Below are 72,089 nucleotides of genomic sequence, written 5' to 3'. Positions count from 1 at the left end.
TGTCCCGTTACTGATTCACCAGATTTATTACATAAACGGTTAAAACATCCCAATTTGTCAAAATTTCAGAAAATGGTACCTGACTTATCTCACTTGTTCACTCTAGAGTGTGAGTCATGTCAGCTCGGTAAGCATACCCGCTCCCATTTCCTGCGGCGTCTTGATAATCGAGCAGAGTCACATTTTTACTTTACTCCATTCAGATGTTTGGGGTCCTAGTTGGTCAGTTCTACCTTGGGATTCTGCTACTTTGTCAGTTTTATTGATGATTATTCCAGGTGCACTTGAATATTTTTGATGAAAAATCGATCTGAATTGTTTTCTATTTTCCAGACCTTCCACACTGCAATTCAAAATAAATTTGGGGTTTTTATCAGCACATTTCGTAGTGATAATGCCCTAGAGTATTTGTCTTCCCCATTTCAGCAGTTTATAAACTCCCATGGGATTATTCATCAAACATCTTGTCCGTACACATTCCAACAAAATGGGGTAGCTGAAAGAAAGAATAGACATCTTATTGAAACTGCTCGTACCCTACTCATACAATCTCATGTTCCATTGCATTTTTTTTTGGGGGGGGGGGATGCATATTGTTATCTTATTAATCATATGCCATCTTCAACTATCTAAAATCAAGTTCCATTCTCTGTCCTGTTTCCCCACTTACCTTTGTTCTCTCTTCCACCCCGTGTCTTTGGGAGTACGTGCTTTGTTTATGACCTTTCTCCGGGAAAAGATAAGTTAGTTCCTCGTGCTCTTAAGTGCATATTTCTGGGTTACTCAAGAACACAAAAGGGATATCGATGTTATTCTCCTGACCTTCAGCGATTTCTTATGTCTGCTGATGTTACCTTCTTTGAAACCCAATCATATTTCACAGGTCCAGTTAATCACTTAGATATTTCTGAGGTGCTACCAGTTCCTTCTTTTGGAGATTCAGTCCCTATCTCCCATTCATCTTCCTCCATAGCTCCACCACCTACAGTTCCAGTTGCAACTCCACCACCTATAGCTCCAGTGCAACCACCGAGTCTAGTGCCACCACCTATTCCAATTCCACCAACTACAGCTCTAGTGCCACCACCTAGTCCAGTTCAACCTTCTACAGCTCCACCACTCCTGACTTTTCATTGTTGTCTGCGCCTAGCATCAGGCTTAGCTGATTCACGTCCTACACCTAGCCTTGCTAATATTGCGGCCTTGTCTCCTCTTAATCAACTGATTGTACTACGAAAAGGTATACAGTCCACACTTAATCCTAATCCTCATTATGTCGGTTTAAGTTACCATTGCCTGTCATCATCCCATTGTGCATTTGTATCATCTTTGTCCTCTGTTTCCATCTCTAAGTCTACAGGTGAAGTACTGTCTTATCCCAGATGGAGACAGGCTATGATTGACGAGATGTCTGCTTTACATACGAGTGGTACTTGGGAGCTTGTTCCTCTTCCTTCGGGTAAATCGACTGTTGGTTGTCGTTGGGTGTATGTAGTCAAAGGTAGTCCAGATGGCTAGGTTGATCGACCTAAGGCTCGTCTTGTTGCCAAAGGGTATACTTAGATACTTGGACTCGATTACAGTGATACTTTCTCTCCCGTGGCTAAAATTGCATCAGTCCACCTTTTTCTATCCATAGCTGTTGTTCGCCATTGGCCTCTCTATCAGTTGGACATTAAGAATGCTTTTCTTCATAGTGACCTTGAGGATGAGGTTTATATGGAGCAACCACCTAAATTTGTTGCTCAGGGGGAGTCTCGTGGTCTTATATGTCAGTTGCGCCAGTCCTTCTATGGTCTAAAGCAGTCTCCTCGAGCCTGGTTTGGTAAGTTCAGCATAGTTATTCAGGAGTTTGGCATGACTCATAGTGAAGTTAATCACTCTGTATTTTATCGACATTCTGCTTCAAATCTCTGTATTTATCTGGTCGTTTATGTTGACGATATTGTTATTACTGGAAATTCATGATGGTATTAGTAAGTTGAAGCAACATCTCTTTCAACACTTTCAGACTAATGATCTGGGTAGATTAAAGAATTTTCTAGGAATTGAGGTCGCTCAGTCTAGCTCGGGTATTGTGATCTCACAACGGAATTATGCCGTAGATATTCTTGAGAAGACAAGAATGACAGGTTGTAGACCTATTGACACTCCGATGGATCCGAATTCTAAACTTCTACCAGGGCAGGGGGAGCCTCTTAGCGATCCTGCAAGATATAGGTGGTTGGTTGGTAAATTAAAATACCTCGCAGTGACTAGACCTGACATTTCCTTTCCTATGAGTGTTGTGAGTCAGTTTATGAATTCTCCCTGTGATTGTTATTGGGATGCAGTTGTCTGCATTCTTTGGTATATAAAATTAGCTCCAGGCAAAGGCTTATTGTTTGAGGATCGAGGCCATGAGCAAATCGTTGGATACTCAGATGCTGATTGGGAAGGATCACCTTCTGATAGATGTTCTACGTCTGGATATTGTGTCTTAGTAGGAGGAAATTTAGTGTCTTGGAAGAGCAAGAAACAGAATGTGGTTGTTCGGTCTAGTGCAGAAGCAGAATATCGAGCAATGGCTATGGCCACATGTGAGCTAATTTGGATCAAACAGTTGCTCAAGGAGTTAAAATTTGGTGAGATTAGTCAGATGGGACTTGTGTGTCATAATCAAGTTGCTCTTCATATTGCGTCAAATCCAGTGTTCCATGAGAGAACTAAACACATCGAGATTGACTGTCACTTTGTTAGAGAAAAGATACTCCTGGGAGATATTGCTATAAAATTTGTGAAGTCGAATGGTCAGCTTGCTGATATTTTCACCAAGTCTCTCACTGATCCTCGTATTAGTTATATATGTAACAATCTCGATACATATGATTTATATGCACCAACTTGAGGGGGAGTGTTAGTTTGATAGTTAAATTGTAGTAAATAACCCTAATCCCATATGTATTAAGAGTAGGACATGTATTATATATATAGGGATCATTGTATCATTGTTAATATTAATCAATAATATTTTCTCCCGTGCATTCTCACACCCTTGACCAAATTGACTCAAAAGGATGCTTTATTCAGGTGGTCAGATAAGTGTGAGGCGAGCTTTCAGAAGCTCAAGACTGCCTTGACCACAACTCCAGTGTTAGTTTTGCCATCAGCTTCAGGTTCATATACAGTGTATTGTGATGCTTTGAGAGTTGGTATTGGGCGTGTGTTGATGTAGGAGGGTAGAGTTATTGTTTATGCTTCTCGTCAGTTGAAGCCCCATGAGAAGAACTACCCTATTCATGATCTAGAGTTGGCTGCCATTGTTCATGCGTTGAAGATTTTGAGACATTATTTGTATGGTGTGTCTTGTGAGGTGTTTACTGATCATTATAGCCTCCAGCACTTGTTTAAGCAGAAGGATCTCAATTTGAGGCAGCGGAGATGGTTGGAGCTGCTGAAGGATTATGATATGACTATCTTGTACCATTCAGGGAAGGCCAATGTAGTGGTCGATGCTTTGAGTAGGAAGGCGGTGGGTATGGGGAGTTTGGCGTATATTCATGTTGGGGAGAGACCTCTTGCAGTTGATGTTCCTTGGCCATTCAGTTCGTGAGGTTGGATATTTTGAAGCCTAGTCGGGTATTGGCTTGTGTGATTTTTCGGTCTTCTTTATTTGATCACATCAGAGAGCACCAGTATGATGATCCTCATTTGCTTGTCCTTAAGTACAGAGTTCAGCACGACGATGCCAGAGATGTGACTATAGGTGATGATGGGGTATTGAGGATGCAAGGTCGGATATGTGCACCCAATGTAGATGGGCTTCGGGAGTTGATCTTAGAGGAGGCCTATAGCCCGCGGTATTCCATCCATCCGGGTGTCGCAAAGATGTATCAGGATTTGAGACAACATTATTGGTGGAGAAGAATGAAGAAGGATATTGTGGGATCTATAGCTCGGTATCTCAATTGTCAGCAGGTGAAATATGAGCATCAGAAACCGGGTAGCTTGCTTCAGCAGATGGATATTCCAGAGTGGGAGTGGGAGCTGATCACCATGGACTTTGTAGTTGGGCTTCCACGGACTTTGAAGAGGTTTGATGTTATTTGGGTGATTGTGGATCGGCTGACCAAGTCCGCGCACTTCATTCCTGTGTGTACTACCTATTACTTAGAGCGGTTAGCAGAGATTTATATCCGAGAGGTTGTTCGCCTGCATGGGGTTCCAGTTTCCATCATTTTAGATAGAGGTACTCAGTTTACTTCACAGTTTTGGAGGGCCGTGCAGCGAGAGTTGGGTGCTCAGGTTGAGTTGAGCACAACTTTTCACCCTCAGACGGACGGGTAGTCCGAAGGCACTATTCAGATATTGGAGGACATGTTGCACGCGTGTGTCATTGATTTTGGAGGGTCATGGGATCAGTTCATACCGCTTGCAGAGTTTGCATATAATAACAATTATCAGTCGAGTATTCAAATGGCTCCATATGAGGCTTTATATGGGAGGCGGTGTAGATCTCTAGTTGGTTGCTTTGAGCTGGGCGAGGCTAGGCTTTTGGGTACAGACTTGTTGCAGGATGCTTTAGACATGGTGAAGGTGATTTAGGAGCGGCTTCGTACAGCGCAGTCGAGACAAAAGAATTGTGCTGACAGGAAGGTCTCTGATGTATCTTACATGGTTGGGGAGATGGTTCTACTGAAGGTTTCACCCATGAAGGGTGTTATGAGATTTGGGAAGAAGGGTAAATTGATTCCTCGGTTCATTGGGCCTTTTGAGGTACTTCTGAGGATTGGGGAGGTGGCTTATGAGCTTGCTTTGCCACCCAACTTGTCGAGTGTGCATCCGATGTTTAATGTTTCTATGCTTCGAAAGTATGTTGGCGATCCATTGCATGTTTTGGATTTCGGCACAGTTCAGTTAGAGGGATATTTGACTTATGATGTGGAGGAGCCAGCGGCTATTTTGGAGCATCAGGTTCAAAAGTTGAGATCAAAGGATATAGCTTCAGTGAAAGTGCAATAGAGAGGTTGGCCCGTGGAGAAGGATACCTGGGAGATCGAGCGAGAGATGCGGAGCAGATATCCTCACCTATTTGAGGCTTCAGGTATGTTTTTTGACTCGTTCGAGGACGAACGTTTGCTTAAGAGGGGAGGATGTAACGACCCGACCGGTCATTTCATGAGTTACCGCTCTGTTTCCCCTATTTATGTTTCTTTATGTCTTGTTCAGCTGTATTATATGGTATCGGGTTAGTTGGTTCGGGTTCAGAGGGGTTTTATAAAGGAATGAGACACTTAGTCTCTTAAGTTGGCCATTTAGTTGGAAAAGTCAACCGAAAATTGACTTGTGAGTAAACGATCTCGGAATCGGGTTTTTATAATTTGGATAGCTTTGTAAGGTGATTTGGGACTTAGGAGCGTGATCGGAATATATTTTGCAGGTTCGTGGTAGATTTAGGCTTGAATTGAAAAAATTGGAATTTTGGCATTTTTCGGTTGGTAGTGGAAATTTTGATATCAGGGTCGGAATGGGATTCCAGAAGTTGTAGTAGGTCCGTTGTCTCATTTGTGACATGTGTGAAAAATTTCAGGTCATTCGGACGAGGTTTGATAGACTTTTTGATCGAAAGCGGAATTCGGAAGTTTTAGAAACATTAGGCTTGAATCCGAGGGTGTTTTGATGATTCGATGTTGTTTTAAGTGTTTCGAAGATTGGTATAAGTTTGAATAGTGGTATATGAATTGTTCGTATCATTGGTTGAGGTCCCGGGGGCCTAGGGATGAATTCGGAATATTTTTGAAAAATTTTGGAATTGGAAGTGAGCAGCTGCAGCTGCTGCCCCTGTCATAACCACACATGCGGATTGGGGATCGCAGGTGCGAGATCGCAGAAGCGGAAGAGCAGCCACGGATACGGCTAGGAGCTGGAAGACCAGAAGACGCAGAGGCGGAAGGTTTAACGCACCTGCGAGACCGCAGGTGCGGAAGGTAAGGCGCAGGTGCAGTTCCAGGAACTTAAGTGAAAACCGCAGAAGCGAAAAAGGACCGCAGGCGCAAAATCCCTGCGTTAGAAAGTATATAAGGTTTCCTTCGCATATTTTTGCTAAGTTCTCCATTTTTGAAGACGGGAAGTGAGCTAGGGCAGTGGTCCTTCAAGGGAAATCGAAGGTTATCAGTTGGGTAAGCCACTTAAGCTTCATTACTTGTGTTTATGACCATTTTTCCATTATTTAATCATGGTGTTAGTGGAAATTAAGGAAGAAAATTGGGGGATTAGGGCTTGAAATTGGAGACCTTGATTTAGGAATTTGAGGGGTTGTTTGTGGTCGGATTTTGATATTCTTGGTATGTATGGACTCGTGGGAGGATAAGGATTCTATTGATGTGACTTTTATCGAATTTCTAGACGTGGGCCCGGGGGTTGGATGGACCAATTTCGGGATTTTTGATATAATTTGATTATTTTTGCATGGGCTTCGTTCCCTTAGCATATTTTGACGTTATGATTTTGATTTTGGATAGATTCGATGTGAGTTGAGGCCGATTCGAGAGGAAAGGGCATCGCGGAGTAGTATTTCATCCGGTTTGAGGTAAGTAACCATTGTAAATCTAGACCTGAGGGCATGAAACCACGATATTTCGTATTGTTTTGATAAATGAGGTGACGCACATGCTAGGTGACGAGCGTGTGGGCGTGCACCTCTAGGGATTGTGACTTGGTCCATCCCGTAGCGACTATTAAGTCACGTATTTGATTTGAAATCATATGATATCCCGTATTTCATCGATTGATACTATATTTTGGGTTGTACGCCATGTTTGGGGCCTTGTGCCGACCTGTTTAGACCCTTAGGGGTATTTTTACTACTTTCCTCACTCTATTTGATTTGAAAGCATATCTTTAGTCATATTTTACCTGTTTATTGTTTAAATTCGGTTTCATTACCCTACTTCTTAATATATGAAAACTGTTTGGACTAAGTTTTTCTGATTTTCACTAATATGCCCGAGTGGCCGTGATGTTATTGACTGAGAGAGGTTGAGGACCTAATGGTGAGGATATTATATATATATATATATATATATGTGTGTGTGTGTGTGTGTGTGTGTATGTGTGTGTGTATGTGTGTGTGTGTGTATGTGTGTGTGTGTGTTATGGGTCGGGTTGCACATCGCAGCGATATTATGTATATATTATGGATAGGGATGCACACCGCAGCGATATATATTAGGTTGGGCTGCATGCCGCAATAATATGATGCTTGGGCTGTAGGAGCCCCTGCGGAGTCTGCAAACCCTTTGTGAGCATAGTCGACCATAAACTATGGTTCGGGCTGCGTGCCGCAACGGTTATTATTATTATTATTATTATTAGATATCTATTGAGCCGGAGTGCTAAGTGTGAGTACTGATTGGCGAGAGCTGAGTCCCGAGTGACTGAGAGGCTTGCCCGAGAGGCTATACTTATGAGTGATACCTTGCCCGAGAGGCTTGTCTGGGACATTTTGATGCTTTTACTCGCCATTTATACTGAGCCTCTGTTGAAAAATGCTGAATAAATGTATTGTTTTTCAAAGGTTTTGAATTGAAACTAGAGTTTTATGAGATAACTGGCTATTGACTGATGATTTGACTTGATATTTTTGTTGAAATTCTTATATGATTTTAAATGCTCGTCACTACACTCAAACTTTATTTACATTAGTTACTTACTGAGTTGGCGTACTCACGTTACTCCCTGCACCTTGTGTGCAGATCTAGGTGCCCAAGCATCAGAGTGAGAGATTCCAGCACTCTCAGAGTCGTATCCGGAGATTGCAAGATAGCTGCACGACATTCGCAGCCCTGCCTTCCTATCTTAGTATTTTGTACTTCAGGCTCATATTGTATTATTTAGACAGTGGTTGATTGTATTTAGAGGCTCATGACTAGTGACACCAGATTCGGGCTGTGTTAGTATATTTTGTACTGGTTTTCGCACATTTCTGTTGATTTATATATTACATATGAAGAGTTTGAGACTTAATCAGTTTTAGAAAATGATTTTTATAAAAAAGAATTCGATGTAGTAAATGTTGGTTTGGCTTGCCTAGTACTATGATAGGCGTCATCACGATCGGGGTATTTGGGGTCGTGACACATTGCAGAATAAGTATGATACCGAGGAGTCTGGTGGGAAAATTTATGTTGCTAGCAGATTTTTTCGTTTTCAAATGGTGGACAACAAATCTGCAGTAGACCAAGCTCAAGACTTTATAATGAACATTGGAGAGCTCAAGTCCGAGGATATTAAAAATGGAGACAATCTTATTGTTTGTGGCATAATAGATAAATTTCTACCTTCATGGAAGGAATTTCAAAAAAATATGTGTCACAAACAAAAGGAAACTTCACTTGAGACGTTAATAATGCGGATTCACATGGAAGAAGAGGTAAGAGGCCAAGACGCACTTATACAATCAGAAGAGAGCACTCTACAACCCGTCACTACAAAGATAAATTTAATTACTTCAAATAATATTACTCCTGAAACTCACAAAAATACTTCTTTGAAGCCGAAGAAGAAGACTTTAAGAAAAATTATGGTAGACCTCCCAAGAATAATAATGGTGCAAATAACCAAGCACAGAATCAACAAGTTCAAATTGCGAAATTCATGCTTTATCTATGGTAAGAGTGGGAATATTGCTCAATTTTGCAAATTTCGAAAATGTGGTCCTACACCACAGGCAAACGTTATCGAAGAGGCACTTGTGACGGTAATAACATACATTAACATGATAGAAAATATTGATGGATAGTGGGCTGATTCTGGAGCAAACTGTCACGTTTGTTATGATAGAGATTGGTTTAAAGTGTATACTCCATTTGAGGAGTCCAAAACCATCATGTTTGGTAATTCTCACACAACCCAGGTACTTGGAAAGGGAGAGGTCGAGTTGAAGTTTACATCAGGAAGAGTATTAACGTTGAAAGACGTACTTTATACTCCTTCAATGAGAAAAAATTTGATGTCTAGTTTTCTTCTTAATAAGGCAGACTTCAAACAAATTATTGAGAGTGATCAAATGTAATAGTGAAAAGGGTATTTTGTGGGTAAGGGGTATGCATGTGATGAGATGTTCAAGCTGAATGTTGAGATGAATAAAACTTCTTCTAGTTCTATTTATATGCTTTCTTCTGCTACTTTTTAGCATGCTTATTTGTGCCATATTAATAATCGTTATGTGGGAATCATGAATATTTTAGGATTAATCCCAATAATTAAAAAAAAAATTTAAAAAATATGAGGCTTGTAGTAAAACTAAAATAACTAAAAGGTCTCATTTCCAAGTTGAAAGAAAATAGAACTTTGGTAGAGTTAACTAATGTCATGCTTATTGAGTCAAATGTACCTTTAAATTTATGGGGTGAAGCTATTTTGACTGCATGTTATGTGTTGATAGGGTATCTGATAAGAAAACAAAATTGACACCATTTGAGTTGTGGAAAAATCACAAGCCAAATTTGGGTTATCTGAGAATTTGGGGTTGTTTAGCTATGTTAGGCTAACGGATCCTAAAATTACAAAATTGGATAAAAAAGTTGTCACTTGTGCTTTTATTGGTTATGCTTCTAATAGTACAACCTATAGATTTTTAAATCTTGAAAAGAATATAATTATAAAATCAGGTAATGCTATTTTTCATGAAAATAAATTTCCATTTGAGTCTAAAAATAATGGGGGTCAAAGAGATAAAGATAATTTTTTCTCTATGCCTAGTTCTTCTACTTCTATTTTGCAAAATGAAGAAAATGATACTTTTGAATTAAGAAGAAGTAAAAGAGCTAGAATAGAAAAAGATTTTGGTCCTGAATTTTATATTTTTAATATTGAAAATGATCTTCTTACTTTACAAGAAGCTTTATTATCACTATTTTTTGGAAAGAGGTTGTAAATGATGAAATAGAGTCATTGATTTCTAATAAAACTTGGAAGTTGGTTGATTTACCACCAGGTTGTAAAACAACTAGGTGCAAATGGGTCCTAAGAAAAAAGTTAAAAGCGGATGGATCCGTTGATAAGTATAAGGCTAGGTTAGTTGCTAAAGGTTTTAAGCAACTTGAAGGCCTAGAATTTTTTGATACTTTTACTAGAATTACATCCATTAGACTTTTAATTGTTGTTGCTGCAATTTTTGATTTGTATACTCATCAAATGGATGTAAAAACTACTTTTTTAAATGGGGACCTAAATGAAGAAATTTATATGGATCAACCTGAGAGTTATATAGAAGCAAGCCAAAAAAGTAAAGTGTGTAAACTTACAAAATCCCTATATAGCTTGAAACATGCACCTAATCAATGACATGAAAAGTTTGATTCCTACATGATTGAAAATGGTTTTAAATCAAATGCGTGTGATAAGTGCATCTATCATAAGTCTTGGAATAATTCACATGTAATTGTTTGCCTCTATGTTGATAATTTGTTAATATTTGGCTCTAACATGAATGTTATTGAAGAAACTAAAAGCGTGCTTAGTAGCCATTTTTGACATGAAAGATTTGGGTGAGGCAAATTCATTCTTGGAATGAAAATTACTAGAACATGTGATGGAATTTTCCTTGACCAGTCACATTATGTTGAGAAAATTATTTTGAAAAATTATAATTTTATTGATTGCAAGCATGTTGTAACCCCTTTTGATTCAAGTGTTCACTTTTTTCCTATACAAAGTGATAATGATGTGATAAATCAAAAGGAAAATGCTAGATTAATTGGAAGCTTGAGACATCCGACTGATTGTACTCGGCCTGATATCACATATGCAGTAGGAGTACTTAGCAGGTTTATAAGTAAGCCAGGTAGTGAAAATTGGCATGCCATAAAAAGAGTTATGAGGTATTTACTTGGCATAAAAACCTATGGCTTATTTTATAAAAAATATTATGTTGTACTCGAAGGCTTTTCTGATGCAGATTGGAACACTTTATCTGGTGATTCCTGTTCTACTACAGGCTATATTTTTACTTTGGAAGGTGGTGCTATTTATTGGAAATCGAAAAAGCAAACATAATTGTTAACTCTACCATGGAGGCTGAGTTAATTGCTTTAGCTTCAGCTAGTGAGGAAGAGAATTGGTTGAGAGATTTATTATTTCAAATTCCTTATTTTGAAAAATTAATTCCTCCTATTTTAATTCACTATGATAGCACTGCTACTATTGTAGAGTACAAAATTGTTATTACAACGGTAAATCTAGACCTATAAGGAGAAAACGTAGTACTTTGAGATCATATTTGACAAGCGGTACCATTAATGTTGATTATGTTAAATCTTGTGATAATCTTGCAGATCCACTGACTAAGGCCTTAGCAAGAGAAAGGTCTGGAGCACATCGGGGGGGGGGGGGTTGAAGCCCACAAGCTCATAAGTCATATATGAGGAAACCCAACCTGGGGACTAGAGATCTTATAACCAGTTCAATGGGAAGAATGAATCATATGATGGCTTGGTTTGAAATGCACTATTTTTATTATTGTTTCATCTCTATGGTGTGAGTGCATTTATCCTGTAATGATTTGCGAGGTTGAGTTTTATTAACTCTTAATAAAAATTTGTAGCTCGTATGAGTGGGGTGTTAGAGTTACAGGAGCACCCTTGACAGATTTCACCTATGTAAGCGTGGAAGTAGACCGCTTCTTATGAGAATTGCTTGTTCTCAAAAACACTCACGACAACCGGGATAGCACAAGGCCGTAATGTGCTGGCTAATAAACTCATGTCAACACCTTGATTATTATGTGTAAGCAGTGATAATTTATTTCCCTAAAGCAGTCATAGTTCAAGTCTGATACCACTACTGACTCTGGAGTAACGATCGTTGTTTTGCTAAGTGGAGGTTCAATGTAGAGCATACCTTCGTTATGTATAATAGTCTCCCTTCAATTCAACTGATAAACTCTCTTATATATTTTAATATTAAAATGAGTGGGGAAATGTTAGTATTTTAGCATTTTAATATTAAAATAAAATATGTCATAACTTTCACTACTCCATAATGTTGAAAATGACCATAACTCCCATAACTGTCACTATTCCATGATGTAGAAAATGGCTATAACTCTTTTGTAACTCTTCTCTCATGTTCTACCATTAATTACATAGTAATTATTCCATATTTTCCATGATTTCATAACTTATTACCCCACTTTCTTCTAATTTAATTCAAGGAAGAATTCCCACACCTATAAATATGAGTCTTTCTTCCATAATGTGGTGTGAAAAATAATTGAGAGTGTTTCAATGAAGTGAGGTTAAAGTTAGAAGAGAGTTTTTACTTTTGTTGAAGGAAGGTGTTCATCTTGGTGGAGCTTTGGATTCAACAATTTGTCCAGAGTTTGTTCGAGTCATACGACGTGATGAGGCAGTATCCTGGGGAAGACAAGTCAAGAGGATTACTGCTGGACCAGTGAAGACTTTGCTGCAGTGGGCTTGAATCTCCTTAAAAGAGCGAGATATCCGCGCCTCAGCCTGAAGATATTTTTTTTTTTCCAGCTTCTGGACTCTTGATTTAATTTTGGTTTATCTGACTTTTCTGCAAATGCTTTGCTGATGTAGATGACCGAGGCGGGATTATCATTCAATTATCTCTTTGTTCTTCCAAATACTTAGGTTGATTCGTTTTCTTTTTACTCTCATTTCATTTGAGGATGGGGGACGGATTTAATGTAGTTCTGGGATTATGAATTTCTGTTTAAAGATGTTTCTTTTATTCAAACAAATCCAAGATATTTATTCAAATTAATAATGATTAGCCTGAGAAAGTCCCATATGTGGTTGCAGCTAATAAATGGTTATCAGGTAGCTTACATGTCTCTGATTTTCCTTTTTCAGTCATTTGCTTCTTAAAGAAAGAAGCAACACATACTTATATGATGCCGATCCTAATTCACAGGTTCAACGGTATTATTGTCCCTCCTAATTAATAGCTCATATGGCCAGGCTGCAAAAATCAGCTTATTTTGAGAAGTGTTTTTATCAAAAGTACTTTTGGTGAGAAGCAGTTTGTGTTTGGCTAATTAATTTGAAAATCACTTCTGAGCATCAATTAGTGTTTGACCAAGCTTTAAAAAACTAATTCTAAGTGTATTTTTCTCAAAAGTGCTTCTCAAAAAAGTGCTTTTGGAGAGAAACTACTTTTTTCTGCTTCTCCAAAACTGCTTCTACTTCTCCTCAAAAACACTTTTTTTCTTTCCAAAAACTTGGCCAAACACCTCAATTTTTGGTCAAACACGCTATAAGTCTAGAAAAGGAGTTTGATTGGCTAGATTTCTCTAAGTGTGTTATAGAAGTTGTGTCACAAGTTTAATGGCATTCTTTTGAAAAAGATTGGCAAGCTTTTTAGAAAGCAATATCATTTTAGCTTTTCAACTAATGATGTGGAATTAAATTCCTATTTAAGTGACTTTCTATTCAAATAAAAGGTCATGAAAAGATAAAACAACATAGTTGTACGTAGTGAGTGGCTGGGTGAGTTACGTTATGTTTCTAGAGATGCAAAACTATTGACGCTAATATGAGAGGCACTCAATAGTAGATTTCTTACTTTTCCACCTTATACATTAATCATCTAAACTCTTATAAGCATTTATATCGTTTCATCGGTCTTAAGAAGGTGGATCTGAAGTTGTGAGATTCTTCTCCTCTCCTTTTTTTTCTCGTGTGAGTAATTTATGTTGAAATAAAGATCGTCTCGTCCATCTTTTTGGGTCTTTTTTTACGAGTTCTTGCTGGCTCTTTCACAAGGTAAACTCTATTAACCAAGGTAAGCTAGAAAATTGTATCAATATCAATTGCTTTCGTCATTGTTCTATATTTCTTTACGCTTCCCTTTATTCTCATATTGCTTTTCTTTTTCTTTCTTTCATCAGTTTTATTCCCTTCTAGCTTGATCGTTTTTCTGTTCATCAGTCTTCTCCTTTGCGTTTGTGATGATCCAACAAGTATCTCATTTCGTTTGTCGTGTTTAATAAATTAATCCTCTGGGTTTTTATATAGGAAATGGTCTCTTGGGAGAACTAGACAAGAGGGGTTGCTCTGATGGTAAGCAACCTCCACTTCCAACTAAGAGGTTGTGAGTTCGCGCTCCTCAAGAGCAAGGTGGGAAGTTCTTGGAGGGAAGGATGCCGGGGGTCTATTTGGAAACAGCCTCTCTACCTCAGGGTAGGGGTAAGGTCTGCGTACACACTACCCTCCCCAGACCCGACTAAGTGGGATTATACTGGGTTGTTGTTGTTGTTGTGGTCTCTTGGGAGAACTGATACCAATGCTTTTGTCGGCAAAGTTCCCTTGCCACACCAACAAGCTTGTTGCACTTGCCTACTTGGAAATAGTAACAAGGTATATGAAAATTTTCAGGAGAATACACAATGCATTCCCTTGGTTTTGAGCAACTTTCTTGATGAAAGAGGTATACATCACTGGAATAGCAATGTGAGTCGAAGGGCAAGTTATCTTTTCATTGGGGTTGTGAAACTGCTCAAAGTTCTGTCCTCCATGCTTACTCCTCTTTGTCAGCAGGTAAATTGAATATTCTTTTGATGTTCTGATTAGCTGGATGTATATGCACTCAAATGGAGCCTATGGTGTTCATATTGTATGGTTGCATGTAATGCAAGTATTTCTGGACACATACTTTATATTAATTAAATTAACTAACTGTAGATACTTTTAGCAGATTGAGGCTCTTATATGCCAAAGCTCAGAATTTTCAGAACCTAACTCACTTCTTCCACGTATAGGTCTATTACAGTATTGCTACTGTTTATCTATTGTGTTAAAAGTGAAAATTAGATATAACTCACAATTATCGAGATATATTCTACTACTAAATTGTAAATACTACTCTAATAAAGTTATCAGTATTTGGAAAAGAATGTCTGCAACAAAGATACTACAGATTTTAGTATATCGACTTCGACAGACTACCCTGGTTTGCGTACACACTACCCTCCCCAGACCCCACTAAGTAGGATTATACTAGGTTGTTGTTGTTGTTGGTGTTTAACTTGGCTTTGAAGGTACTTTAAAACACCTTCCAGTGGTGTCATTTTTGGAATAGTTGAGGTTGGCTACCAAGTTGGAGGCTATAGCTCCAACTCAGGTACAACAACAACAACGACCCAGTATAATCTCACAAGTGGGGTCTGGGGAGAGTAATATGTACGCAGACCTTACCTCTACCCTGAAGGGTAGAGAGGATGTTTCCAGGAGACCCTCGGCTCAAAAAAAAGCAACGGGAGCCGATATATTAGTACCATAAAAAATGCATAATAGAAAAAGTGTTCGAAGATACAAACATTTTATTTACTTCTGAAAAGGATTCTACTAGACAATGTATTTACACATTGTAGAAAAAGTATCCTATTAAGGACAATGATGTACATAGATGTTTTTTTCTTATGGTGTATTTCTTCACATGTAAAAAAAATCATTTTTTTGGTAACTTCCATTACATAAGTGTGAAGGTTGTTAGGTGCTAGATGAGTTCTCGCATGAATCGTTGGGAGTACCAAGTTTTATTTGCAGAGTGGCATCTGCTGTCCAAAGTTTTTTGTTTCAAGCATTTTGATATGAACTCAATTTGATGTCACTGATGTACAGCGGTAGTGTAATAGCCAACTAAAAATTTAATCATCGTAATGTTGGGCCCGTGCTAGTTCATTTTTTTTTTCCTACAGCGCACTAGAGTGAGACTAGCCAGATAGGAATTAGTCTTAGGGTGCTATTGATCAGCTACTGATGATGGGCTTTATCTGCTGTTTATTAATATATCTTACATCTTTCTCGTATTTCCTATATCTCTTATATTGCTGTTATTTTGTTATTTTATGGTATTTATGTTATGTTATGGATTTTATGATATTTTATGTTATTTTATTATGAGTCTATTGATAGTACTAATATAGTGTCTCTTGTTGCCTTCTTGAGCCGAGAGTCTCCTGGAAACAGCCTCTCTACCCCTCGGGGTAGAGGTAAGATCTGCGTACATATTACCCTCCCCAGACCCCACTTGTGGGATTACACTGGGTTGTTGTTGTTGTTGTTGAACAAAAGTACTTGCACATATTGAATCATTAGGACCAAAACTTCAACGAAATTCAGTTACTTCTGTTTGAATCCCAGGCAAAAACAGCAAGAGGACAACTTTTCTCTTATGATTTTGATCCATATAATATAAACTTCAGTTGCAAAGTCTGCTGTGCCCCGTCGCCTTCTTTAGCCAAACTTGCTTTGCACCCAAAATGCTCCAAATTATGGGATGCGTTAGCGCGGTCGGCGGGTCATGTCACCATCAATGGTGATAACACACACACACACAAAACAGAATAAACAGTGCAATAACATATTTCCCGTGTTCTTGAGATCCTGAAGCTACTTACTTCAGAGCTGAGCTCTCAATAAATAATCCAAATTACAGAATGAATGTCAATTAAAAGACTAAAGATTGTTTTATGCACAAGACTTTGAGAATACTTTTAAACACAGTGCGTATGATGCACCAACACTCAAGACTATCTACACACCCAAACATGCTGGGGAGTTTTGACTATGAAAGAATCATATGTTGATTCTGATGTGAATTTTTACAGTGTTTATTTATTGCTACAGGGAGGGAGCCAGAAACCTATTCCAGCATCCCTCAAATGCATGACGTCGAATGACTCTCTGCCAGTTATCCCAACACCGGCAGAATGCAAGTACAATAAGATGATGATGTTGAAGGAAGTGCAATCCGCAACTTCCATGTTTCCTCACTCAATCATCAGGAGCGACTCAGACATTGAGCTCTCATGGTGAGTATTGACTTTGACTTTTTTATAACCTGCATCAAGGCAAATAGCATTAAGACTAAAGACAGTTGAGTTGAACAAGCAAACAGTTTTGGACATGAGTTACCTAGGAGAAACATAAACTTACTGCAGATCAAACAACTTCCAGTATTTACATACACAGCTTTCTTTTATTTTCTTTTTCTTTTGGCTGCATATAGAATTAGTAGATTAATTTTCAGAGTTTGTTAGTTTCCCTCAGCAGTTTCAATTCATACTGATAGCATGCAAATGGCACTGAAACATGACTGCCTGCCAAAGAACGGACCTATAAACATAACCAAATATTTGATGCAAATTTAAACTGCACCAAACGAAGAAAAAAAAAAAGAAGTATATTGAACTATCATGATAGACTTTACATCTTCAAACGTAACAAAGAGAGTTAAAAGCAATGACATTTTTCCTACTATCAACCACTTCAAGAACACAATATAATACGCGTAGCAAGAGGAGGAAGACAACGATGAAAATGAGGTAATAAAAATATGTCAGCTCCAACTGATGTGTAATTATACCTGCCAGGCAGAGGAGGTTGCAAATAATTTTTGGAAAAACATCATCATCAAGCATTTACTGAAAATTGAAAACCAACATCCTTGGGAGTTCTTGTACACACAATAGGTACATTTCAGCCCAAATCTAGTATTTTTTTTAATACGACAGAAGTTTCCCCAAAAAAGAAAGAAGCCCTATAATATGCTATCTTTCTTTTTTAGGGATAGGTGAAACCATATAATGATTTTAATATACGGTCTCTTGCATAGAGGAGAAACCCCAAGCCCGAACTACTTCAAGCTGTGGGAAACACACTACCTCCTCTGTGTCATTCTAATTGGCCTGCTTTCTGTTTTGATCCTCATCGTTTCCTCATAAATGCAACTGACCTCACCCCACCCCCACCCCCAAACACCAAAAAACAAACCCATAATAGATGACAAAGAGGGAGAGGCAGCTCTCTCTCTCTCTCTCTCTCTGTGTGTGTGTGTGTGTGTGAGAGAGAGAGAGAGAGAGAGAGAATTTAAAGGAAACAACAAAGTTAAGCCAAAAGCAAAATCCAGTACCTCTAGAATGCAAAGTGAACAATTTGCAAGGTTAGATTGAAAGCCCGCCTCTCAAGTAGCAGTACTGCTTCTTTTAGTCCTGCTGCAATCTAGGATTACCTAAAGGTCAAAAGTAGAACACAAACATCAGCAGGAAAATTTTGGTTGCAACTTGCAAGAAGCAAATACATACAGTGTGTGAAAATATAAAAAGACTTCTCATTAATTTGATTAACATTGTACAAGAGGTGCTCCTTACAGGAATCTTAAGCTATGCATAATATGGTAGATAATCAATCCCTATACTAATAAGGTAACTAAATATATTAACACTCTGTTGGGTCTGAATCACCTTTTACCTTGATAAAATATCACCCTGCATTTTGGTCAGAACCGCTACCTTGCATAAATTGAGGAGAATGAGTAGGTAGTATAAACTGTGGCTGTGGAGTAACAGGCGCTCCGACACCTAAAAACAAAAAATGGTTGCTTTATGATACTGCCAACTTTAGGTCAAGCTACAGAAATAGATGAGGTTAAAGCATGTTTCCTAGATGTTGATACATCTGGAATACAGATTAACGTCAAAGATATGCAAGGCTACAATGCATGCATATATATAAGATACAAACAAAAGAGATGTGCCTGTTGGGTATGGTGCTTGAATAGTTGGAATGGATGAAGCTGTCATTGCATTGACACTGGGCCCACCAAACTGAAGAATCTGATGACCTGGCACTGCATAACCCTGCAATGTTGTATAACTGTGACTTCCAGGAACAGCCTGACTTAGCTGGCCGTAAGGATACATTGTTGTGTTAACACTTCCAGGTACACCATATATAGGAAGGTACTGTTGACCTCCATAAGGATTGTAAACACCCTATCGGATAAAATTACAGTACGCATCAAAATTGAGTCTCACACTGTCAAGACAAAATTGCACTTGAACCTTTTTACTGCAGAAGAAAGAAAGGGATAAACTGTAATGTCTCCATTTATGCAGTGCTACTAACCTGAGGGTAAACATAATCCGCACCATATGTTGCATACCTGCATTAATAAATAATATAGAGCTAACTATGCTTTCTAAGAGCTGCGATTTTAAATGTAATTCACAAATATAAATGAGTCCAAACTCCATGTGATGAAATGTACTAACAAATGACTAATCAAGATAAAGGTCTAAGGTCCATCAAGTGAATGAACTAATTTTTAATTATGAATAAGTAAGAGGTTCTTTCTAAGAAAAAAAGGTGAAATCTAGTGCTCTTTCTCAGTAAAACGAGTGAAACCATTTGTTCTGCATGCGCGTAAGAAACTCGTGAAATTCAAAAAAGAACGCAATCTCTCTTTGTGCTAATGATTTATGATATTGTTGCCTTACACAAAAACAGTATGCACATAAGTTAATTTACTGAATTTCTTTTCTCCTACAGCCAATTATCTTGATGTTTTCCCCCCTATGATTCTACTATAAAATGGGATAATTCAGGCATCCTAGCTAATACATTTCCATAAGTTTACTTCCAAATGGTAATAATTCTTTTGGGTAACTTAAAATAAAATAAAAATAACATGTCAATACTGAAACATTTATAAATATAATAGGCTCCTAATTTTTGTGCAATTGGAGGCCCAGAAATATGCGATCATTTAACAGCAAAAGCAGTCACATTTGAACACAATTTTTAATGGCCACGGGCAGGCTAATGTGCATCTGAAAACATGCAATATGAAGGTAAACGATGCACTAGCTTGTAGTTTACAAGCAAGAATAACGAGCTAATATAATTTAAGATTCTATACTCCAAAATATTTATATGTAATAATTTAATTAATAACTATCTTATTATTCTCAGGCACACTAATTATTATATATCACACAGTTCACCAGATTAAGATTTGAGAAAATTGTCACAAGTTGGCTGCAGCCAAAATTCTGACTAACTTATGAATCATAGCCATGACCATTAGAATGGAATCTGTAATCCGACTACAGCATGAAAGAAATTATGTGATTATGACATTTAAAATTCAAATGATTCAGGAAAGGTCTACATTCCAGTAGAAGGGTATAGTGCAAATGAATCTTGCATAGTCTAATTAGTCATTTTCTTCCAAATTTATATGTGAATTGTGGAGACCTGTAGGCATGCCTTCGACACACAGCTTACCCATAGGGAGAATACATCAAGCCTTGCTGGTAGCCATAAGAAACCGGTTGCTGGTAGCCAAAGCTTCCAACATAAGCACCCCGAGCAGCTGGTAAACCTGATGGAAATGGAGTTGATGACCTCGGACGTCCTGTACCCAATAATGTGGAAATAAGCTAATGCACTTGAAAGAATGAGCGTTTTTTTCTTTTTGGTTTCTTCCCTTTTTCAGGGTCGGATGTGACATAAAAGATAATAATGGTTATCTATCATTTATTTGAAGCTGATCAGGTTGTGGTATTAGATCTCTGTCAAACACATAACCTGCCATGAAAATCACCTTTCACAGGATCCTTTTAAAAGAGATGATCCTTATTGATGTTTTTGTAAAAAGTTTCAGGCAGCTTCACAATTACTCATATAAAAAGCCATTGAGGGAACTTTGCAGCTCCCCTAATTTCGAAGATTATCAATGTGTTAGAGAGAAGCCAAGGAAACAGCTGTCCACGTCGATTATGCAAAAGGCCAGATAAGTAATTGACTAAGCTTGCTAGTGGTGTATCTTTTTTATCAATCAATTTTGGAGGATTCGAAGAGCAAATCTCGTCATCACCGAGGAGGTAGATAGGTATAGGGAATTTGCAAAGAATTAAAGAATTTTTCTAAACGTATTGCACCTGTTATGTTACAAAAAGCAGGCATTTCATTTCAGCAAACAAGGGAGTTGTTCAATGGGCCTAAGTTCATTGCATCGCTTTGTCATAAGGGATAATTTCTTGTTAGTACAGGAGAAAAGACTAAAGAGTGTTCTGAAGCACGGTTACTAATCACATGCACTTCATCATGCTCAATCGTCTAGTCAACCCGATCATTTCAGTTCAATGAAAAGATTATCAAAATACAAAACTTCATCTCCATTTTCCAGTACTAGCTTCTTATCACTCCTCCTACTATCTTTATTACACCACTGAGTATCAATCCTAAGGCTTATCTTTCTCAAATTCTTTTTACTTGTGTGACAATTTATCCCTCAATTTTCCATTTCTTCATCTCAAACAATATCTCCACCATATGATAGCTTAAGATGGATCATACATTTTCTTATATAAGCTGGGAGTGCATGCAATTTTAACAAGAAGAAATATAAACAAATAGAAAAACAATCCACAAGCTAAATACAATTGAAAGCGATGGAAGAACAAGTCATCCAGCAACACTTGACATTATTAGTGAGGTCATCAGAGTGCCTAGATGTGCAAAAGAAACTCGATGGAACAACTATGATATTATAGAATAGAGCAGAGCATTCAACCAAAATAAGCTACAATACCAAATGGCACAGTAGGCCGAGGTCGCCCTAACGAAGCCAAATTACAATTTGCTCGCCTCCCATCGATAATTGGAGCAGGATCAGCACACGCTCTCCTCGCGGACTCTGGGTCCCGGAAAGTCACCTAAACCCTCCATAGAAATACCATTGCAGAAACTATGTCATTCAGTTATAGCAGGCAATTAAAATGATTTAGCAAAATGGACCATTTTTTTATCCGTAAAAAGAAAGAGAAAGCAAAAGATAGTAAAAAAAATTGTAATCTTTTTCAAATTCAGTAAACAAATATAAAACATTAAAGGAGAAAAGTAAAGCAAACAAAAGGAGACTGACAAAGCCATAGCCTTTGGATCGGGCAGTATTTTTATCAGTGATGACAACAGCCTCAAGGATATCACCAAACTGCTCAAAGTATCGCCTGAGGGTTTCACTCTGAGTTTCCCAAGCAAGGCCTCCAACAAAGACCTTAGTAAAAGTGGTGTCCCCAAATGGAGAATTATAAAATGGAGCCGAACCTGAACCCCCAACTGCTCCCTGCTGTTGTTGATAAGCCATAAACCCAAATTTTATTGGAAAAACGAAGAAAGAAGAACTAAGGAAATATTACTTTTAGACCAGAAACAAGAAGCTATTCACGTTATACAAAAATTGATCAAGTAAAAACCCCACCTCATTATAAACAGAAAATAACCCCCTAAAAATTGGCAGAAAAGATAGTGAAAATCTACAGGAATATACAAAAACAAGACAAGGGTGGTTTGAAGCGAGAGCTAAAGAGGAGGAGAGGAAGAGAAAACAAAGGATCAAGAAGAAAAAGGAAACCCTAGAACTAAAAAAGAGAGAGATTAGTAGGTCAAAAGGTAGAAGGAGGGTCAAGGTGGGGTTTTTAAATGGGGGAGGGTGGATCAGCTGTACAAGAGAACAGAGTAAGAAGGAGAAGAAGAGGGGGTGGGTGGGGTAAAAAGGTGAAGAAGCTGGGTCATCATCATACAAAGAAGAGCACGACAAGTTAAAAAAGTGAGAAAAAAATAATAATAACTGAGGCTAATAAGCATTCATGGCGGATCCTAAGAAGTGGAACAGTAAAAGAAAGGAAATTGGATTTGATTTTGAAGAATTGTGATTGGAATTGGTGAGAAATGATGGAGAGAGAGAAAAACAGAGCATAACATAACAGTAGAAATAGAAGGAGAAGGAGCAAGTGACTCAATCATCATCGTTTTTAATTGCACTGTGAAAAACAAATGGATTTCTCTCCTTAACGGCTTTATACTCTCTTTATTTTTAGCAATGGGAAGTAGTGGCAGGTCAGCTTTGGGCAGCTGGGGCACCTTCTTCTATGGTCCTACACTCCCTACTCTCTCTTCCTCCATCATATTCTTTTCCCTTTTTCTTGTTCCATATTCGGTATTCGCATTAAAACCCGACTATATCCGGATTCGTGCCGCGTAGGGCCCCGTTCGGGCGAAAGTGCTCCCTAACAAGTATTTTTACATACCTAAGGCTCGAACTCGAGACTCTGATTAAAAGAGGAACAGTCACATCTACTGCACCACAAAGGCATCCTTTGATGGTTCCTTTATCATATTCTAGCTTTCCCTATTTGTCATATTTCTTTTTTTCCTTTTTTAATTGCCTTTTTATATTCGAATTTAACTAGTTCGATTAATTTCAATTTACATCACACAAAGCTTATTAAAAAGAAGAAGCGTTCCTTAATAAGAGTTTCTCTATTCGTAAAGTTCGAAACTACAACCTTTGATTAAGTTAGCGTTTGGTCAAAGATTTCAAATTTGTTTTGAAAAATTTGATTTAGGTGAAGTTTGGTTTGAAGATGAAAATGTGTTTGGACATGTGTTTTCAAAACATATTTTCCAACTTTATTTTGAAAAAACATGTATATAATTTCCAAGTTTTGGGATTTTGGCCTAAAATCAGCAATTGGGGTGATTTTGGGATTTGGGATTTTATCAAAATGTAGGCAAAATTTATGGCCAAACATGAGTTTTGAAAATAAATCCCAAATTTATTTTGGCAAAACTCATGAACAAACGGGACCTAAGAATATAAAACTCTCATCAATCCCATCATATCCTTAGCATCATTCATACTTTCTTTATTAATCCAAATAATTGTGATTTTTGTTTCAAGACTTCCCCACTTGTACCCCTTTTATATACTACTATGCCAACTATGGCACTTTATTACTTGAATCTTTCAAACTCAATTTACCATGTCAATCGAAATAAATTAGGATCAAACCGAACAGTAAAAAGATTGCATAATTTAGATAAGCAATTGTTTGATGGAGTAATATTTATGAGAATTTATGACAACTTTAGAACTTGGTTTCAATCACACACACATAAACATTTGTATGTATATCGTACAAATATTCTTTAAGGAAGGTTCTTAAATTTGTCTTGATTTTCATGTTCTTGACAATTAGCTTATTAAACATATATGTAGATTTTGGACTTCCTTGACCACTAAACTACACTTTCAAATTGTGTCAAGGGTGTTCAAAACTTAATATATAGAAATAAAAAACAGAATTTGCCTTATATATACAGTATAATTTTTCGGCGAAGGGTGTTCGGGTGAACACCTTTGCCCCCTAAATCCGCCCCTGATTACTAGGTGCTTCTCGGATATGTTTATATCAAATTGTCCAAAAGCTTATATAAACTTCTATATTTCCCATAAAAAGCTTATTTTTAAGGCTACTTTCTCAATAAGCTCTAGATACTCCAACGTAAACCTCATGGATATCAGTGTTCCATGAGTGCAAATGAATAACCCGCCGGGGTTCAGCTTGACTCAATAACTTTGATTCAAACCTTATATTTAATTTAGGAAATTCATTAAATATACATAAATTAGTAATTTAGAACCCAATAATTTAAAAGAATTGAAATCTTGAACTCATAAGTTTCAAATATTAACTCCGCCTCTGCAATAACCCAAGTGAGAGCAAATAAAACAACAACAATAACAACAAAAAAACAAAGAAATAGCACTCAAAAAGGAGTAAAATATAACCTCCTCAATCCAGATTATATTATTACATATAGATAATCTTGAAAGACAGGCAGGGCAAGTACCACAATGAATATTACAACAAGTAAAAAGGTGGACTTGATATTTTCTCTTCTTCAATCAAGAATGCCCGCTTGTTTATAACTTTCAACAGCATCAATTAGAGTTTCCTCCAGTGGCCTACATTTCCAACCCAACTTCTGCAGTTTCTCTGTGCTATAACCTCCTTCCTCCATCACATTGGTAAAGCTGTAAAATAAACAGTATTTTTAGGACAACAGATTCAGATAAATGAGGAACTTCTATGTAGAAGGAAAACAAGAACACTTATCAACAGAACCAATCAAATAGACCATATTCATAATGCATTTTGTTTGTTACTTCTTAACAACACACACTGGAAACACGAAATCAAAATCTCATAAGAGGAGTCCGATTTCATTAAACCAGTCACAGTAAATAGGACACTACATTCCAAGCCTAAGGTAGAATGAAGAGAAATTCACCGTTTAGGATACTTGTAGTTGGGGTAGTGTCTCTTCAGCATGTCAACCAAATCCTGTGATTTTGCTTTATGAGCCATGCATATGTGTCTACCTTCAGCCTCAGGTTTCTCATAAACCAGCACCAGCGCTTCAACTAAATCACGTACATCTATAATAAACCGGGTCTTGTTTTCCAGCTCTTCATATCCTTCTACATGAACGACACAAGAGTGAAGAGAGGGAGGTCAGTCACTTCAAGTGAAAAAATGAGAGAACCATGACCACGAATCCATATGAATGAAAGCACAGAAACAACACATGAAGCCATCAACATAAGAAAACGCAAAGTATTGCAAAACTAAGCGGACAGAATTTTTAAGCGCTTGTGTTCCCTTTAGGTTTAATGTTACAACAGAAGAAGTAGGTATAGAGGGGTTGCGGTATATCCCTATAGGTGGAAGTTTGTATGTTTCAGAAAATGTATATTCCAAGATTCTCAATCAGTTACCCATAATTTCCATGATTATTAGGTCAATTTGTTTGCTTACAAGGAAATTAACATTTACTATCATTAAAGTCAACGTTTAGTAGCTATTTGTTGCATAGTAGCTGGGATGTCTTTTATCTAACCAAGCAATATACTCCAGACTTCATGGCTAAAGCAATGCTTAGACCATTAGAGAAGGATGAGAACATAGACCAAGCAATGCTTGTAAACAAGACTATATCATGACCAACCGGCCTACTAAACATTATCAAATGACAAATACAGCACAAAACTTTACTTATTCTCTCATATTTCTTTATTTTTTATTCTACACATAATAAAAAAATTTACTTGTGCAATATACATGAAGGGCAAATGGCAGGGGCGGAGCGAGACTACTAGGTGCGGGTTCGGCCGAACCCAGTCACTTTTGCTTAGACACTGTATTTTCTAAGAAATTCATTAAATATGTATAAATATTCAATTGCGAACCAATAACAAAGACGAGCTATGGATTCCATGGAAAATTCAGAACCTATAAACTTCAAATTTTGGCTCCGCCTCTGGCAAATGGAGAAGTGACACAGTTTATCTATCATATTACATAATTATGAAAAAAATAAATTGGTCAAAGGGAGGATACTGGATCCAAATTTGGTAACTGAAGCATGAAAGACTCCCACAGTTGTCCAAAACATCAGAGGGTATAAGTTGAATGCATACATAAGGAAGAACTCAATAATTAGTACGCTGAATTGAAAATAACTAGTTTCTTACTTTCTTTAAATGTTATGGACAAAAACTCCTAGCCGCCATCAACCAACACATTAAGCATAAAAACCTACAATAAACCTACCCAGAGTCTCATAAATCTCATGCTGAGGTAGATGTGCCACAGCTGCAAAGCAATTCAGCTAACCCATCTACATGGAGAAATAATACTATAGAAATCTCCACTTCCAGCTTAGATAATATGCCTCAAAGATGCTAAGCATTTTCTTTGCTTTCAATAATCTCTTACTCATAGTTAAGCAAGAAGTATTTGGGAGAACCAAAATACAGCAAGACTTGTTATAGTTGCACATATAAATCATTCTGGCATTTTAAGCATTAGCAAAGAATTTGACAAATACTGCATACTAAACGTATGCCCATGTTCATAAAAACAAATTTAAAAAGGATTTTGGGAAAGTGAATTCTGATTATTCAGCAGCGACCTATTCATGCAACCAGAGATGTAGAAATAGAAAAAATAATGCAGATACATCCACACACTAAGGTATTAACTATGCCTTGTTGGTACCTTTCAGCAGCTTAATGAGAATTAAACTACTGGCATTTGTTGTCTTCTGCAACATTGGTCCCCATACAATTGTTGGGAGCACAGTTACAAGATCAAGTCCACTTTGTTTTGCATATGACCAAGCTTCTGTCTCAGCCATCGTTTTGGAACAACTATACCAGTTCTGCATGAAGATGGAACCAAAAAATTCAATCAGATAGGGAACTGCTCTAGCAAAATAAGCATTTAAGATTCAAATCTGAAATTACCTTTCAAAAACTAAGCAAATAAGACAGGAAACTGCTCTAGCTAAATAAGCATTCAAGATTCAAATCATAAATTACTTTACCAACACTAAATACTGTATGTAAGAAGTATGTTGATTATTACCGATCATAAAAGAAATATGTGATTATTCAATTAAAAAAACTTATAATGTCCCCAGAAAATCAAATTCGAAAATTAACTTGCATCAGTAAAAGAAGTTACATTAGTTGCTTTGCAGTATTCACTGTCCGACCAACAAGTCTCGTCTTTCACTTGGTCCTTTGGCCAGTTGGGGTTGTAGTCAAGAGCAGAATTAGAAGATACATAAACAACCCTCTTGATGTTTGCTTCAGAACTTGCCTTCAGAACATTAAGTGTGCCTTTTACTGCAGGCTCAACAATTTCTACCTGCAACCAAGCAACCGAACATATCAAGAAGATATATTACATATTTTTGGGTAGAACTAGCACATAATGGGAATACAAAAGCAATCTAGAAATTGCAGATCGTTTATATCCTGGCACGGACCTGATTTTCCAATGTCTTAAACCCCCAGATCGTGGAGCTCCTACATAGTGTCTCTTATCATAATATCATTAATCACCCTCCGAAAACTTTTGGAATAGTACATCAAGTAAAGTCCCAATATAAATTCACCATCTTGTTTTTTCATAATATACCTCTAAGCGCTTTCAACAACTAATAACATGTATTAAAGTTAGCCTACTGCTTGTGAAGATGCCACTCATGATATATGAAGATCTACAAAGTGAAACTAGAGGATGTGATTTATATCAACAATGTGAATAAGTTTACTCTCTACTAGATGTTTAGAGAAGCTATTTTTCTTTCATATGTGGACAGAAATAAAGAAATTTAACAGGTAATAGCAAATTCATAAATACCTCAGGATTTGGTACAGAGGAAGAAGGAACAGGACTAGCAAGATGAAAGACACCATTACATCCTTTAATGGCTGCAGCAAGCGAGTCGTAATCTAGCAACTCTGCCTTGAAAAGTTTTAGATTCTCAGCAGCTTTGTCAAGATTCATCAAATGAGAATACTCCTCACCTGCAAATTCATTTACAATAAAGCCTCTTCAGTAATATTTACCTACTTAGAATAAGATTTACATATTACTACTCCCTCTGTCCCAATTTATATGGTCGAATTTCGAGAATCAAACTTCCCTAAATTTGGACATATAATCTTTAAATTTTTTGAAACAAAATTAATATATTTAAAAGCTACGTAAAAAGTACAAGTCACAATTCAAAATATGTAAAAGGCAGATCAACAACAACAAGTATAATCCCACTTACTAGGGTTTGGGAGGTTAGTGTGTACGCAGACCTTACCCTACCTAGGGTAGAGAGACTGTTTCCAAATAAAAACCGGCATCCTTCCCTCCAAGAACTTCCCACCTTGCTCTTGGGGAGATTCGAACTCACAACCTCTCGGTTGGAAGTGGGGTTGCTTACCATCAGAGCAACCCCTCTTGTAAAAGGCAGATGATTTTCAAAAATCGCAATCAAAGAAAAACTGGACTCAACTCCACCACATAGATTAGGACGGAGAGGGTATTACTTACAATCTCTAACAGTGCCATGAACAGTGTAATCCTTAGAAAGGAGAAGCTTCACCAGCGACGTAGCAATAAATCCAGCTGCTCCTGTTACGCACACTCTGCACTTCTCACCCGTCAACGCCATTGTTCTGTTATTAATTTTTCTTCTTTGTGGGAGCAAATGAAGTTGTTGCAGTGTTTTTGCTTTTGCTTTTCCTGTTCTCACTCTCAATCTTGTCTATAAATCATTGTCTTCAACAAAAGAAAAAGCATTAGGGACCATTCATATAGTATTAATTTACTGTTTTCCGACGGCTAACACATGTCCTTTTGCATCGTGTAGATCTAAAACCATTAAAATATGATTCCATTGGAAGTTTTCAGAGTTGGTAGAAATTTTTTCAATCGTTCCTTACCCCTAATAGAGAGGCTGTTTTCAAATAAAAACTCGTGATCCCTCCCTTACTCCGAGAACTTTCCACCCTCCGAGAACTTTCCACCTTGCTTTGGTAAGACTCGAACTCACAACTTCTTGCTTGGAAATGGAGGTTGCTTACCATCAGAGCAACCCCTCTTGTCAAACGGGTGCGTTTTAAATTTCATAAACTTCACATATTTGCAACGTCATGATGATAACTAGGGGTGTTGATAAAAATCCGAAAAATCGAACCAAATCGACCAAGAAAATCGATACTTTTTGGTTTGGTTTTGGTTTTGAATTTTAAAAACCAATCAAATTTGGTTTGGTTTTGATTTTAATCAAAAAAATAACCGAAAAAACCGAACCAAACCGACTATAGGAATATCTATTTCAAATTTATTATTACACCTATATATATATATATATATATATATATGTATATTTTTCTACAAAGATTCAAAAATTTTATGGTGAATGTTAATTGTTTGCACTTTTAGTATAGTTTTTTACCTTTATATTCTAGTTTGATTGGTAGTTTTCTTTTGTTAAGTGTAAGAATCCATTTCATGTTAAAAAATATTTTTTTTTAATTGAGTCCTTAAATTATTCATCACTATTTGAATCAATTATCATCAATATATATTAGTAAATAATAGATTTCTCAAAGGGTAATTGATTTGATAGTGTTATGTTAAAAATGTGGTCGCTAGAATATGTGTTTGGTAGTGTATGTCTTATATTTAAGAAAAAATAGACAAATAACCGAAAAAACCGAAAAACCGACAAAACTCGACATAAACCGAATCGAGAAAAAATCGACTTAATTGGTTTGGTTTGGTTCTAATATTTGAAAAACCGACCTACTTGCTTTGGTTTCTTTTTAGGGAAAAACCGATTCAAACCGTACCATGAACACCCCTAATGATAACTTTTAAAATGTCTGTTTTTTTTCATTTTGATATGAAAAAGTTTTGCAACTTGTAATAAATCAAATTTTTTGGTGTATATTAACAGCTTGTTTGGATGGTTGTTACCAATTGTATCGTATCGTATTGTTACTTTAAATACAATGTTTGTTTTGATTGTTACTTAAATTTTATTGTATCGTGTCGTTAAATCCGTCGTTACGTAACGATGAAATGTGCCTTTTTATGTAACGATCGATTTGGTGTGGTCGCGTCGTTTTCTTGTGTTTTTCTCTCAATCTCACCCTTCATTATTATTAAATAATTTTATTTTATCATTTACCCTACCTTTTTATGTACCATCTCATAATTTTTCTTTATAATATTGCAAGTTTATTCATCATATTACTGGTGCACGATACCATGAAACGACTGCAAAACGACACAATCCATCCAAACATTGTATTCATCAAACGATACAGTACAATACAATACAATATGATACATTATAAAACGATATGTAACAACCATCCAAACAAGTTGTAAGTGGGCGTTTGGACCTAAGAATTGTGAAATTCCAAAAAAAAACTGAATTTTTTTTAAAGTAAAAATGATATTTGAAAATTAAAGTTGTATTTGGACTAGAATATAATTTTGTGTTGTTTTTGAATTTTGTGAGTGATCTGAGTGAAAATTTTGAAAAACAATTTTTTGGAGTTTTATAATTTTCAAAAAAGTACAAAATTCATCTTCAAGTGAAAATTAGAAATTTTATGGCCAAACATTAATTTCGAAAGAAGGTAAAAGAAATTCGAAAAGAAGTGAAAAAAATCTTATGTCCAAACGTGCTCTTAGTATTCTTAAGATTTGTAATTTTAAATACCTTGACATTTTATGACTATTTTTTATAAGAATAAGATAGAAAGTTTAAAATTTAAAAAGTTCTAAATACAAATAGGTTACAGTCTTTTCGAAGCAAACGTAAAAGGAAAGAACGGGCATAAAATGGAATAAAGAGTGGCTCACAACTAAAATTTGAAGAGCTTAATTTTTGTACACTTATTAGGTTATCAAGATAATAACTACATGTAAATATCCATAAACAGTTAAAGTAGTAACACAAAAATAAGATAATTCAACAAGTTAAAACTTAAAATATATACTGAATATAAACTTCTTTTACTAATGTATAAATATCCAAATTCAATATGCTTCGGTTCTCCTATTGGTTAAATCACTGCTTAGAATAATTATGGAAAAAGAATGGCCAAGCCTGAATTACAAGGATCAAAACAACAGCAACTCTTAAGGCTATCCCAAAAGGAAGGGGGGGGGGGGGGGGGATTGGAAAAATGACACTATATAGCCGCTATAAAAATAATAGCCGAAAAATGTATAAAATTTATATTTTTGTACATATATACATTTTGTGTGTTATATGCAAATTTTATACACTTTTTCGGCTATTAGATGTAAATAGTTTCTGGCGCGAGTTAAAAGTGATAATACCCCAAAAAAAACTCTTAGAGACCGCTCGGTCATCATATGTATAAGATGTAATAACACCTGCATAAAATTCCACATCTCCAATACAATTTTTGGTTACCTTCTGAATCTTTCATATACTTGGCATAAAATTCAGCATTGCAGAAACGCTGTTCGACTGTCATTTTTGTTGCCCATATAACTAAATAATACTAGTATAAGTTATGCATGAATCTATTTATTGTATTATGATGTACAAAACATGCAGAGCAACAGATAAACAATTACAATAAGTAAAAAGGGGGACTTGATATTTTCTCTTCTTCAATCAAGAATGCCCGCTTGTTTGTAACTTTCAACAGCATCAATTAGAGTTTCCTCCAGTGGCCTACATTTCCAACCCAACTTCTGCAGTTTCTCTGAGCTATAACTTCCTTCCTCCAGCAAATCGGTAAAGCTGTAAAATAGACAGTACAATTAAGGACACCAGATTTAGATAAATGAGGAACTTCTATGCAGAAGGAAAACAAGACTACTTATCAAATACACCAAATTCATCGCACATATTTTTTCCGTCATGTCTTAACCAAAACGCATTACGCACTGGACAAAGGAAATCAAAATCCCATAAGAGAAGTCCGATTTCCTTATGCTGTTTTTTGTAACTCTTAACCCAGACACTGGAAAGAGGACACCAGATTCCCTTAGAGAAGCCTAAGGTAAAGCAGAGAAATTCACCGTTTAGGATAGTTGTAGTTGGGGTAGTGTCTCTTCAGCATGTCAACCAAATCCTGTGATTTCACTTGATGAGCCGTGCATATGTATCTACCTTCAGTTTCAGGTCTCTCATACACCAGCACCAAAGCATCAGCTAAATCACGTACATCTATTATAAACCGGCTCTTGTTTTCCAGCTCTTCATATCCTTCTATATGAATGACAAAAAGAGAGAAGAGGGGGAGGTCAGTCGCTTCAAGTGAAAAACTGAAAGAACCATGACCATGAATCTATATACATGAATGCACAGAAACAACACATGAAGCCATTAACATAAAATAAAAAATGCAAAGCAACTCAGATGATACAAAAGCGGATAGAATACTTAAGTGCCTGTAGTCCTTTTAGGCAGTCAATCTCGAGGCAAATGGAGATACAGCAAAATATTGTTAGCATTGTAACAGAAAATGTAGGTATAGAGGGGTGCGGTGGGATGGGTATATAGGTGGAATTTGTTTATATTAGACTCTGAACCCGTTACCTAAAATTTACATGATCAATAGGTCAACTTGTTCGCTTATACAGAAATTAACATTCTCTTTTATTTTTTTTAATAAAAATCAACATTCTCTTTTACAATCGAGAAATTCTAGAGGGTCAGTGGTGCACAGTTCAAAACTCGATGGATAATAGACCCGCCTCTCTGCCCTTCTCCACTTAAATAGTAGGCTCTTGTCTGCAGCAGGTTTGAACATATGACGTGTCTAAATCACACATCACAAAATGCACCTTACCACTAGACCAAAGCCCTTGGAGCTACATAGAAATAGATATCTACTCACATTAAACACTGCTTAGGTGCACTTGGTCCATAGTAGCTGGGAGGACTTTTATCTAAACAGGCAATACACTCAAGAATTCAAAGCTAAAGCAATGCTTGGAAACTAGAGTAGAAGGATGACAAAGCACCTGAGAAATGCTTGTAACCAAAACTATTTCACGGTCTATTAAACTTTATCAAATGACCAATATATCTTTCTTTATTTTATTTTATTTTATAGATAATAAAAAAAATCTTCTGTGATTTATACGAAAGGGAAATGGGGAAGTGACTCTGTCTCTCTGTCATAATAGATAATTGTGCAAAACTGAATTGGTCAAAGCAGTGTTTTGAATAGCGTGAGGCGACAAAAAGCGATGAGGGCCCGCTTCACTGAGGCGAGAAGCGTAGCGCTCGCCTTTTTGATGTGAAGCGCCAATTAATACAAAAAAATAAAATATTAAATTTGCATATATAAATAACTAAAAACTCAAAAACAACAGCATATTAATAAATATATAAATTCAAAAACTCAATAGATAGAAATCAAATATTTTGATATACTGTTTATAGAGAGAAATTAATTATAATTAAAGAGAGAAAATAACAGTTAATTGTAATTGTAATTATAGAGAGAAGTTAATATGCAAGTAATTGTTTACTAAACTGGAAAAAAAACAAAAGAGAGAAACAGAAGAAGAAAGAAGAGCAGAAGCGAAAACAGAGGTGAAAGAAAAGAAAGAAAGAATATTTCTGCTGGAAATCAGTTCTTGCCGGAAAGAAGAAGAAGAACAAAGAAGACTTAATACCTGAAAAAGAAAAAGAAAAGAAAGAAGAAAGAAGAGAGGCTCACTGCCGGAAAAGACGCCGGAAAACAGCCGGAAAAAGAAAGAAGAGAAGCTTACTGCCGGAAAAGACGTCGGAAAAACAGAAGTTTACTGCCGGAAAAAGAAAGAAGAAGAAAAGAAGAAAGAGGTACCTGGGAGTCGAGAAAACCCTAACTTCTATTTAAGTCTCTTCTTTTTTTAATAAGTGACGCCTCTGTAACTACCTCGCCTCGCCGGCGCTACTTCGCCTCATCGGCGCTTTTTAAAAACGTATCGCAACAGACCAAAAAAAGCGTCCGAGTCTTGCTTCGCGTCACTACTCGCTATTAGCGACGTAGCGAGCGCTATTTACAACACTGGGTCAAGGGGAGGATATAAACTTCAGACAACCCAAATATGGTAAATTAAGCTAGAGGGGCTTCTGGCAGTTGGCCATAGCATCTGGGGGTATAAAGTGAATGTATAAATAAGAAAGAACTCCTTAACTAGTGCGCGAAATTTAAAATAATCAATTTATCTAAATGTTATGCAGTGTTGTAAATAGCGAGCGCTACGTCGCTAATAGCGAGTGGCGAGGCGAAGCGAGGCTGTGTCGCCATTTTGCTTTGTTGCATTGCGATTTCGAAAAGGCGCGCGCCTCTGCGCTGCGATGCGAGAGGCGCTGTGAAGCGACACTTTTTTAAAAAAAGGGAAAGAAAAGGCAGCGCCAACAGAGATTAAAATACAAATTTAGGGCTTGGGTTTTTCACTTTTTCTCCTTCAGCGACTTTTTCTCAGCCATTAGCGACCGTAAAATTAGGCTTGGGATTCATATTCTTCCAGCGACAGTAACCCAGGTATGCTTCTCTTTTCTTTTCTTCTTCTACCTCCCTCTTCTTCTAGTTCAGCGACAGTAACCATTGATGTCTTCTTTTTTCTTTTTCTTCTTTCTTCTTTCTTCTTTCTTCTTTCTTCTTTCTTCTTTCTTCTTTCTTCTTTCTTCTTTCTTCTTTCTTCTTTCTTTTTTCCTTTTTCTTCATCTTGTCTTTTATTTTTTGTGCTCTGTTTTTCGAGCAAGCAGCAAAGCAGAGGCTCTTTATTTCTTTCTTCCCTTTCTCTTTCTTCTCTTTTTTTTTTTTTTTTTTTTTGCTCTGTTTCGAGCAAGCAGCAGAGGCAGAGCAAAGGCAGTAAAGTCTCTTTTTTGGCTCTGTTTTTTCAGTTATAAACTTATAGTCTTATAGAGTAAAAAGGTAGTTTCAAGTACCTTGGATCGGTTATTCAGGGGATCGGGGAGATTGACGAGGATGTCACACACCGTATAGGGGTGGGGTGGATGAAGTGGAGGTTAGCGTCGGGAGTCTTGTGTGACAAGAAAGTGCCACCGTTACTAAAATGTAAGTTTTATAGAGCAGTGGTTAGGCCTGCCATGTTGTATGGAACTGAATGTTGGCCGGTAAAGAACTCACACACCCAGAAGATGAAAGTAGCAGAGATGAGGATGTTGAGGTGGATGTACGGGCATACAAGGATGAATAAGATTAGGAATGCAGATATTCGAGAGAAGGTGGGTGTGGCCCCCATGGAGGACAAGATGCGGGAAGTAAGACTCAGATGGTTTGGGCACATTCAGAGGAGGAGCACTGATGCACCGGTGAGGAGGTGTGAGCGACTAGCTGTAGTGGGCACGCGGAGAGGTAGAGGGAGACCTAAGAAGTATTGGGGAGAGGTGATCAGACAGGACATGGCGCGACTTAGGATTACTGAGGACATGGCCCTTGATAGGGAATTATGGAGGTCGAGCATAGGTTAGGGGAGAGTGTGAATATTTCTACAGCACAAGTGAGAGAGACTATCTAGTTAGGAGTTAGACTAGGAATGTCAGTGGTCGTCTATTGATGCAGGGCTTTACCTTCTAGTTGTACTATACCAGCCATCTATTTCGTATTTCGTATCCTGTATTTCATATTTCATATCTCTTATATATTGTTGTTATTTTTATTACGCATTTTTATGGTACTAATATATCATCTCCTATTGCTTTTTTGAGCCGAGGGTCTCCTGGAAACAGCCTCTCTACCCTTCGGGGTAGGGGTAAGGTCTGCGTACATATTACCCTCCCCAGACCCCACTTGTGGGATTACACTGGGTCGTTGTTGTTGTTGTTGTAGAGTAGAATTAATTGCATATTGACTTGATAATTTTTTTCTATAAAACAGCATTGAAATGGCGTCATCCGATAGTAATAAAAGAAATGATATAGCTTGGAATTATGCTATATAAGGCTCATCAAGATCCACAATTAAATGTGTGTTTTGTGAAAAAACATATCATGGTGGAATAGCTCGTCACAAGCAACATTTGATAGATAGATTTAAAAATGTAGTACAATGGCAGATTCACTCCAAGAAAAGGAATAGGCTTGAGCTATCGCGTCTCAATGATCTAGTGTATATTAAATACAATAGAACATTGAGGCGACATTATGAAGCTCGCGATACCATTGATCCAATTTTGTTGGATAACATTGACGAGGCAAATGAATGGTTAACTGGAGCCCCCCAAAATCATGAAGATGAACAAGTGTATGTAGGAGATGATCTTGATTGGGGTACTGTTTCTATGGCGGCTGGAGTTGAGGAGAATATCTATGGTCTTAGAGGGAGTTCTTCAAGTTCAAATTACTAGGGAAAGGGAGTAGCAAGTTCAAGTCGGTCCCTAATTGATGAAGACTCCGAGGACGAAGAAGATGATAGCCAATATAATGCTAACATTCTTGAAGTTCTAGAATTTAAAAATCTTGAAGAAGAATAGATGTTGCCTGTTTTAGACTTTTAGTTTATGAATCTACTATGACTATCTATTGAGTTTTTAATTTTTGAATTGATATATTTATTAATATATTATTGTTATTGAGTTTTTAGTTATATACAAAATATTATTTTTTTTAATAAATTGTCACTTCACATCAAAAAGGCAAGCGCTTCGTTGGGCGCCTCTCGCCTCAGTGAAGCGGGCCCTCATTGCTATTTGTTGTCGCACGCTATCCAAAACACTGTATGTTATGGACAAAAAGTCCTAGCTACCACTAACCAACATATTAAGCATAAAAAACTATAATGAACTTAAACTCAGTCTCATAAATACCATGCTAAGGTAGATGTACTATCAAGCTGCAAAGCAGTTCAGGTTAGTCCATCTACATGGACAAATAATATTGTAGAAATTTTCACTTGAAGCTTAAAAAATATGCCTCAAAGATAACTACACAGCACTCTTTTTGCTTTCAATGATCTCTTGCTCAAGGTCAAGCACCAAGTATTTTGGAGAACCAAACGTCAAATATGATTAGACTTATTACAGTTACACATATAACTCATTTACGCTTTTAAGCATTGGCAAAGAATTTGACAAAACTGCATGCTGAACATATGCTCATGCTCACAAGAAAATAAATTAAAAAGGCTTGTGCAAACACTGAATTTTAATTATTCATCAATGAACAACTTATACAAGCAGAGATGTAGAAATAATGCAGAAACATCAAAACAGTGAGGTATGACTATGCCTTGTTGGTACCTTTCAGCAGCTTAATGAGAACCAAACTACTGGCATTTGTTGTCCTCTGCAACATTGGCCCCCAAACAAGTGTTGGAAGCACAGTTATCATATCAAGTCCACTTTGTTTTGCATATGACCAAGCTTCTTTCTCAGCCACCGTTTTAGAAAAACAGTACCAGTTCTGCATGCATGTGGAACCACAAAATGCGATCAGATAGTAAACTGCTCTAGCAGAATAAACATTCAAGACTCAAATGCAAATTTACCTTACCAATACTAAGCCAATCAGACAGGAAACTGCTCTAATCAAAATAAGCATTCAAGATACAGAAAATAAATTACATTACCAACACTCACTATCGCATGTAAAGCAACAAGTTGGTTACAGTAATAATTTTAAAGTGTCCACAGAAGTCAAATTCATAAAGTTGTATCAGTAAAAGAAGTTACATTAGTTGCTTTGCAGTATTCACTGTCTGACCAACAAGTCTCGTCTTTTACTTGGCCCTTCGGCCAGTTGGGGTTCATGAAAACAGCAGCAACAGAAGATACAAACACAACCCTCTTGATGTTTGCTTCAGAACATGCCTTCAGAACATTAAGTGTGCCTTTTACTGCAGGTTCAACAACTTCTACCTGCAATCAAGCCATTGAACATATGAAGCGGAAGATAAGTTTCTGTGAAGAACTAGTGCATAATGGCAAGTAGTGGCGAAGCCAGGAATTTCACCAAGGGTGTTCAAACTTGAAAGAAGTAAAAAAAATTCTCCGATAAAAGGTGTTCAAAATATGTATTATACCTGTAAAATCTAATATTGCACCTATACTACGCAGTGTAATTTTTCGATAAAGGGTGGTCAATTAACCACCCTTAGAACTATGTAGCTTTGCCCCTGGGTAGAAGTTATTTCCAAAAGAAATCCGGACATTTGCAGATCATTTGATTCCACAACAGTGTAACCAAGATGGACCTGATTTTCCAAAGTCTTAGGCTCCCAAATCGCAGAGCTCCATAGACAGTGGCTCTTTTTTTTAAGAATATTAATCACCCTCAAGGCACTTCTTTGAATAGTACATAAAGTAAAATCCCAACATAAATTCACCATCTTGTTTTTCATTCTGTAGAATACACCACTAAGTGCTTTCAACAACTAATAACATGTACTAAAGGTCAATAGGCTAGACTGTTAATAGATTCCACAGATATCTGGAGACCTACAAACTGAAACTACAGGATGTGATTCATATCAACAAAATTAATAAACTGATGTGGAGACGGGACACTGCCTGTGTTAGTTTACTATTATTTTACTCTGTTTTAGATGTTTAGAGGACCTAGTTTTCTTCTAAATGTGGTCACAAGAACAAATTTAACAGGTCTTAGCAAAGTCGTACCTCGGGATTTGGTACAGAGCTTGAAGGGACGGGACTAGCAACGTGAAATACTCCATCGCAACCTTTGATGGCTGCAGCAAGTGAGTTGTAATCTAGCAAGTCTGCCTTGAAGAGTTTTAGGTTCTCCGCAGCTTTGTCTAGGTTCTTCAAATGAGCATACTTGTCATCAGCTGCAAATTGATTTACAATGAGGCCTCTTCAGAAATTTGAAGCAGAAACTAAAAAACCCCTACAATTTTAATTATTATACCATGTTACCAACCTAGAACAAGATTTCCTATTTGGGCGCATTGGATTATGAAAAATATGCTACCTTTTGTTTTTCATAACACAGTTTCTTCAAAGCTATCAGCAGAAAGGATCATGAGTAGAGGACAAGGGGGGAACACAGCAAGCAAAAGGATGAATCAACTATAAATATCTCTGAAAATCTAGGTATTGCCATAAGATATAATTTACAGCCGTTCTCAATTCAGTTCTCAAACTATTCAAATCAATCGAAATTCTCCTTTTAAAAAAAGAAGATGCTTTGATTGCAAAAATTGGTGCAACTGTAAGTATTGGGTTAATATATTCCACCTTACAAAAATAAATTGAAATATTTATAAATGATCAATAAAGCCGACTCAACTAATTTGGAATTGAGGCATAATTGATTGATTGCTTAAAAGTTGAATCAATTTCTTAGGAATATTCACCTAGAGGCTAGAACATTCGGTTGAAATAAAGGGTTCCTTCCCAGCTGAGGCTCCTAATATATAGTAATTTGAAAACTAAGAACAGTTCTAAAACACAACTGACAATCTTGTCCCAAAAAGTTTTTACCTTTCTTTTCAATACTATTACAGATATCTGTTCAACCATAGAAACTGTCGTTTCAGGAAAGTAGAAAAATAGGAAATAGTAAGGATTTACTTACAAGGGTTTCTAACGGTGCCATGAACGGTGTAGTCTTTAGAAAGGAGAAGCTTAACTAGCGACGTAGCGACGTAGCCACCTGCTCCTGTTACACACACTCTGCATTTCTCCCCCATCAACGCCATCGCTCTCTGCAATTTTCCTTTCTCACTGCCACTCTTGTTCTTTACCTTTTTTCCTTCTAGAAATAGCTCAAGGAATAAAGCATCAGGACCATTCACACTCTAATTTAATGTTTTCTCCGATTGTCCTTCGACTCGTGTATATCCAATTTTCTATTTTGATGAAATAATTTGATTTTGGACTCGCACTTATATATGAAACTAGGTACCATTAGCCTGGGCATAGCCCAGGCCCAATTGCATAGTTAAGGCTAAAGTTTGGGGAGAAATTAAAAAATAGTCAGATTTATAACTGGTCGTTCAAAAATAGCCCAGTTTTAAAAGTAATTAAAATTTAGCCACTTTTTATGTAAAGATAAATCTGAGCGAAAATATTGTTCAAAACCCGGAAAATACGTCAGTATATTATACTGGAGTTCCAACATAAGTATGCTTGAACTCCAGCATATTATACTGGAGTTCCAGGATAAGTATGTTGGAACTCCAGCATAATATGATGGAGTTCCAGCATAAGTACACTAGAACTCCAGCATAATATACTAGAGTTCCAGCAAGTATAGTTGTCCAGTATAATATACTAGAGTTTGGAGCACCGGTGCTCCAGTCTCCAGTATATTATACTGGAGTCAGCAAAGTATACCGATCCAGCATAATATGCTGCAGTTCATACACAGGTGCACCGAACTCCAGTATATTATGCTGGACCAGTCTCTGTTGCAGCGAAATAGTGGCTATTTTTTATTGACTTCGTAAACGTTGGCTATTTTTGAATGACCATTTCAAAAACTGGCTATACCGTGCTATTTTTACTAAAGTTTGACTACCTCATTTTTTTTAGAGTTAATATCCTCAGACCCGCCTAAACTATACGATTTTTTAAGTTTCATACCTAAACTATTGAGTGTCCCTGGAAACCCCCTAAACTATATCCCCCTTCGTAATTAACCCCCCCCCCAGCTTATGTGGCATATTGTATGAAATCAGTTGCGCAAGAGCGCGTGAACATTGATAATTAGCATGAAACGGGGCCCACCTGGCAGCCCCTTCTTTTTAAAACTTATATTTTATTCCCTTTTTTCTTTATATTACACTATCTTCTCCATTTCTTCACTATTTCTTCACCTTTCTTCATCATTTCTTCACCCTTTTTATCTTTTTGTTCATCTTAATCCATTTGAAATTCTCTCTGTTTATCGAGTTTATTTTTTATCTTTCTCGTTTTATCCATCCTTCATTGTTACCCAAATTAATTTGAAAGAAGAACACTCATTGTAGAAAAGTCATGAGGTTTAATGTGTTTTGTGGTTGTGGGCAGCCTGCTTCTTTGAGAACATCAACGACAAATGCTAACCCAGAAAGACATTTTCTTTTGGATTCAAGTACTATGGGGTAATCATCTTGCAAATCATCATATTTTATGTGATTTAATATGGCTAAATTTTACTTTTTCATTTGAATGGTTTGGTTAAAATTTTCAGGCTAAGGATCGTGTGGCTTGTGGATTTTTCTAGTGGTATGATCCAGAATTTCCTGGCCAATCGAAGGTGATAATTCTTGGCTTACAGAAGGATAAAATGGAACTTGAGGCTGAATTGAAGAAGAAGAAAAATTTGAAGATGCTGCTTATTATTAGTATATGTTTCAATGTGTATGTTTGGTTGTTCAAATGCTAGGAAGTGTTTTGTAATCTGAAACTAGGTTGTTGCTTTTGTTTCAAATGCTAGGAAGTGTAATCTGAAACTTGGTTGTTGCTTTTGTTTGAAATGCTAGAAATATTATTACTATATGTTTCAATGTGTATTGTTGTTTTTTTCGCTTCATTTAAAACTGACTCAGTTATGCTGCTTCAAGCATTATATCCTGTCATTCCTTGATTGCCGTAGTACAAGAAAGCAAATACCAAAAGGAACCAAGGAACCAACTATATGTTCTAAATAGAAGGGAAGTAAAACAAGTTTCTTGCCAGCATGTATCATAGAGCTCAAAAGGCCTACAATTGACTAGTTTTACATTACATCTCATAAGTTGCATTGAAGTAAAACAACTTTTAAACAACTAGTTTCATAACTTTCACCACAAAAATATTATCCAAAACACAATTAGAGTATCTACATATAACAGTACCCAATAAAGTAGTGTTGAAGCTCAAACACCTCCGGTTTTTTTCATTAGCTTTTGGTGATTTTGTCCTTAAATACTGTAGTAAAGCACGTCTATGTTGAAGTTGTCTAGTTGTGATTGCTTGCGTTCCCTTCCATTTCAGGCCTTTACTTGGTTTATAACCAAGATCACCAGTCACTACAGCTGAACTTTCAACTGCTCCATTGTTCTTTCCACTGTCGATTACCCTACTAACAGGCCTCCCTTGCTGAAAATTAAGTTAAAAAGAAAATCAGATATCACACAATAGAGTTTAACTTGCAACCTCAAAACTAGCAACCAAATTGCTAATTACCTCAACACATGTATAGCCACTTTTGCTGACAAATACTCCATGTCCCACTACTCTTGGCCTCTTAAATGCAGTAAGAGCACCTCTGTTGTTTGCTTGAGATTGTTGCACATATCAAACCTGAGAATGCTGGACATTTGAAACTTGATATTGTTGAACATTTGAGTTTTGTGAGTTCTGCACCATGTTGCTATTGCTTCTTCCTTTACCACCCTTAGCTTTAGCATTCTTCTTACTAGTAGATGCTTGGGAGTCAGCCTTTGATCTCTTTTTAGAGGTTGATTTTTGTGAGTGAGCCACTCCCTTTGCATAAATAGAAACAATCCCAATCAACTAATACCAATCTAATAAGTAATGTTATTGATACAATCTAATACCAACTAAGAGAAACAACTGATGCAACTAGCTGAATTAAGCTAACAGTCCCAAACTAACAGCTAACTTAAGCTAACAACTAACTGATACATAACAGTACCAAACTAACATTCAATACAATGTTATAACAGCTTTGTAACATTCAGCAGAAACTAATAACTAACATTCATAACAGTCCCAAAATAACAGCTAATACAATGCTATAAATTCAGTAGTCCCAAACAACATTATAACAGGAAGTAATCCCAAACAGCAGTCCCAATTCAGCAGTCCCACTTCAGCTGACAGAAACACTAACAACAAAACAGTAAGTTACTTTGTCTTTGTCTCTTTGCTAAATAAGTTACTCAAACTAATATTCTACCCCAAAATTTAAAAACTTGAATTTAAAAAAATAAAATCAACATCGCTAACTATGGATAGAAGAGGACAATAGCCTACACCCACAGACAAGAAGGTGAAATATGGACAGAAGTGTCAAGATAAAGATTTTTCTTATTGTCTTCTTCTTCCTCCACTGTAAGTGTAACTAACTAGCTTGTACATACATTTGTTTTTATATTCTCATTTGAAATTTATGTAGTATATAGATCTTCTATCTTGTAATTTGTCTCTTATAGTACTTATTCATTTTTTCTTGTAGGCTTCATTGGTTCAAACAAATGAACAAAAAAAAGATTCATTAACAAATGTAACTAACAACCAACAGAATGTAACAAAAACAAAAAGTATGATGGGTTTTCAATGTCTTAAACTTATGCTTCTTATGTTTTGATGATCTAACAAACTTGTTGTGAAGAATCAGATAGAGAACCTTGTCCTACAGGATACACATCTCATGTGAACTGTTCGAAGCCTGAAAAACAACAAATGGATTAATAATCACAGGGAGGAACACAATAGGGACCCGATGTGTTGGTCCTTTAGGGTTCTCTGACAAAAGCACAAGTCAGTGAGTGTACGCATTCAATATAAAGAGGAACACAACAAGGACCTGCTCCCTTAGGGTTCTCTGACCAAAGTACAAGTCAAGTGCACAGCCGGAATGTAGCATAAGAAAGTGACCATCTGACAACTGTTACAGAAAGAGGAACACAACTAGGACCTAGTCCTAGTGTATGTTCTGACAGAAGTATTAGGACCTGGTCTTTTGGTATGTCCTGACATAAAGCACAAAGTCCAGCTGGAACGCAACTGCCTAGAAGTGGTTGTGCAGATAGTGCAGCAGTCACTTCTCACTGAGAAGAAGTACACCAAGAGTTGACACCACTATCTATTGTGATATCTTTTGTGATAAAACAACCTGGTGCAAGACACACCATCACTTGTGTATTCAGTGATATTCTCTCAAGAAGAAGAAGCATCGATCCGGCATTGAAATCACTGGTGTGTGAAGAACAAGAAGACAACTCCACTAAGGAACAGTTTCTAAACGAAGTCTTATGTATATCCATAGTTGAGTTGTAATCTTGTTAATTGTTCTACATTGTAATTCCTAGTTTGCTTTCTTAGAAGCGCTGTTTTAGGAACAAACAAAATTCGTAAACTTTAAAGTTTATATTGTGACTAGAAATAGTCATAAGTTAAATCCTCTGTAACTAGGAGAGTTAGAGAGTGGCTTGTGGTGGTTGCATCACAAGTTAGTTTAAAGTCTTTGCAATAAGGAGATTCCAAAGTGGATTGTAATAGGTAGATTACAAGTTAGTTGAGTTAAAAGCCTACAAGAGTAGGTCGTGGTTTTTTTATCCCCTTGTGTGGGATTTTTCCACGTAGAAAAATCTCTTGCCTTCTTTACTTTCATACTTTACAGCATTCTACGTATCAGTCTCATACAAGACCAGGTACTCTATAGTTTGGTGGACTCATATAAGTTATCAATTGGTATCAGAGCAGGTTCCTCCTATCAGGCTAACACCTAGGAAGGATCCTAAATGACTGCTCCACCAAACCTTGAAGAAGGACAATCAACCCATAGACCTCCCAGATTCAATGATCAATACTATAGCTGGTGGAAGACTCGGATGCATGATTTCATAATGGCTGAAGATTCAGAATTGTGGGACATCATTTGTGATGATCCACATGTTCCCATGAAGAAACTTGAAGAAACAAGACCATTGGTGCCCAAAGGGAGAAGAGAGTACAGCGACACTGACAGAAAAGTTATAGAAAAAAAATATCATGCCAAAAAAATCTTAATGTGTGGCATAGGACCTGATGAGTACAACAGAGTATCAACTTGTGATACTGCCAATGAGATATGGAAAGCCTTAAAAACTGCACACAAAGGAACCACTCAAGTCAAACAATCTAAGATCGACGTGCTCACTACTGAATACGAGCTCTTTAGGATGAAGGATGATGAGTCCATACAAGATATACACACCAGATTTACCTCCATCATAAATGAGATTCACTCACTTGGAGACGTCATTCCCAGAAATAAGCTTGTAAGGAAAATTCTCAGTGTTCTACCTGGGTCTTGGGAAAGTAAGGTAAATGCCATCACAGAAGCTAAAGATCTACAGACTCTGACCATGGATGAGTTGATTGGTAATCTGAAAACATACGAGATGAAAAGAAAGAAAGACATTGAAAGAAGAGAGCCTAAGAAGGAAAAGAACCTGGTGCTTAAGGCTGAAATGAGTGATTCAAGTGATGAAGAGAGTGACATGGCCTATCTTACTAAGAGATTTCAAACAATAGTTCAAAGAAATGGTGGCATACCAAAGTGGGGAAGTTCAAGCAAAACAAGGAACAACGATCTCTGTCATGGATGTGGAAAACCAGGGCTTTTCATCAAAGACTGCCCTCTCACAAAATAGGAGCAGTACAAGCAAAATCCTGACAAAGCTGGAAGAAAGAACCTGGTTCCAGAGAAAAATGTCAATCGAAAAGGTGATGTAGACAATATCGTTAAGCAGGCTCTTGCTGCTTGGGGAGACTCCTCAAGTGAATCCGAAAGGGAATCAGATGCAGAAAATAGTTCCATGATGGCATTAAAAATTGAAGCAACGAAGTACGATCCATTGTTCGCGTTGATGGCTCAGTCAGATGATGATGATGATGAAGATGAAGACGATGGGGTAAACTTCAGGGATGTTCAGAGAAATCTGAAATCTTATTCCTCTAAGAAACTAAGGTCTTTATCAAATGTCCTAATTGATGCTTATTATTGTCTTGTAAATGATAATGAGATCCTGACTGTAGAACTAGGAGAGGCCGAACAATCTAGAGATAATCTAGTGGTCTGTGTAGTGGACTTAAATGAGACCATAACTAATCTTGAACTAGAGAAGGAGGACCTAGATGAAAAAATAACTAGTGTGGAGAATAAGAGAGACGATCTGATGGTAGTAGTTGTTGATCTAAAAGAAACAATAGAAGGTTTTAGCAATGAGAAACACACCTTAGAAGAAAAATTGCCTCCACTGAAGAGGAAAGGGATGACCTTCTAGTGATATGCGCTGATCTAGAGGAAACCATTGAGGGATTCAATAGAGAACATAGGAATGTAAGTCTTGCGAAAAGGAAGGAAGTAGCCAGTGAGTAACACATCTTGCTCGAAAAAGAGTTAACTGTTGTAAAAACCAGTCTCTGTAGTGAACTCGAGAGGAATCAGCAACTCCAAACTGAGTTGGAGAAAGTAAGAAATGATCTTGAGAAATCCCTGAAGTGGACCTGGTACTCAGAAGCTTTCACTACCATGTATCTCAACAATAGTGGGAAAAAGCAGGGCATCGGGTTCCAGAGGGAGAAAACTCCCTACAACCCACATAGCAAGTATGTCACTGTACCTGATAACTGGCTATGTATCCGCTACGAAAACAATGAGCATTTTAAAGAAAATTGCTAGGCCAGGGTTCAGTCTGCTCAGAAGAACAAAGTGTTTGCTGATAAAGTGACTACTAGCAAAAGACCAGGTACCACTTGCAAAAAGCGGATGCTGCCTGCGTGGACCAGGAAATCCCTCATTCATCCTTTTTATGCTAACAAGGGACCCAAACTAGTTTGGGTTCCTAAATCTAACCCTTGATGTGCATGAGCAGGGAATAGTGAGAGGGAGCGGACTACGATGGACTACGGATAGAAGATGTTCAAAACATGCAGCTGAAGAACATCATGAATTTCTTCTCACTGAAAGCCCTGCAGGAAGGGAATGTATCCTTAAGAAGAAAGTAAAGGGTACATTCTCAGTGAATGAAAAGGCAGAAAGGTTCCTTTTTGCACTTGAGTGGGAACGAGCACTATGTGAATGACTTAAAAAATGTTGTCATCAATCTGATAACTAGCCAAGTAGTATCAATGAACAAAGGAAACAAGAACAGTCACTCCTGCTAATTGTCACACCTCCTTTTTACGCACCCGAGGGGGCGCAGGGGAGTTTTTTCCAATTAAAGGACAATCGAAACGAGATTTGTTTATTTATTTCAGAGTCGCCACTTGGGAGATTTTAGGGTGTCCCAAGTCACCAATTTTAATCCCGAATCGAGGAAAAGAATGACTCTATATTACAGTCTGCGTACCAGAAATCCGGATAAGGAATTTTGTTAACCCGGGAGAAGGTGTTAGGCATTCCCGAGTTCCGTGGTTCTAGCACGGTCGCTCAATTGTTATATTCGGCTTGATTATCTGATTTTATACGAGTGTGAACTTATGCGCAAAATTTGAAACTTTTGATCACTTTTATCATTTACTGTTTTTATCAAGAATTGCAACGTTGTGAAAATGTATCTCGAACCGCGTTACAATCAATGTACCCGTGGTCGTCGACACATTTTGACTCCGTTGAGATTTGGATTTGGGTCACATCAATGTGCACCCGAGTTTAAGGAAATTAAATTATTAAAGGCGCGCCTAAAGCGACTAGCGTATTTATTTTGGGTAAGACCATGGAATTTTACTAAAAAGGTCCATCCCGAAGTCCAAATAATTCTTAAAGCAAACATTTACTGAGGGCCCCACAATTTGTATTTTTATTTGGCGAGGCTCATCTCATTCTTATTTTTAAAAATAAATTTGCAACGTCATGGACACGCATCTCGGACCACGTCACAATCAATGTACCCGTGATTAGAAACACATTTCGACTCCGTTGAGATTTGGATTTGGGTCACATCAATGTGCACCCGAGTTTACGAAGGTAAGATTTATTAAGGCGCATCCTAAAGAGTCTAACGTATTGTTATTTTAGGAGGGTTGTGAGATTTGCTATACAACCCGCCCTGGAAACTAAATGCTTCAATAATATACATTTAACAAGGGCCCCGCATCTGCGTTTTATTTATTTTTATCGAGGCTCGTCTCGTTGTTATTTTTAAAGGATATCCTATAGCAACTACGTTTCTTGTCGTGTTTGTCTCTATCAATTGAAAGCAGTAAATAGCCTTAGTTGATTACATGCTTGCGAGCTTATTTATAACAGGATATAAAGTGCTTTTACAGAATAATAAAACGTGACTGCACTTATGGATAACTAGTCGAAAATTATGGGCCCAAACCTAGCTCATGCGAGATGGCCAGACTTGGGCCCCTGTTTTTCCGATACAAGCCTAGCTGATTTGTTTCGATTTGGGCTCGGTCTTCCTGAGGTTGAGGCCTAGAACTGATTCTTCGTTCTTTATCAATTTATATGTGACAATCTGGCAAAAGGGGAAGGAACTTTAACCCATATGGATAGTTTTCCTATTTGGCCTACATTAGAGAATATACTACACCATCAGACTAAGTCTAAAATACAACTTATTACACTGGGATTGTTTTTCACCTAACAGCATATATACATGACTATCATTCATTAACCTACATTGATATACTGAGCATGTAGGCTACTTCTATTATCCAAACGAAAATGTAACCATTTCATGACATTTAATGTAACAGTTCATGTATATATAAAAACAATCTGCAGGTCCTCTCTTTTGCATTCATGCTCAAACTCTCAGTTACATTGGTGATATCAATTGTGTACCTGGTATAGAAAGGAAAGGAAGAAGGAGAGTGATCAGTTGAGTAGTATGCAGTAATCACAGCAACAACAGATACACAGCAACAGCACAGCAACAACCAACCAAACCAAATGTTTTCCTCAGCCACAGACAACCAACAGTGTCTCCCAGAATACAAGAACTAACAGATAGTCGAGTAACCCCAGGAAAGAGTAGAGAAACCACAGCACTAACAGAGTGTTCAATGCAGCAACACCAACAGTTCAACAACCATAAACAGCTCAGTCAATGCAAGCAACAGAACTTGGCCAAGACAGCCTGACCAAAATGCACTCTTATACAACTTTCAGGCAGTGTTTGGTTACAATGTCTATTGGAAACTACCTTGTGTTTACACTGTTATGATTTGGGACTCACTAGACAACCCTTCAGACTAAAGTTTTTTCAGCCTTTTGTTTTGTTTTTCCTTTCTGAAGACTCAAAAGTCCAGCCCTGTTTAAGTTCTCGAATGGCCTATTTATAAGTCAAATGACTAAGGGCAGCTAAGCTGCCTCCCTCCTACTTGCAGACTGCCCATACCCCTTAACTCCCCATGCCTAAAGGTATCTTTCTTGGAATCCTTAATCAGCCCCCATGCCCTGTCTTTATTACTCTAATCAAGGGTTATGGGTTTAGTTAAGTATTCAATTAATTCCCATACTCTTAGGTCTGGTCCTCCATTAGCATTAATTTAATCCTATTTTAATTACCACTTGACATATTCTGAAATTATCCCCTAATCAGACCCTGTCTTATGCCAAGATTACCCTTATACCTTGCATATTACTGTATTACCCTAACTCTTAATAGTTAGTATATAGACCTCTCTAATTTCAGCCAATACCTGACTACTAGCTAATTAAACTCAAACTGCTTTCAGGCTGATTTGTTAGATTTCTAAAGCTAATTGCCAATTCTCTGCCTAAGTTCAGGCAATGATTCAAACTTTAAGCAAACAAGGGTGCCAATTAAAGGGTACAAGTTGGTCATGCCGATACAAGTAACACCAACAAGAAACAGGCATAGTAATCAATACTGAAATGTAGACTCATTTAGATGACTACACAAGCTATAACATCTTTCAAGTGAATTCAGTTGACGACACTTATTTAGATGACTACACAAGCTATAATATACAGCAAGCAACCAATAAAACCAACAACAAACTCATTATTAACTTAAAACGTACACACACGGACAGACGAGTCACGAAACAAAACAAACCAGAACACGAACGACAGATAGATTTTAGGAGGACAAAAGAAAAAGGAAAAATACCTCAGGAAAATGAAACTAAGATTGATTCAAGTTCGAACTCGGGCCAGGTGATTTTGGGGTCTAATGGACTTTAACCGAAGCGTTCTCAACTGAGAACACTTCGGTAAAAGTCTGCTAGGCCCTGATCCTGCCACTGATTCGGACAAACCCATAAATCTGAATCCTAGGGCTCTTGAGGTTCAACTTGGGAACCGTTCAATTCCAGTCAAATTCGAACGGAACCAAAGCCACTCCGGGGGTGAGGGAGGTCAGGAGGGGTTGTGGTGTGAGTTTGGGGTCAATCGGTGTAGATCTAGTTTTTGCTCGAGTCTTCGTTCGAAGATTCGAGAAGCTACGGGTTGATTCGAGGTGAACGGTTAACGGATTTGTGTTCAGGGTGGTTGGGTGCATCGGGGATGTTACTTTGGTGGTCATCGGAACCATGGTTACCGGGCTCACGGGGGAAAACCTAAGCTGCTAAGGGTTTGAGAGGAAAGGGGCCCTGGGGAAGATGGTGAACAGTGGCTGAAGGGGGGGTGCGGCTTGGGGCGTGGGGGTAAGGGTCGAGTTTATATATGTATTGAGGGTTTAGATCCTGGCCATTGGATCAATTGAGACCAAGGGCCAGGATCTACTCATTGAGGAGAGACGACGTCGTTCGGGAGCTGATAGTGGGTTAAGACCGGGTAGGGGATTGGATCGGGTCATGTTTGACGGGTTTAGAGGAGGGCCTGGATCCGTTGGATCAATGGGGTTGGACGGCTTAGATCATTTTGCCTGAAACGACGTCGTTGAGGCGAGTTGAACAGCCTGATCTGGACCGTTCGTTTGAATCAGATCAACGACTTTGGTAGGGATGCCGATACGGCGTCGTTTGAGTCCGTGTTTGGGCAGGCTCATCTTGGACTGGATCAGTATTTTGGCCTTGGGCCTTGCTTCGGGGGCCCAAATCAGATTTTCCTTTTCCCCTTTCTCTTTTTTTTTTCAATTTAAACAAAAATTCCTAAAACAATGTAAAAATTAAAACAAACCTACACACATATTGAGTGACACCCACAACGATAAACACACATAAATGGACAATAAAAATAAAATAAAATAAAAATGGTTAGATCACAGCTTAGAACGAACGATGCACACATACATATATTTTTTGAATTTTCTTTTAACGACAGGCATTTTGTATTTTTGTTTGATAATGACTAGATGTAAAATGGACAGACCCCCAAATGACCAACAACACATGTTACGGAAAGATCGAAAAATTGTATAGCGAAGCCATTTGCCACTATTTTTATTTCTTTTGGAGCGATTGTCCGTGGAGAAAAAATCACGTGCTTACAGCTGCCCCTCTTTGCACGAAGACACGAAGGGTTTTCGCGCAAAGATAAAGCGAGCGATTTTTGCCTGTCCGAATACTCCGTGTGAAGCATTTTTTGAAAAAGATTTGACCGAACCTTCGCTTCAGAGGTTTCCTACATATCCTGGGCTGAACAGGAATCAGGTCAATGTAGTTCGGGAAATTTTGGTAGCTGGGACTACCGTGTGACCGTAGTGTTTGCTGTTGTTGTGCGCTATTGTATGCTGCTGTAAGATGCTACTGCTCAACCGATCTCCCCGTTACATTGCTCTAAAAAGAAAAGCAAGAAGCTAAGCTAGACTGAGGATCCTGAAATCTTATCCATCTTCAACTTGTTCTTGTTGCCTTGCTTTCTTGTCGGCTAACGCTTTCCTCCGATGCCTTTATCTTGTGACTTTGGGAGATGATGCTGGTCCTTTGCTGACGTTTGAATGCCAGTTTTCATCACTTTGCTTGATCCGCTGGGGACATGGCTTTCTTCTTTAAATCTTCCAATGGTTTCTTCAGTGGTATGTTTCTTCATCAGCATCGTCATACTGGGCATGCTACAACGTTCCCAAACTGCTTCTTTTGAGACGCGTTCCTTTTTCCTTTTGAATTGCGCGCTTGCCTCTGCAGTTGTCTGCTTCTTGGTGCTGGAGATTTTATTGTTTCCCGTTTGGGGCCCTCTGTTGTACCCTTCCGCCTTCAGGTGGGGTGACTGATTCCAAAATCTAGAGCTAAAGAGTATTCCCGCATTATACTGGTGGGCGACCTAGAACTTAAATGTATTCCCGCATTATACTGGTGGGCGACCTAGAACTTAAATGTATTCCCGCGTTATACTGGTGGGCGACCTAGAACTTAAATGTATTCCCGCATTATACTGGTGGGCGACCTAGAACTTAAATGTATTCCCGCATTATACTGGTGGGCGACCTAGAACTTAAAAGTATTCCCGCATTATACTGGTGGGCGACCTAGAACTTAAATGTATTCCCGCATTATACTGGTGGGCGACCTAGAACTTAAATGTATTCCCGCATTATACTGGTGGGCGACCTAGAACTTAAATGTATTCCCGCATTATACTGGTGGGCGACCTAGAACTTAAATGTATTCCCGCATTATACTGGTGGGCGACCTAGAACTTAAATGTATTCCCGCATTATACTGGTGGGCGACCTAGAACTTAAAAGTATTCCCGCATTATACTGGTGGGCGACCTAGAACTTAAATGTATTCCCGCATTATACTGGTGGGCGACCTAGAACTTAAAAGTATTCCCGCATTATACTGGTGGGCGACCTAGAACTTAAATGTATTCCCGCATTATACTGGTGGGCGACCTAGAACTTAAAAGTATTCCCGCATTATACTGGTGGGCGACCTAGAACTTAAATGTATTAAAATTGCTTCCCCGTTCTTCCGAGAAAATTTTCGACAATCGGCAGAAAATTTTCTGCCCCGGTTTTTGGTGACTTCCCTGGCGTTGCCTCTCGCTGTCATCATCAATCCTTTGTTTTCCTGCAGCAGATAAAGGGATTTAATTAGTTTTTTCGTGGTGGTAGAGGGTTCCTTTCTGGCGGATGATTTTCCTTTCTTCCCCTTTTCTTGCTCTTTGTTCCCATAATTGGTTGGCGGGCAAAGTTGCCTGTTGGGGGGTCTCTAGCCTGCTGGGGATTGGTTTTCAATTTATCCCCTTTTCTGTTTTCTCTTTTAAACATATTATGTGGGAGTCTGCTTCTAACTCCCGAAATCACTCCCTTTTGGAGCTTACTTCTTCCAAAATTTCCGGGCACAATCACTGCATTGCCCGGGACCAGCCTTTAAGACTGTTTGTATTATCCTGCATTGGATGAATTCCCCTTCGGTTTCTGGTAGTAAGCTTTTGAAAAATCCTTTCAAGACACATTTTAAGGAAAATAAAAAATATGGAAAGGAGAAAATCTTTCTGAACCAATATTTTTTGTGGGAGGAGACAATCAAAAGAACTTATCTGGAGGACATGACTGGTCCCTGTGATCATGACGTGCACCATAGATTCCCGACCCAGTCTATTTGTATCAATCGATTTGTCGGATGGTCTGACTTGCTGGGGATGATAAATGACTGTCCATGCTGTTGCAAATGTGGTAGCTTTTGTTGATTCGTCTTGTCGCCTCATAGTGCCCTTCAAGGGGTTTTCACTAATGAGACTCTCTCTTTTCTCTTATCTCTCGGCGCCTTATGGTGCCTGTGAAGGTTTTCACCAATAAGACTCTCTCATTTCATATCCCTCATCTTACATCGCCTCTCGTTGCCTGCGAAGGTTTTCACCGATGAGACTCTCTCATTTTATTTCTTTCGAGGAATCGGGGCATTGTAGATACGACCCTCTCTTCTGGAGATTCCTTTGACCATCAATTCATCCCCAGTCTTGCGATCCTCTTCTTTGTTGGGGATCGGCGTATTATTCTCGGCCTCATTGCTTGACTCGACATCTCTTGAACATTGATCGGGAGGTCTTTTGTACATTGATGTTGGTTTTGGTGTGGAGTTAAAGAAAGGCTATGAAAAATGAAAATAATTTGATGGGTGATGTGCTACAACTTTTGGAATCAAACCTTTGTTGGAATTTAAAACATAACCTCTGCCCCAGTTTTCTTGCTTGGGGAATTTATTTTTTACACTTATGTTGCGCTATGTGCGTTACGCATGTTGTGTCTATTACGCACACTATGTACATTATGCATCCTATATTCACTATGATGCATACTATGACCGAGCCGTGAGGTGCCTACGTATCCTCTTTGAGGAATCAGGTCAAACGTAGTTCCCACGGTTTTGTATTTCTTATGATTTTATCTTCCTTTTTCTTTTTCCTTCTTTTCATTTTTCTTTTTCTTTTCTTTTCTCTTTTTTTTCATGTCTTTTCCATTAGTGATTCCAAAAGAGGGGTATGAAAGAATAACTTAAGGCTCAAAGGGGGGGAAGCAAGGGTTACAAAGTGTTTGGATAGAGGAAAGAATTGCCTCCGTCATCTCATTATCCAATAAATGCCAAATACAAATAAATAAACCAAAAATTGCCATAATTAAAGAAATTACGCATAATATCTCTTGACTGCATCTGAATTGATAGCCATGTCGACACATCTACCTTTGACATCTGTCAAACACAAAGCACCGTTGGACAATACTCTGGTCACGATATAAGGCCCTTGCCAATTTGGGGCGAATTTGCCTTTTGCCTCGACCTGATGTGGGAGGATCTTCTTTAATACCAGCTGCCCTACTTCAAACTTCCTGGGGCGCACCTTCTTATTATACGCTCTTGCCATTCTCTTCTGGTACAGCTGACCATGGCACACTGCTGCCAATCTTTTCTCATCTATCAGGCTCAATTGTTCCAATCGAGCTTTGACCCATTCGTCATCATTAATCCCGGCTTCGGCGACAATTCGGAGGGACGGAATTTCGACCTCCGCTGGTATTACGGCCTCAGTTCCATACACCAACAAATAAGGAGTTGCGCCTGTGGAAGTTCGGACGGTAGTGCGGTAACCCAACAAAGCAAAGGGTAATTTCTCGTGCCATTGTCTGGACCCTTCCACCATTTTTCGCAGTATCTTCTTGATATTCTTATTGGCTGCTTCGACTGCTCCATTCGCCTTGGGACGATATGGGGTGGAATTGCGGTGTGTAATCTTGAATTGTTGGCATACCTCTCTCATCAGGCTGCTATTAAGATTCGCACCGTTATCCGTAATAATCACTTTTGGGATCCCAAATCTGCAGATGATATGGGAGTGAACAAAGTCCACCACTGCCTTTTTGGTTACTGATTTGAAGGTTTTAGCCTCGACCCATTTGGTGAAGTAATCAATGGTCACTAGAATGAACCTATGACCGTTGGATGCTACCGGCTCGATGGGCCCAATGACGTCCATGCCCCATGCCACAAACGGCCAGGGTGCTGACATCGTATGTAACTCTGTTGGCAGAGAATGAATCAAATCCCCATGTATCTGGCATTGATGGCATTTCTTCACAAAAATGATGCAATCGTGTTCCATGGTGAGCCAATAACACCCTGTTCGAAGGATATTTCTTGCCAATACATATCCGCTCATGTGCGGTCCGCAAACTCCCGCATGTACCTCTGCCATAATCGTCGTTGCTTGACTGGCATCTATGCATCTCAACAGTCCCAAATCCGGGGTTCTTTTGTACAATACTCCTCCACTAAGGAAGAAACCATTCGACAAACGCCGAAGGGCTCTTTTTTGGTCTCTAGTGGCAATATCTGGATATATCCCCCTTCTGAGGTATTCCTTGATATCATGAAACCAGGGTTTGCCATCTGCTTCTCCTTCTATGGCATTGCAGTAGGCGTGCTGATCACGGACCTGGATGTGTAGAGGATCGACATACATTTTGTCAGGGTGGTGCAGCATTGATGCTAAGGTGGCCAAGGCATCCGCAACCTCATTGTGAACTCTCGGGATGTGTTTGAACTTCACCGATCGAAATTGCTTGCTCAGATCATGCAAGCATTGTCGGTATGGTATGAGCTTTAGATGTCGTATTTCCCATTCGCCTTGAATTTGATGTACCAAGAGGTCCGAGTCTCCCAAGACCAAAACGTCTTGGACATCCATGTCAGCAGCCAAGCGCAGACCCAGAATGCAAGCCTCATACTCGGCCATATTGTTGGTGCAATAGAAGCGTAGTTGAGCTGTAACAGGATAATGCCGTCCTGTTTCAGAAATGAGTAATGCTCCTATTCCAACCCCTTTTGCGTTTGCAGCTCCATCGAAGAAAAGCTTCCAACCTGGTTCCTCAGGTAATTCCAAATCATTCGTATGCGTCACCTCTTCGTCAGGAAAATACGTTCTTAAGGGCTCGTATTTTTCATCAACGGGATTCTCTGCCAAATGGTCTGCCAGTGCCTGGGCTTTCATGGCCGTCCTCGTTACGTAGATGATATCAAATTCTGTGAGCAGAATTTGCCATTTTGCCAACCTTCCCGTGGGCATAGGTTTCTGAAAGATATACTTCAATGGGTCCAAACGGGATATGAGATAAGTGGTATATGAAGACAGGTAGTGCTTCAACTTCTGAGCTACCTAAGTTAGGGCGCAACATGTTTTCTCGAGTTGGGTGTACTTGACCTCATGTACTGTGAATTTCTTGCTAAGATAGTAGATGGCCTGCTCCTTCCTTCCCGTGTCATCATGTTGCCCCAGTACACAACAAAATGAATTTTCCAAGACCGTCAGGTAAAGAATTAAGGGCTTCCCGGGTTTAGGCGGGACCAATACGGGTGGATTAGACAGATACCCTTTGATTTGGTCGAAAGCCTTCTAACACTCTGCCATCCAACCTACTGCAGCATCCTTTCTCAACAGCCAAAATATGGGCTCACAAGTTGCTGTGAGTTGAGCGATGAATCTGCTGATGTAATTGAGTCTACCCAGCAAACTCATTACCTCTGTTTTGTTCCTCGGTGGTGGCAATTCTCGGATGGATTCAATTTTGGATGGGTCTAACTCAATCCCCCGTCGACTGATGATGAATCCTAGCAATTTTCCTGATGGAACCCCGAATGCGCATTTGGCCGGGTTAAGCTTGATATCATACCTCCGGAGTCTTTGGAAAAATCTCCTTAGGTCTGCTACATGGTCCTCCTGACGCCAAGATTTGATGATCACGTCATCGACGTACACCTCTATTTCTTTGTGTATCATGTCATGAAACACAGCAGTCATTGCTCGCATGTACGTTGCCCCAGCGTTCTTTAATCCGAACGGCATTACCCGATAGCAGTAGGTTCCCCATGGCGTAATAAACGCTGTCTTCTCAGCATCCTCCTCGTCCATTAGGATCTGATGATAACCCGCATAGCAATCCACAAAGGATCCGATCTCGCGCCCAGCGCAGTTATCGATCAGGATATGAATGTTGGGTAGCGGGAAATTGTCCTTGGGACTTGCTTTGTTGAGGTTGCGGTAGTCAACGCACACCCTGATTTTTCCATCCTTCTTTGGGACTGGTACCACATTGGCCAACCACTCGGGATACCGAGTGACCCGAATGACCTTCGACTGCAATTGCTTAATCACTTCTTCTTTGATCTTCACGCTCATCTCTGTTTTAAATTTCCTTAGTTTTTGCTTGACCGGAGGGTATGCCGGGTCAGTGGGCAATTTGTGAACCACTAAATTGGTGCTTAATCCAGGCATATCATCATATGACCAGGCAAAAACATCTTTGAATTCCCTGAGAGTTTCGATCAATTCTGTTCTGACATTCGGCTCAATGTGGATGCTAATTTTGGTCTCTTGGACGTTATCAGCGTCTCCTAGATTCACAGCCTCGGTGTCATTTAAGTTAGGCTTGGGTTTCTCTTCAAATTGGCACAGCTCTCTGTTTATTTCTTCGAAGGCTTCACCTTCGTCACATTCAGATTCATCGTCACAAACGACCTTTTGCATCATTGAGTCGGTTTCAGATTGATTTATTAGACTAGGTCGAAGATCCGCTGTGCATGCCATGTCATTAGAACCAGTAAAAAGAGAACTGTTCAGAAAGAAAACAAAAATTAAAATGGGACAAAAGAAAAGAACTTTATTAAATTTGCGGGATAAAAGGGTTCACACTTTTACAAAACGAAAGTAAAATTTGGATTACACCCTTGAATAATCCGATCAAACAAACAAACAAACAAAACATTAATCAAAGCCTACTACCAAGACTCCCCTCGGACAGGAAGAGGAGTAACCGTCCAATTGTTGGTCTTGGCCTCAGGCCCCACAAATTGTATCTCTGCTCTGCTGGAACCTTCTCCAGCCTCCACCATACTGACATCCGCGAATAGCCTCTCAAAACTCTGATTCAGGTCTTCATTTATACCGATCAAAGGTCCTCGAATCTTTGGGATCGCTGACCCCTTGGCACTTGCTTTAACAAAAGACCTTGAGAGGCGTGGCACTGGTTTAGGCAGAAACCAGACCCTCTTCTTCATTTTTCGCGCTTGCTTCCTGTCTGCTGCGGTTGGTTTGAACCCCAATCCGAAAGTTTCCAGATTTTTAGGAAGGGAGACAGGTTGGACTATCCCTTGAAGCTCGACTCCCAGGCCTTTTCCCGGTACAAATCCATTACCCAGCATTTCCGAGACCATCATGACTGTTGCGGCAGCTACCCTAGGGTGTGGGATGATTTCTCCTTCAGAAATTTTGTTGGCCGACCCTGTATCGAGAATCTGGTAGACCCCAGGACCTTTGTCATCAGCGGTCTCTATGAAAGGTACAATGGTTCCGCCCATGGTGCATGTTATATCCTCGCCGTGTAACACGACCTCTTGTCTTTCCCACTCGAACTTCACCGTCTGATGTAGGGTGGAAGGCACCGCTTTGGCTGCATGAATCCAGGGTCGTCCTAACAGTAGATTGTAAGAAACTGTGGCATCTAACACCTGGAATTCCATGGTAAACAGGACCGGCCCAATGGTCAGTTCAAGTACAACATCCCCCACAGTGGCTGTTCCGTTTCCGTCAAACCCCCGGACACAGATGCTATTCTCCCGGATTCTTCCACGGTCGATCTTTAACTGGTCCAGGGTGGATAATGGACAAATATTGGCGCTTGAGCCGTTATCCACCAATACTCGAGTTACCACCGAGTCTTCACATTTGACAGCTAGGTATAGAGCTTTGTTATGCTCTGTACCTTCCACCGGCAGGTCATCATCTGAGAATGTTACCCTGTTCACCTCGAAGATCTTGCTGGCAATGGTTTCCAGGTGGTTTACAGAAATCTCACTGGGTACATGAGCCTCGTTCAATATCTTCAACAGGGCCCGACGATGCTCCTCAGAATGGATCAGCAACGACAACAGTGAGATCTGGGCCGGTGTTTTTCTCAGCTGTTCGACCACAGAATAGTCATGTACTTTCATCTTCCTCAGGAATTCTTCAGTCTCTTCTTCGGACACTGGCTTCTTGGTTGACACTGGGTTGGTTTTTCTTAGCTCCACCGGAGCAAAACATCGACCTGATCGAGTCAGCCCTTGCGCTTCACAACTGACTTCTTCCACCTGTTTTCCTTGGTACGTCACCACTGCCTTTTCATATTTCCAAGGCACCGCCCTGCTGTCAATCATCGGCAGTTGGACCACAGGCTTTATGGTCACCCGTTCTCTACATACCCCTTTCAACACGACTGCCGGTGTGGGCAGGATCCCTGGTATCACCAACTTGCTTGGCTCGGGTTTGCTTGCTATGATGGACGGGCTCTTCCCCAATATCACTACCGGCTTGACGTCTTCTCCCTGCGACTGTACACTCGTTCCTCCACTAGTTAAGACTTCTTTCGGGGCGGCTTGGATCATCATCACTGTTCGTGAGGGTTTTCTTAATTCTCCTCCCTCACACACCAACTCAATCATGTGAGTTTCGTGGTGCGCTGGCAGTGGGTTTTAGTTGATGTTAGGAGCCTCCGGTGTCTGGACCTCGATCTTATTGGTGTCAATAAGATCCTGTATGGCATGCCTTAACTTCCAGCACTTCTCGGTATCATGCCCGAGCATCCCTGAACAGTATTCACAACTGATTGATCGATCTACATTCTGAGGTGGGGGATTTGGTTCTCGAGTCTGGACAGGACTAACCAAACGCAATTGCCGCAACTTGTGGAACAAAGCGGTGTAGGTTTCTCCCAGCTCCGTGAAGGTTCTTTGCTTCCGCAACCTGTCATTCCTAGCATCTGGATTTCCCCGGAAGCCTGCCCCTGAAGGGTTTCTATATGCCCTGGGTGGAGGGTAGGTGTTTTGTGGTGGCGCATATATGTTCTGGGGAGCCGGTGCGCGCCATTGTGGGCGAACCGGAGGCTGAGTGTATACCTGGGCTTGGTGTACGGAACAATGTGGTTCTCGAGGTGGATAGAAATTTTGTGGTGGGTTGTATGGGTAGTTTGACCTGTGAGGCCTGGGTTGGTTGTAGTGCGGCCTGCCAGCCCTGGACCAACTGCCTGCCTCGATCGTGGCAACCTCTTCTTTCTTTCTTCTCAGCGCACCTCCCGTGCCGCTTTGAATAGCCTGGGTTGTGGCCTTGAGTGCCGAATAGTTCAAGATCTTGTCAGACCTCAAACCCTCTTCTATCATGACCCATATTTTGACCACCTCGTTGAACGATTTTCCATCTGTTGTCACCAAGTGACCAAAGTAGGTTGGATCTAGTGTCTGCAAGAAATAGTCCACCATCTCTCCCTCTCTCATGGGAGGATCGACTCTAGCTGCTTGCTCTCTCCAGCGGAACCCGAACTCGCGAAAACTTTCCCCGGGTTTCTTCCCAGTTCTCAATAACGTGAGACGGTCAGGGACTATCTCCAGATTGTACTGGAAATGACCTGCAAAAGCCTGCGTCAGGTCATCCCACGTGTACCACCTACTGAAATCCTGCCTGGTATACCATTCCAGTGCAGATCCGCTCAGACTTTGGCCGAAATAAGCTATCAAGAGCTCATCCTTGCCTTCTGCCCCTCTCATTTTACTACAGAATCCCCGCAAATGTGCCATGGGATCACCGTGCCCTTCATATAAATCAAACTTGGGCATCTTGAACCCGGCTGGGAGTTGGACGTCTGGGAAAGGGCACAGATCTTTGTATGCCACGCTGACTTGATTGCCCAGCCCGTGCAAATTCCTGAAGGATTGCTCCAGGCTTTTGAACTTTCTCAACACTTCATCCTGTTCAGGGGCCTTAACCGGCTTCTCAACCTCTGCCGGTACTTCCAAATGGGGATTGTAAGCCTGTGGTTCGGGTGCATGGAATGTAGGCTCGGGGGGATAGTATTGGGTATCGTGAGCCTGAAACAATGGCTCACTGGTCGTTCTCTGCAAAGGGGCTGATGTAGGTCCCACAAAAATGGGAATATTGGGCGTTGGGAGAGGTTGATGGGGTGGTGGAGCTTGGGAATCATGAGGGCTTCTTTCTTGATGATAGAGGGGATTTGGGCGGCTTGTGGAAGGGCCAGAGTGAGGGTACTCCGGCATGTGTCCCAGTGTTTCAGGACTCTTTTGTGTTTTGGCTAGGGCTAGTTGCATTGCATTCATTTCTAGTCCCATCCTTTCAATCTTTTCCATCGCTTCTTTTAACAACTGGCTCATCGGCCTTTCTTCCTCATTGCTATTCTCCGAAGTAGTCATGCTTGTTGCTATCGGTCCCTTGGATCTGGTTTGGTATGAATGTGTTGCCAGAATTCTTTAACAACTAACTGTCTGGTATCAGACAACAACAAACTTTGTTAGCGTTAGAGCTTAACAAATTTGATCATAACACATAGAGGATGCAATGCACCTAGGCAGTTAACCGTTTCTACATGCTTTGCTTCAAACAACATGCGTCATCCCGGTTTGCTCATTCGTCTCTTTAAAGTATTTTGCGAAACCTTGCATTTTACTTTATTTACATTTTCTCTTCTTTATTTATTTAAAGCGGTCGAATCTTATGGGGATTGCCTACGTATCACGTCCCCTCGTGAATCAGACCAGGCGTAGTTCTGCCTCAAAGTAAAGACACATAGAAATTCTTCCGGAGTCACTTAATTTCATTATCAAAATTTGCTATTACACATTGCTTCAAACAAAATAGCAACAGTACAGACTCCACGGTTCTTTGACCCTATTTGATTGAAGGAAAAATGAAAAACAACATATGGGAAAACATCAAAGCTCAACTAAAACAAGACTCGACCAGAGGTTAATTTTCCAACTTAGGGACCCGCGAGGCATCATTCGGCCTTTTCGTGGTTCTAGGTGCGAGATCCCTTTCGAGCTGCTCCAACTCGTGCATGGTCTGTTTGACATAACACATCACTGCTGGGAGAACGGTAGCGCATGTCATGTTTTCACACCGCCGACACCTTCTGATGATGGCATGGGCAATGGCCTTGATCTTGTCTCTGGTTTGTTTCTTCTCTATGAGTAGGTGTCTTATCTGATCACTGCACGTCTTGAATACCTGTGAGTCCTGTATATGCTGATCTCTCAGCTGCCGCACTTCTTCCTTCATTTGGGCCAACAAGTCGTAACAGTATCTACTCTCCAATTGGAAGTCCCCGGCCTGCTTAACTGCTTTAAACTCAAGTGTAGCCATCTCCCTCTTTATTTTGGCCACAGTCTTTTTGTGGTCACGTTTCAATTGGTTCAAACATCGGCGATGCTTATCTACTCTTGTTCCCCACCGTGCCTTGAACTCTGTCATGACCTTTTTGGATTCTTCTAACCTGTCTCGCCATTCCGTGCTCTCTCTTTTCAAACCCTTTATCAACCGCTGGTCTGATCGACTCCTGGGCTGCTCATCAAGAGACAATCTCAATTTTTGGACTTGGGCCTTAAGCTCTTCATTCTCTTGGATCAATCTATTCTTTTCGCTTCGATCTGCCGCGATTTGTACGCTGTTATCGAATTTCAGACTGTCCATTTGTAGCTTCAAATCGCCAATCTCTGCCCGATAACCCTTCTCTTTTGCTAACCAGTTCCATTGCCCTTGGGATGATTCTACGAAATCTTTGAGATGCGGCCTCTTAGCCGGTCTTTCGTAGGACAGGCTACCTTTAAACCAAGCGTGATATCCTGGGGCGACTTCCCCTTTTGCCGTATCAATCACACAAGTGTTTGCTGTCAGATGTTGGCATTCACTCCAGATTTGGCGAACTTCTTCTTCAGGGAAATGACCGTTCGGACTGATTTCAATCACTTGGGTACTCAAATCTTCATCTTTCGGTACCACTTGGTACCTCCCAAGTTGCCTCAAAACCCGATACGGTGCATAGGGTTGGATACTTTTCAGTCCCATCAATAGAAAGTGAGGCCGGGTTGTCGGCATGTATATGATTTCCTCGATAGGTGACCATCCGAGCGTCCATTGGATTTGGCTGGCAGTGAGAGTTCGGAGAAATGAGGTCCATGATGTGACTCCCTCAGGTAAATTAAGCCCTTTGATTCTCGTGTAGAATTCTCCAATACAAGTTTTCTCTGGCGAACCATAACCCAAAAGTGAGGAGCGATGGCATAAATGATCGGTCATCCACATTTGCAACAGTAGGTTACATCCTTCGAAAAAGTCGCCCCTGGCTCGACAAGCAGTGAGAGCCCGGAAAATGTCAGCCATAATCATAGGCGCCAGAGTACTTTTATCTTGGGTAAGCAAAGTATTGACGACCCCGGTTATCCTTAGATCAATGTTTCCATCTTTCCTAGGGAACACTATAAGACCCAGAAAGGCTGTCATAAAAGCCACTAGCCTGTGTTCGTCCCATTTTTGTCGGTTGCCTCTACTGCATAGTTTGAAATCCGGCTTATTGAACCCGCCCACGTGGCCGTATCTAGCATATACGAGGTGGAGACTGCAGAATCCTTTGGCAAGATCTGGATGGTGGAACGTCCGAGGTATTTTTAGGAAATCCAGAAACCTGTGTACCGTGACAGCTCTAGGTGCAATCAAGTATTTGAACCTAAAAGGGGCTTCATCAATCCCGATGTACCCTGCTATTTCTTCCAACGTCGGGGTGAGCTCGAAGTCCGAAAAATGGAACACGTTGTGTGCGGAATCCCAACAAGTGACCAATGATCTGATGATATCACCCCGAGGCTGAACGTTTAGTAGGTCCGGGAGGCCTTTCAGATACTTCCTTACTTTGTCTTGCCCTTCTTTGCCTAAGTCGTTCCACCATAACCGCAACTCAAACGGGATCTTGGTCATTAATGAAAAAGGTTCGTTTTGTACCGTGCTCATCCTGCACATTTATTAGGGTGATTATGCCAAGTGAATAAAAAAAATAAAACTTTATTGAGACGTATACATTATGAAAACCCCTTTTTTTTTTTTTGAAAATTAAGGGTCTAAAAACTTTCATGACTTTTGGCAAAAGAATTTTTTTTTTGTTTTTTTAAAAAAAACAAAACAGAACGACGACCCTTTTTTTTCCTCTTCTTCTTCTATTTTTCCTTTGCATTCAATAAAACAAAACCAATAAGACATTTTCTTTTCATTTTCTCAAAATTTCGGCAGAGTTTTGACGGTATTTTGGCATTGGCCTTTTTTCAAAAATAAACAATTAACTCCTTAACCGCTATTCCTTCCCTTTTTTCTTGTTTTTTTTTTCAATTTCATATTATTCAAACACTGGTCAGCATGCGGGCTCGAGACAAATAAATGCACGGAAAACAAATGGGATGCATTAGGATGGTCTTTTCATATCAGGTTGCTAGTCCTAGACGGACCCAACCCCTGTGTTGAGTCCCCTAAGTCAAAATGCAACGTGATGCAGATAAGCGTTCCTACTAGGGATCCGGCATGCAGTCACGTTATTCTATGTTCAAAAACCTGGGTCAGTGTTCTAGACCGTGTACCCGAGCGGACAACTCGAGTCGAGGAGGGGGCAACTTACCGGGAACCAAAAGGCCGTCCGGCTTCGTAACTTATCCGTCCTCTTTCTTATTTCGGGTATTGACACTAACAGAATAGGGAGTCTCGACCAGCGAGCTTCTCCCCGGAGGTAAGAAGAGAAGGGTTTCGGCACAGTTTATATACAGTCCAAATAATATCAAAGCGGTAAAAGCAGCATTTAGCACATTAGGCTCAAACATGTAAAAATCAGATAATAAATAAAGCCAAATAATAACAATTATTTTAAGCTCGAATTCTTAACCCTGAACCAGTGGTTCTGGGCCATAATCCCCAGCAGAGTCGCCAGAGCTGTCACACCTCCTTTTTACGCACCCGAGGGGGCGCAGGGGAGTTTTTTCCAATTAAAGGACAATCGAAACGGGATTTGTTTATTTATTTCAGAGTCGCCACTTGGGAGATTTTAGGGTGTCCCAAGTCACCAATTTTAATCCCGAATCGAGGAAAAGAATGACTCTATATTACAGTCTGCGTACCAGAAATCCGGATAAGGAATTCTGTTAACCCGGGAGAAGGTGTTAGGCATTCCCGAGTTCCGTGGTTCTAGCACGGTCGCTCAATTGTTATATTCGGCTTGATTATCTAATTTTATACGAGTGTGAACTTATGCGCAAAATTTGAAACTTTTGATCACTTTTATCATTTACTGTTTTTATCAAGAATTGCAACGTTGTGAAAATGTATCTCGAACCGCGTTACAATCAATGTACCCGTGGTCGTCGACACATTTTGACTCCGTTGAGATTTGGATTTGGGTCACATCAATGTGCACCCGAGTTTAAGGAAATTAAATTATTAAAGGCGCGCCTAAAGCGACTAGCGTATTTATTTTGGGTAAGACCGTGGAATTTTACTAAAAAGGTCCATCCCGAAGTCCAAATAATTCTTAAAGCAAACATTTACTGAGGGCCCCACAATTTGTATTTTTATTTGGCGAGGCTCATCTCATTCTTATTTTTAAAAATAAATTTGCAACGTCATGGACACGCATCTCGGACCACGTCACAATCAATGTACCCGTGATTAGAAACACATTTCGACTCCGTTGAGATTTGGATTTGGGTCACATCAATGTGCACCCGAGTTTACGAAGGTAAGATTTATTAAGGCGCATCCTAAAGAGTCTAACGTATTGTTATTTTAGGAGGGTTGTGAGATTTGCTATACAACCCGCCCTGGAAACTAAATGCTTCAATAATATACATTTAACAAGGGCCCCGCATCTGCGTTTTATTTATTTTTATCGAGGCTCGTCTCGTTGTTATTTTTAAAGGATATCCTATAGCAACTACGTTTCTTGTCGTGTTTGTCTCTATCAATTGAAAGCAGTAAATAGCCTTAGTTGATTACATGCTTGCGAGCTTATTTATAACATGATTTAAAGTGCTTTTACAGAATAATAAAACGTGACTGCACTTATGGATAACTAGTCGAAAATTATGGGCCCAAACCTAGCTCATGCGAGATGGCCAGACTTGGGCCCCTGTTTTTCCGATACAAGCCTAGCTGATTTGTTTCGATTTGGGCTCGGTCTTCCTGAGGTTGAGGCCTAGAACTGATTCTTCGTTCTTTATCAATTTATATGTGACAATCTGGCAAAAGGGGAAGGAACTTTAACCCATATGGATAGTTTTCCTATTTGGCCTACATTAGAGAATATACTACACCATCAGACTAAGTCTAAAATACAACTTATTACACTGGGATTGTTTTTCACCTAACAGCATATATACATGACTATCATTCATTAACCTACATTGATATACTGAGCATGTAGGCTACTTCTATTATCCAAACGAAAATGTAACCATTTCATGACATTTAATGTAACAGTTCATGTATATATAAAAACAATCTGCAGGTCCTCTCTTTTGCATTCATGCTCAAACTCTCAGTTACATTGGTGATATCAATTGTGTACCTGGTATAGAAAGGAAAGGAAGAAGGAGAGTGATCAGTTGAGTAGTATGCAGTAATCACAGCAACAACAGATACACAGCAACAGCACAGCAACAACCAACCAAACCAAATGTTTTGCTCAGCCACAGACAACCAACAGTGTCTCCCAGAATACAAGAACTAACAGATAGTCGAGTAACCCCAGGAAAGAGTAGAGAAACCACAGCACTAACAGAGTGTTCAATGCAGCAACACCAACAGTTCAACAACCATAAACAGCTCAGTCAATGCAAGCAACAGAACTTGGCCAAGACAGCCTGACCAAAATGCACTCTTATACAACTTTCAGGCAGTGTTTGGTTACAATGTCTATTGGAAACTACCTTGTGTTTACACTGTTATGATTTGGGACTCACTAGACCACCCTTCAGACTAAAGTTTTTTCAGCCTTTTGTTTTGTTTTTCCTTTCTGAAGACTCAAAAGTCCAGCCCTGTTTAAGTTCTCGAATGGCCTATTTATAAGTCAAATGACTAAGGGCAGCTAAGCTGCCTCCCTCCTACTTGCAGACTGCCCATACCCCTTAACTCCCCATGCCTAAAGGCATCTTTCTTGGAATCCTTAATCAGCCCTCATGCCCTGTCTTTATTACTCTAATCAAGGGTTATGGGTTTAGTTAAGTATTCAATTAATTCCCATACTCTTAGGTCTGGTCCCCCATTAGCATTAATTTAATCCTATTTTAATTACCACTTGACATATTCTGAAATTATCCCCTAATCAGACCTTGTCTTATGCCAAGATTACCCTTATACCTTGCATATTACTGTATTACCCTAACTCTTAATAGTTAGTATATAGACCTCTCTAATTTCAGCCAATACCTGACTACTAGCTAATTAAACTCAAACTGCTTTCAGGCTGATTTGTTAGATTTCTAAAGCTAATTGCCAATTCTCTGCCTAAGTTCAGGCAATGATTCAAACTTTAAGCAAACAAGGGTGCCAATTAAAGGGTACAAGTTGGTCATGCCGATACAAGTAACACCAACAAGAAACAGGCATAGTAATCAATACTGAAATGTAGACTCATTTAGATGACTACACAAGCTATAACATCTTTCAAGTGAATTCAGTTGACGACACTTATTTAGATGACTACACAAGCTATAATATACAGCAAGCAACCAATAAAACCAACAACAAACTCATTATTAACTTAAAATGTACACACATGGACAGACGAGTCACGAAACAAAACAAACCAGAACACGAACGACAGATAGATTTTAGGAGGACAAAAGAAAAAGGAAAAATACCTCAGGAAAATGAAACTAAGATTGATTCAAGTTCGAACTCGGGCCAGGTGATTTTGGGGTCTAATGGACTTTAACCGAAGCGTTCTCAACTGAGAACACTTCGGTAAAAGTCTGCTAGGCCCTAATCCTGCCACTGATTCGGACAAACCCATAAATCTGAATCCTAGGGCTCTTGAGGTTCGACTTGGGAACCGTTCAATCCCAGTCAAATTCGAACGGAACCAAAGCCACTCCGGGGGTGAGGGAGGTCAGGAGGGGTTGTGGTGTGAGTTTGGGGTCAATCGGTGTAGATCTAGTTTTTGCTCGAGTCTTCGTTCGAAGATTCGAGAAGCTACGGGTTGATTCGAGGTGAACGGTTAACGGATTTGTGTTCAGGGTGGTTGGGTGCATCGGGGATGTTACTTTGGTGGTCATCGGAACCATGGTTACCGGGCTCACGGGGGAAAACCTAAGCTGCTAAGGGTTTGAGAGGAAAGGGGCCCTGGGGAAGATGGTGAACAGTGGCTGAAGGGGGGGTGCGGCTTGGGGCGTGGGGGTAAGGGTCGAGTTTATATATATATTGAGGGTTTAGATCCTGGCCATTGGATCAATTGAGACCAAGGGCCAAGATCTACTCATTGAGGAGAGACAACGTCGTTCGGGAGCTGATAGTGGGTTAAGACCGGGTAGGGGATTGGATCGGGTCATGTTTGACGGGTTTAGAGGAGGGCCTGGATCCGTTGGATCAATGGGGTTGGACGGCTTAGATCATTTTGCCTGAAACGAAGTCGTTGAGGCGAGTTGAACAGCCTGATCTGGACCGTTCGTTTGAATCAGATCAACGGCTTTGGTAGGGACGCCGATACGGCGTCGTTTGAGTCCGTGTTTGGGCAGGCTCATCTTGGACTGGATCAGTATTTTGGCCTTGGGCCTTGCTTCGGGGCCCAAATCAGATTTTCCTTTTCCCCTTTCTTTTTTTTTTCAATTTAAACAAAAATTCCTAAAACAATGTAAAAATTAAAACAAACCTACACACATATTGAGTGACACCCACAACGATAAACACACATAAATGGACAATAAAAATAAAATAAAATAAAAATGGTTAGATCACATCTTAGAACGAACGACGCACACATACATATATTTTTTGAATTTTCTTTTAACGACAGGCATTTTGTATTTTTGTTTGATAATGACTAGATGTAAAATGGACAGACCCCCAAATGACCAACAACACATGTTACGGAAAGATCAAAAAATTGTATAGCGAAGCCATTTGCCACTATTTTTATTTCTTTTGGAGCGATTGTCCGTGGAGCAAAAATCACGTGCTTACACTAATCATCAAGTGGAGAATGAGATGAGTGAAGTCACAACCATAGGATGAAGGAGTAGTATATGCAAATTCCTCACCTCCGAAGAAACACAGCCGGACCTGGTACGTGGTTTGCCAAACTAAAGTGTCACCTGGACATGAGTTCAAAAAAATGATGGAGGAGGAGGAGAAGGGATCTCGCACAAATTCTCAAACTCCAAGGATTGCATAACCAAAATGGCGTAGCTGAAAGAAAGAACGGATCTGGAAATTGTTGTATGGACTGTGCTCATCGCCTATGGAATCGCCAAGAAACTCCGAGCAAAAGAAATGAATAATATTCTCTCTTTGAGAATAGGTGTCAGACCAGGTCCCTCCTAAATCAAAATTCACCAGGAGCTGCCAAATTGGAAGAAAATGCCTTGTTCTTGACAACAGGAAGGATCAGCTTGGGAAGCTCAATGCAAAAGGACGAGCTAAGGGATCCTTCTGAGGTACAATCCACAAAACAAGGCCACAGGGTCTCCAACAAAGGAAGCATAAAATGGCAGGAGATGCTCATGGGGTATTCAACAAAACACTCTCACTTGCCAAGAAAGAAACTGTGAGGATTAATATGATGAACCAATCCTGCCTTTGGGAAATATCTAAGGCTTCAAATCAGGAGGATGATAAAGTAAGCAAGATGAAGGAGACTGGCAAAAGACAACGCAACATCATCCTCCATGTCTCACCAAGACTTGGTACATCACTTGCTACCACTGAAGCTGAAGGAAGAAGTAAAGATGCAGCTCATGGCACTACATCAGCAGCAGAACACAAAGTGTGGGAAATCAAATTAATCTCCATATCTCTTTCTTCAACCAACTTCTGTCTCAAATTGGAAAACCAAAGTGCACCTAACATGATTCATGCCTCATCTTCTGGGAGACAAGGAAGCAAAACGAAATGACCTCATCAACAACTAGAGAGAAATTGCAAACACATTGAAGGGTGGGATCCTCTTCTAAGAGTCAATATGAAGAAGGGATTGATCGGTGGAAAACATTGTAGAATAGAAGACCAAACTCCAGATATTTGCATCAAAGCCTCAAGTAGTGAATATTTTGGATAAATCAAGGTGAAGACGGGGTCACAAAAAAATCTAATAACGAACCTGATCCTATTGACTGTGTAAAACACCGTCAGGTAAAGGTAGCTAAAGTTTTTTCTCACCAAGCCTAACTCACATCAATACTATTGTAGGTAAACACGCATGACGATCATAGAAGCTAAAGATACAGTTTATGAACTGCAAGAGAGGGGGCTGCTAAAACCTTGTTCAAAAGATTGCTCTAGCATCAGGTTCCTATATCTCAGGTTAGTAGTAATGTGCTTAAATTTTGCATGCCCTTCCTAAACAAAAAAAATTATAAATATTTGTAATTCAGTTGCCATATCATCCAACTTTTCAACGTCTGTGTGTCATGTCTTTTCCGTCAAATCCCTTCATCCCCTCTGCACAGTAACACTTCCCCACAAACCTACCGCCGTTTTCAGAACTATTCATAACCTATTTCGCTCTCCATTCATCATTAGTTCTCCTTCCAATAAAACTTTCTTTCTCTCTCATCACAAGTCATGAACCTTCATCTTCCGTGTATAGCTAGGATCCTCTTCCCATCTATCTCTTTCTCTCTCTACTCGTCTACTAAGTACTCATCTAATGGTGATCGAACAATCTTCTCATTCCCCCGCCATTAACACTACTCCCACTTCTTTATCATCATTGAAATAATTCCCATAACATTATTGTTTCATGCCTTCTACCACCTTACACATTTCTGGTTCCTCCTCCACCCCTACAGTGCTTCCATTTATGATAAACCCTGTTCACTACTATTTTGAGAATCCTATGTCTAGTCAATCCTACGATCTCATCAAAGACCACACATGAGGTCTTGCTCCTCGAATATCAGAAGCCCCTGAGGATGATCCTAACCAGTACCTGAACACCTCCATGTTGGACTCAATGACTCTCAAGGAGTCACCTGAAAAGGAAACAACTCATAACATTATGGCTATATCTGCAAAGAGTCTGATGAATTAAGGAGTTTATCTCTCTTCTGAGTATCAAGGGAAGGCGTTCCATTCCTAGGAGATGTGAGAACCACAACACTCCTCGAGTCTTTGGCTCATGAGATATTCTCAGAAAATCCTTTTGATGAACCTGATTCACTTCTATGCAAACTACTCTTGTACCTCCTATTCATTCCAAGCTCTTGGATTCTTCCTCCAAATCACCCATCACCAGGTCACTACAGCAAGAGAATTCTGAATCCTCATTGCAGAAAAGTAAAAGGAGCGTCAAGACAAGGAAAAAGAGGAAAATGAATCCCAAAGATTTCATCAAGAGTATGTCAGTAAATCAGATAGATAAAAATGCCTCTAAGGAACCTGGTTCCTTAGTGCAACAGTTTATGACAAGTAAAATTGTTGAGGAACAGAAAGGGTAATCGGTGAAGTACAATAGCAAGTCTAAACGGAGTAAAACTGAGCTAGCCATGCCTGAGGACAATACGGTAGGGGCTACAAGCTGGAAAGGAAAGTCTGGAGAAGGAACTAGCAAACAAAAAGGGGAAACCATTAAGGAACCTGGTTCAACAAGGTCCTTGACCTGTGATGGTGTTTAGTGGCAGCAGAGATTAAGAACTCAAAAAGTGTTGTGGGGCCAAACATTTGATCCAGCAATTTCGGAGATGGCAGGCATGAGACAAATTCTGGAGATTGTGGAATTTCAATAATGGGAACACCTGTTTGAAGGGAGCATGCCTCTGGTGTACGAAGATGCAGTGCAAATCTTCTACTCATCTCTCTTCACTGTCGAGGGGGGTCACATCTGTGCACTTGTAAATGGAGTGGACATTGTACTCAACACTTCAATGTTGGGAAAGATTCTCAGAATTCCATGTGAAGTGTGTCCTTAGTTAAGGATATCTGTGGAATAAACTTTCGGAGAGCCATTATGAAAGAGCAAGCCATCCAACAGGGGGAACAGGTCTATAAGAAGGTATTACT

General features: G+C 39.3%; 3 protein-coding genes across 4 annotated transcripts; all 3 read right to left on the bottom strand.

The window, feature by feature from the left end:
- Positions 1-16,380: 16,380 nt before the first annotated feature.
- Positions 16,381-22,643, bottom strand: LOC107812947 (uncharacterized). 2 transcript variants are annotated; one of them, XM_075226008.1, is made up of 8 exons: positions 21,718-22,643; positions 21,385-21,508; positions 20,076-20,205; positions 18,915-18,951; positions 18,544-18,781; positions 18,258-18,367; positions 17,920-18,018; positions 16,381-17,006 (listed from the first exon to the last, which is right to left on the bottom strand). In XM_075226008.1, exons 1-6 carry the CDS (start codon positions 21,937-21,939, stop codon positions 18,270-18,272), a joined length of 849 nt encoding a protein of 282 aa, XP_075082109.1. In that variant the 5' UTR covers positions 21,940-22,643; the 3' UTR covers positions 16,381-17,006; positions 17,920-18,018; positions 18,258-18,269. The 2 variants fall into 2 exon arrangements, with proteins under 2 accessions (XP_075082109.1, XP_075082108.1); XM_075226007.1 differs by having other exon boundaries at positions 16,381-16,848.
- A 1,755-nt stretch (positions 22,644-24,398) lies between these two features.
- On the bottom strand, positions 24,399-28,933 carry LOC107812936 (cinnamoyl-CoA reductase 1). The gene is made up of 6 exons (XM_016638130.2): positions 28,538-28,933; positions 27,851-28,017; positions 27,167-27,352; positions 26,699-26,861; positions 24,930-25,119; positions 24,399-24,672 (listed from the first exon to the last, which is right to left on the bottom strand). The coding sequence occupies exons 1-6, from the start codon at positions 28,656-28,658 to the stop codon at positions 24,540-24,542; spliced, it is 960 nt and encodes a 319-aa protein (XP_016493616.1). The 5' UTR covers positions 28,659-28,933; the 3' UTR covers positions 24,399-24,539.
- A 2,501-nt stretch (positions 28,934-31,434) lies between these two features.
- On the bottom strand, positions 31,435-39,878 carry LOC107812927 (cinnamoyl-CoA reductase 1). Its single transcript, XM_016638120.2, has 6 exons — positions 39,540-39,878; positions 38,621-38,790; positions 37,676-37,861; positions 37,244-37,406; positions 32,063-32,252; positions 31,435-31,781 (listed from the first exon to the last, which is right to left on the bottom strand). Exons 1-6 carry the CDS (start codon positions 39,661-39,663, stop codon positions 31,649-31,651), a joined length of 966 nt encoding a protein of 321 aa, XP_016493606.1. The 5' UTR covers positions 39,664-39,878; the 3' UTR covers positions 31,435-31,648.
- Positions 39,879-72,089: the final 32,211 nt, after the last annotated feature.

Source organism: Nicotiana tabacum, chromosome 12 (assembly GCF_000715075.1).
Source record: "Nicotiana tabacum cultivar K326 chromosome 12, ASM71507v2, whole genome shotgun sequence".
Lineage (NCBI taxonomy): Eukaryota > Viridiplantae > Streptophyta > Magnoliopsida > Solanales > Solanaceae > Nicotiana > Nicotiana tabacum.
The sequence above is the reverse complement of the archived record's forward strand: the minus strand, read 5'-3'. Positions and strand labels throughout refer to the sequence as shown.

Coding starts and splice junctions, on each gene's coding strand:
- LOC107812936 (XM_016638130.2), bottom strand. CDS start 28,658: ATGGCGTTGACGGGTGAGAAGTGCAGAGTGTGCGTAACAGGAGCAGCT. Junction 28,018..28,537: donor TCATGGCACTGTTAGAGATT/GTAAGTAATACC, acceptor ATGAATTTGCAG/GTGAGGAGTATTCTCATTTG. Junction 26,862..27,166: donor AATACTGCAAAGCAACTAAT/GTAACTTCTTTT, acceptor ATCTTCATGCAG/AACTGGTATAGTTGTTCCAA.
- LOC107812927 (XM_016638120.2), bottom strand. CDS start 39,663: ATGGCGTTGATGGGGGAGAAATGCAGAGTGTGTGTAACAGGAGCAGGT. Junction 38,791..39,539: donor TGGCACCGTTAGAAACCCTT/GTAAGTAAATCC, acceptor ATCAATTTGCAG/CTGATGACAAGTATGCTCAT. Junction 37,862..38,620: donor GCTCTGTACCAAATCCCGAG/GTACGACTTTGC, acceptor GCTTGATTGCAG/GTAGAAGTTGTTGAACCTGC.
- LOC107812947 (XM_075226008.1), bottom strand. CDS start 21,939: ATGGCTTATCAACAACAGCAGGGAGCAGTTGGGGGTTCAGGTTCGGCT. Junction 18,782..18,914: donor CGGATTATGTTTACCCTCAG/GTTAGTAGCACT, acceptor TTTATCCGATAG/GGTGTTTACAATCCTTATGG. Junction 18,368..18,543: donor TCAAGCACCATACCCAACAG/GCACATCTCTTT, acceptor TTTTGTTTTTAG/GTGTCGGAGCGCCTGTTACT.